Below are 63,631 nucleotides of genomic sequence, written 5' to 3'. Positions count from 1 at the left end.
GTCCACCGTTCTTGCTTTCGCAAGATTACCGGGGGGACTTGTTTGGTTTTGTCTGTCTGTTTTTGTGTGTTTTGTGGGGTATTTTGTAGGGCGCTTGTGGAGGGTGTAGGTGTCGGGGGGCGCGTGTTTGGTGTTTGTGGTCGTGTTTTGTTTGTTTTGTCTGATTTTTTAAGTCTGGGGGCTTCGTCCTCGCTAGAGACTATTTCGACCATCATTATTTTTAAAATATTGCTCAACAATGAAAATTGTTCTTTCGTGTGGTGCTCTATTTTTAATAACCCTATACCGTCAGCTATCAGGATGTCTTTTTGTTTTTGTTGGCAACACTTCACCGCACAAATGACCCAAAATCCAAATTTTGCGTGAATGTTGGGACACCCGATAAGTATGTAAATAATTGCTACATTTTGTTTTATACCATATTTTGATGAAAAACAATCAGCTTCATAAGCACCCGAAGAGTTGCAGTTCAGTGGTTCCCAAACTTTTTTTGTTACGGACACTATAAAACACACACAATGGTTTAAAAATGTTTCTAATCTAAAACGAAAATTTATTTTTCTTACGTTGTTAATGCATACTTTTGCTGTCGTCATAACCATCTTTAACAGCTTATAAAATATTTGGTTTAAAAAGTTTGAGGGCCACTGTTCTAGGCGATAATAGCGCCTGAATAAAACGATGATTAATCACCAAGGCATAATCTCTTCGCAAGATGTTACATACATCCCATCGGTATGATAAACATGATTTTTTCGACCGCGTTTTGATATTCAAATGAGGTACCTCTGCATCTGTGACGTCTCCATTAGAATAACGCATTTGTTCGTATAAAAAGTGGCAGTTGAGTGATACGTGGACCGGGTTATTTGAAATTTGGCTTTTGGAAACCGTAAACGATAATATATTCATTATTCCGGACTTCAAAGAACATTTTTTACGTTGTTGAATTTATAGGACTACTTTTTAGTATTTAAATTTTTTGATAGTTTGTTTCGTACATATCTTAGGAATGCAAATGTTTTATTTTATGGAGACCAGTTTCGTCGTAAGGATTATAAACAGTGACATTGCATGTAATTTTTAAAGTAGTTATACATACAAGTATTTTAAAAATGTATTGTTTTTTTTTTCACAATTCATTAGCTAAGGTTTAATAAGTTACAAAATGTTTGTATTTCTAAAAATCGAAGGCTACCTACATATTTATTGGAAATAATACGAGGTATGTTCAGAAAATAACCGAACTTAATTTTTTTTTTAATTTTATTCTTCTCTGAAAATCATCAGGGTACAATTTAATGTTAATTGCAACGTGAGCCAGGTCTAGCTTAAAACAAAAAACTACATTTATTTTCATATAAAAAATGGTTGGATAAAACTGTCATAATCACTTGGTGATAGTTATTCTTGTAGAAATATAAATTCCCATGAATCCAGATAATAATTCAACCCTATCTAGCAAATGGCCCCTTACAATATATAATCTATAAGATTTTCTCAAGGCTTTTGACTCAGCATGAGATTCTTTTAAACGAATTTAACAAGTGTGGCATTTCATTTCATTTTTTAAATTATTTTGCGTTCTTATACCTGCGATCGACAGCAATTTGTATCTTGTAGGTGTTTCAATACACATGGTTGTCCACTCCCATCAGATGTTCCACAAGGGTCATTCCTGGGTCCATTATTATCGAATATATTTATTAAGAACATTGTCAGCAATTTAAATCTACCAATCTACCTCATATTATAAATGCAGATGACATGAAGATGTATTAAATATAAAAACTAAAGGACTGTCTCACGTTACAATAAAAATTCTAGGAAAATAGATAATTATTAGATTTGTTCACAGAGCATACAACATGCAAAGCCTTCATTAATGATTACAAGCTTACGTTGGCTATTAAATTTCAGCTGTATTAAAAATTATTAAAACAATAAAACGTTAATTCACAACATTCCAGCATTCCTCGATTTGTCAGTTTCCAGCTTAAGCGTTTCCTTTCGTGTCATGCGCGTGCAAATAGGAAAACGTATTATTCCCTTTCACCGGCTTGTGATTGATGTAATTTTCCACGACATTTCATTCAGCTAATCAGCGTAGAGTTAGGAATAAAAATAAAAGAAGATTGAACAATTATTTTTTGATGACCGAGTGTTTTCTGTTTCGTACAATTTGGGTAGAGTATTTTTACATTTCTGTACAAAAATTTTAATAAGTTATTGCCTAAAATCGAGGTCAGATTTTCTTGTTGCACCTTATTTGGTATAATATTCCGACAAGTAGTAACATCCTCATAGAATCAAATCGCCCGGTACGACAAAAGCATCGCGGCATCACCTGAAGAGGCAATACCGCATTTCGCGTCTCTTAATGATAAAATTAACCCATAAACGCCGGTATCCATGTTACACAATTGTTTTTCTCGCCAGATTATTTAATTACCGCTGCATTTATCGAATACCTCTTCGAGTAGAGTATATTATTCCGCGGCCGCCCTAAAAGGAAGGCTGATGTTGCGGCCTGTGCGTGTACCAGCAGCCATCTGGTTGGATTTTTTGTCACTTAGAATGCCGGTCGTAGTATGAGGCCGATGATTATACCTGAGTTCCAAAATAATGGGCAGTAAGTCCACAAATAAATTAGAGTTCTTGATCTGATCCGCCAACGTTATATAATTTCATTTCTCGATTTGTCAGTTTCCAGCTCAGGCGTTTCCTTTCGTGTCATGTGCGTGCAACTTGGGAAATACGTATTATTAGTCTGCCGTACCACGATGGCGAAATAACCAACGTATTTCTCATTTTCTCTCAGCGCGGGAATAGTCATCGCCCCCGGGCCGTCGGCGGATTAGAAATGCACCGGCGATGCAATTACCGAGATAAGATCTGCGTCGTTTATTTGCCCGGCTAATGGGGTGTGTCCGACTCGTTGATGAAAAAATGTGCCGCTGGTCGGCGACCGCCTAGGTTCCCACCGGTGGTTAATTAAAATTTCGGAGAAATCGAACGGCGCGATCCTGGCGCTGATAGGTGAAGTAAATCTTTTCATTGTTGCAAAACGAGATACGCGGGCAGAGAACGGAATGGAATGGTGAATGGAATGGGAGTTTTTTTTTGTGTAATTTCGCCAATTCAACCTACTCTTGGCGTTTACCTTGTAAATAATGTAGGGTATTCTTTAATGAACGTATTTTTTTTTTATTCAATGTATTATGTGCAATGATTTTGTTTTTATTGTGATTTTTTTTCTTACTGTTAGATATTGAATATCTCAACAGACATTTAATAGTCAGTTTGAAAATTGAAATAATCAAAGTTCAAATAAAATTATAATGATGTACTAATTAATTTAAAAAATTCAAAATATTGACAGAAATTTTACTCTATAAATTTTAAACTGAAACTAACAAATATCTAAAATTAATCATCATCAGTATGTGACATATTATTCACCACTGAAGTATATATGGTTGCCTAACATGGGAAATATAAGTAAAAAACTACGTATAGTGTGGTGGGCAGATTCCAAATTTAGGCGGCAAAAATTCAATTTTAAATGTACACCGTCGGTCACAACATGGGTAATATGTTATTTATTTTTTTGTACGAAACCAAAGTTTTAGGAAAGAAGAAGGGCCATAAGACCGATTTTTGGCCTAATTTATTGTTGGCTGAAATGGACCAACCCCCTCACCCTCCTTTCCTCCACCCCCTTAAATGAGATGACACACTTTGACATTGAATAAAACGAAAAAGAAAAAATCAATAATTATACATACATGTTTGTGCAAATTTGATTAGCCACTTTGAATTTCGTAATTCTGAATTCATAATTGTAATCAGTAATCCAAGAAAGTTTCTTAGGGGCCCTCCTCCTTTTGCTTTGATTTCAAAAAAATATATAAAAAAACAATATGCTTGCATTTGCAACCAAACTATATGTTTCTAGATTTTTTTAGTTCCTGTCTTTTTATGATTGCAGTGATATATACATGTCATGTATTTGTCTTGTTTAAACGATAGTTTAGTTTATTCACCGATCCTTACATAGGTCAAGATTGCCTTGGAGCCACTGTGATGATATGGTTTCGCTGTTAAATTTATTGAACAAATCTTTCAATTCTCTGTTTAAAAAAAAATGTCTCATTATAAAAGACTAAAACCCCCAAGAGCGCCCGTAAAATTACCATTAGAACTCCCTAAAAACATAGAGCCGAACCCTGGATTTGGGCCTCAGAATTGGACCCAAGACAATGTTAGAACAGGAAAATCCGTCTAAACTATAAAAATGTTGCAATACAAGGATTCCTTTAATTTATTCACATTGAAAGATCTCCGAAAACATGGGCACATGTAAAAATCATGTGTTCCTTTCCTGTTTTGTCGAGAATTTTGTAAAAATGCTCAATAATTATGATTAATTCGTGTGTTAATTAGTTTCATCAAAGTATTCTGCGGGGTGTGATTATGTTGATAGTATCGTACACAATTATCTGTATGTTCAACAGGCGGATAAAGTTCAGGAAACCTAACGATAATCACAATAAGCAAAAATATGCTATTCTATGTATTGTCAGCTTGTAATCAGTCTGATAACCTAAATAACACTTGCATAACTGGTACAGTGAAGAGATATTGTTCCTAACTGAAAATTCCGTATAAAAATGCCCCCTAAATATACAGTGTCGCGCTTAAATATGATACAAGCCTGTAACTCCTTTATTTTTTGGCCAATTTAAAAAATTTTTATTTGGGAATGTAGGGTAAAAAAAACTGTACCTGACTGTAATACTTCTGTTTTTTATTAATGCAATACACGGCCAACTAGTGCTCATCTGAAGATGTATCGAATTTGATGAAATTTGGTGATAAGATATTTTAAGGGATGCCAAATTAGAATACATGTTTTTTGGAAAAAAAATCTCTAATACGAATTAGCTGTTTTGACGTCAAAAAAACGTGTCCTAGTTGGCCGTAAATTGCATTAATAAAAATAGCAGCATTACAGTTACATAGAATTTGTTTTTATCCTGCAAATTTTGAAATCGGTCAAAAAACAAAGATTTATAATAGAAGATATTTAATAGAAACCTTGACTTATTGTGAAGGGACAATAAACAAACCAAAATATCGTGCATTTATCAAAGCAAATATATAATTTTGTTCTTTAAATTTTGGGTGTTTTGCCACCTGTGAATAAATTTAAAAAATTGGTGAAATAACCCATTACGCCAAATGGATCCATCAAGAGTTATTTTTATGAAAATAGTTTTCTGAACTTATTCTGACTTCATTTCAGTTTCTTTTTTCAAAAGAAACTAAAGGTGGTAAAATTCCCTAAAAATAAAGAAGAAAACCAAAACTGTGCCACAAACAAATAACTTTCCAATTCCAAATAGCGACAAATATACAGGGTGTTCCATTTAAAACAAAAGTTTGATTTATATCTTCAAAAAGCAACAGTCAATTGTTTTATTATATGTTCTTACATTTTCTAGAATGTGATTCAACCTAGATATCGAAGAAAAACAAATAAAAAACGTTTTTTGAGACTTAAATTCCACTATGTGGTGCTTGTGCATTTTAATATGTTGATTCTACATCGCCACAGTAGCGTAGTCGGTCGAGAGTGCTGTGGCAAGCATTTCTCAGCCAGGCTTCCTATTCTGATCCGGGTTCGATCCCTGGCCTCGGCACTGGCAATGTCAATGGATAATGGGTGTTTGTCCACGTTTTTACAAGTGTAGCCCCCTTCCGCACAGCCTTTGGCTTTGGATTTGGGGGTTATCTCATTTCTGTGGTGTGTTTTATGTTTATTTTTTTTATAACATATTTGTAGCTCATATGTGAAAAAATTTTGGGGTTCATGGAAAATGACCGCAATCGCGATGATTGGACTAAATCGACTGGACTAGAACAGGACAGAATTCAGGGTTCGTAGCGGCCGGGAAAACCAGGAATACCGGAAAATGTCAGAGAATTTGTTATTCTTCATAAAAAACAGAATAGTCGGGGAATTTTAAAAATATTCATGAAAGTCAGGGAATTTGATGTTTGCAACTGGAAATTTTGTGAAAGCCGGGTTCTTGAAAGAGAAAATTATTTGTGGTTTTGAAACCTTTATAATAAGTCGTTAAGGTATAAAAAAGATTATGGTGTCGTCGAGAAAAAATTGAATGCATAAACACCAATTAGTGTATGAAACGCAAGTGACCTAGATTTTTTTTTTTATAAGTCAGGGAAAATCTGGAAAAGTCGGGGAATTCTATTACTTTTGAACTATGAAGCCTGGAATTTCAGAAAATAGTTTTTTTTTCAGTTTTGCTGCTAAATTTATAGTACAATTTTCAAAAAAACTACATTTTTTTAATTCGACAACCCTACGTTCATTAAAAAGTAGGATATTTTTACAGCTTTCCTGTGTACTTAAATTTTACCTTACAACAAACTTTGACTTTTTATTCTAAGCATGTTTCTATGATCGAGAGACTTCTCTCTAATTGAATGGGGTTTGGAAATATTTTATTTTTATGGAATAGAAGAGATGTAATATACAATACACCACAATTTTCATTGTAACGCGAAATACCGAGCCTTCATAAATGATTACAAGCCACCTGACTGATAATTTTGTTTAAAAAAATAATTACATTTCGTTGGCAATTAAATTTCGTTTATTGAAACAGTAAGATCAAGGTTACGTTGGAACACAGCATTCCATTTCACCGGCTGGTGATTTGGTGTAATTTTTCACAAGATTCTATCCAACCAATCGGCAATTGCATTATCTCGAGCGTAGGCGTAACGGTTTGTCATTGTTCATTGTAAACGAATCATTAAAATTGGTTGGATTTTTAGTTTACAGTACCAGCCGTGCAATGTTGGTTGCCTAAGCTGGGTGTTCAAGTGGCTTGTAATCATTTATGAAGTCTGTATAACTAAAATCATAATTCCCGTCCTTAAATGCTTTCATTTCGAATTTTTTGTAATAAAAAGGGTTTTTTGGTGAAATGTTGTATGTCGAGAACAATAAAACACTTGTAATATTTGAGGTTTTGTATTGAATGACCTAACCTATACGGTGTTACGAACAGATGCTACTTACAAAGACATTATTAACATCTAATATTAATTTCTAAATTTATTTATATATGTATATTCATTTACTCTCTATAAATGGGTACAATCGATGAGGGGCATTCACAATGCCGCCCCACGAAACGTACGCCGTGGGCCGGACGCGCCTCGGCCGGCAAAACATAAATCACGTACAAACAGAAACATCAACAGACGCGCCGGGCGCCCCGACCCACCGAAAAAAAAAACTCAAAAAGTGTTTCAGTTTACTCCATTCTTGCCTGTAAAGGACCACGAACTGCCGCAGTCGGTAGTAAGAGGTGACTCGGTTAAATAAAAGTGGGTACGCGCGACTTTACCTCTTTACAGGAAAAAACGTACTATATAGACATTTACATTGCACTTATCCAAAAACTTAAACGTAGTTTCATAAAACCTAAGCAGTCACGTTTCGGAGCGACTGCGGCCTTCCAAACTTCGCCCCTTACGGAATATGGCACAGTTAATCTCTTTAAGATGGGGCGCGATTCGTGCTTTTGGAAGACCGTAGCCGGTGTGTCTGTTTTCGCCCGAGACGCCGCCACCAAAAACTTACCGATCGCTCACGACGGAACATTGCACGTTATAATTGTCATCTCGCACTATCGGCACGATTTAATAAAAATACGTTAAGGAATAAAAAAAATTTCTGCAAAAAAAGAAAGGCGGTAGTTTCTCTTTTCTGGAATATTAAAAATAGCTTAATTTATCAAAGTCGAAAGTTCATAAATGATTACAAGCAAGTGACCGCCGTGCTTATGCAACCAACATTGCACAACTGGTACTATCAACCAAAAATGTGTCGTCAATATCAACGATTCGTTTACAATAAAGAGTGACAAACAGAATACTGCGTTTTAATGTAAACTTATTGCCTTAATTTTACCCAGATTTAATTTCCGGTCATGTGGCTTGTAATCATTTATGGCTCTATTTATAAAATCAAGTCGACGGATTCCGGAGGAGCTTTTGGTGGCGGCGGAGAACTCGGTAAATGCAAAATCCTGAGGGAAGCCAAACGTAATGTTTATATTAAATAGTATAAAATATCACATGTTTCATTTTCATACTAAAGAAAGTACTGAACACGAACGCCTTTCTCTAAGAATCTCCTGCGTAAATCTTACTATTCTGTCGATCGCTGAAAAGGTGAACCTGTCGAATAATTTTCTTGATGCCGGAATCTTAAGAACGTATTTACACAACACGAAAACTAAATAGAATTTTGTCCCCGCCTGACGCGAATAAAAACTACAAATTAGGACCGGATATTGCAGCGAAAGGATTGCATTCGGAGAAATGCCGAGAAACGATAAAATTTAGCTTTGGAAATACAACGGAACCCAAAGGAAATAACGTAAATCCATCGGCTCGCCGAGATTTAACAAATAAAATTTCAAAAAGTCAAAGATTAATAAATTTTACAAAGATAGTATTTTCTTATATAACATTTTCTCTATGTACAAAGTAATTACATTGTCTGCATTAATATACATCCTAAACATATCTATTCTGTATTTCATGTCTGGTAGGTAAAAAACAATAAAAATTGGATAACGCTAAACAGTTATTGTTGCTATTTCGCGAATTTTCTCTGAATAACGAAAATGAAAACAATAAAAGTAGCGTTAGTAACCTCTGGCACAAGGAACATAAATTTAAACTATATAGTGTGAAAAATCCGGTCGGATGGTGCAGCCGCAGATCGTTTTTTTCAATTAACGGCAGAATTCTTGGGAACGGATTAATTAAATTATGAGATCTCACGCGCCGTCTATTTGTTTCAGTGTATTTCTAATCATACTTTAAAATTTCTCAAAGTACTCAAAGCAGCGTCACGTTTGTAATGAAAATGAAAAAATTAATAAAAAAATAATAAGTTATTGATTTAATTTTTAAATTAAATCAAATTCTTAAAAAATTTCATGCATTAGTTTTTTTTTTTTTGGAAAAAATATAGCTAAAACTTAATTTTTGGCATTCTGTATCTCAAAAATAAGACGATAGACCTACGGCCCACACAAAAAAAATCTTTGTAATATAAAAACTGTCGTTTTGTTTGAAAAATTAAAAATCTTTTACGGAAAATGCGACTCAAAAGTAAGGTTACAAATTTTTTTGTACTCGTATATCTTGTAAAGTCTACTTGGTACCGCAAATACTTATTCCCAATGAACTCTGGCGACAAGATACGGAACACTTTTAAGTACGTTGATTTCGGTGGCACCATTCAACCCTCGATAAATAACTAGAAAATATAAAGGGATATTTATAATATATATATAATATATAGAGGTGAATTTGGCAAATGACATTTATGTTACATAGTAAAAAAAACCCGCAGCACTCGAGTCTAATGAGATCAGCGCGCTGCATCGCCCCACATACAAACGCAGTCCCTTCCACCGAAGCTCTCGGACTCAGTCCCAACAGTTGCTGGCCCGCTAGACGAGCTGTTACGACGATCACAGGTGGTTTCAGGCTATCCTTACCCTCGAGCCCCTTCACTAAAGGCTACGTAACACTAATTATCGAACGAGCCGTCTCTTTGTTACCGTTTGTGTCGGCCGGATCGTTCCTGACGCACTGTCCCGTCAACTGGTTAACACTGAGCGGATTGTTGATGTCGTGCGGGTTAGTCCCCACGGGATTCCGAGTCGGCTGGTGATGGAGGGGCGGAGGAGGCAGCTTCACGTCGAACGAATCGTGAGGCGTCAGGGGGCTCTGCAGCATGTAGGGACTCGCCACGCTGACGGAGGGACTCGCCACACTGGTCGACGGACTAGGCAACACCATCCCTCCTGGGCTGGTGAGGCTGCTCAGGGCGGACAGACCCCCGGGACTCGACATCGACTGATTCAAGCTCTCGTTGTCGTCTTCGGGAGGGGTGTGGGCGTCCCCCATGCTGCCGCAGCTGCCTAGGTTGTCGTCGGATTGATTCCCATCATTTCCATCTCCTGCCTCCATATATCGTATACACTTCTTCTTTCGCCTGGAAACAGGTACACATTTTAGACAACGTTAGGGGATGGCGGTATCGGAAAAATGTCGGCGGGATGTGTTTAAAGAAAACTGGTCATGCTGGCCGCTAAAATCTGTCATGCAATTCTGTTAAAACTAAACGTTATGTGGTGACGGTGTGGAGTTAAAAAATACATGCTCGAGTAGCAAAAAATAACCTTTTGGGGTACAACGACAAAGACGGTTCTCGGGTAAATAATGCAAATCTACAGCACAGCTGCTCTTCACCATACACAGAAGACAAACCAAAATTGAAACGGACCGTGGAATTATAAAGCTTTACATATTCCAGATCGGTGAATGAAAATTAAACATTAACATCGGTGTATGGATGAAGAAACTGGAGTTTACGAAAATTACCCCGCGCCTCCTCGAATTAAAAATTCTTTGTCGTATGTAGCACGTTTATAGTAAAAATCAACTGAAAATAATCAAGTTCAAAACAAAAACAACGTAAAACATTCTATCTAACACTGAACACCAACACTGCTGTTGACTAACCGACGTTTTGCTATAGATTGACGTAAGTGGGTTCCTGAGGAGACTGGGTGGTGGTAGCACCTCCCGTGGTGTGCAAAAGGCTCCCATGGACCGCCGAGGTTCCGCCTCCGTGTGAGCTGTTCTCGGGACTAAACAATCGTTAAATGTACAAGGGGGCCCCAAAAAAAAACACCAACACACACTCAACGAATGCAAGTCCACACCCGAGTGGGTGCGTTGACATTCACAAAACAGTAATACACAGAAAAGGACACATAAATATATAATAGAAATAATAATAATAATAATAATAATAATAAGAACAAGTAGAACTAAAAGTAGGGTAAAAAGTGCATGGTTACATCAGAAAATGTGTCTATTTTAAGAGTCAGACCGATTTAAGCCCCTTGCACTTAACAATTGTTCTACTCAACAGCAGTGTACAGTGCACATTAACTAAGCCAAGTTTGATGAGTCCTATCGTCTTTGTGGGAAGACACATTTTCTGATACGTACGCACAAAAAAAGGACTTGCCAACAGTGTCTTCCGGAAATTTTAACACAAATAATAATTACAAAAAACAGAAGTCTTTCCACATAGATTAAGAAACACCAAGAAATCAAGGACACGTACGGGCTCGCATAAACTCCAATCTTTCTCATACGAGCCCGTACGTAAAAGCAAAGGTACATCGAACCAAACTGAGAAGCGCTTAAAATCACCTATCTCGCACAAACACACGTAAATTTGTAACCAAAATCAGTTTGGTTGCAAGTATAAAATAAAATTTATTCCAAAGTACAAAACAATAAGCGTGCAATATCAAGAAATATATACAAGTAGGGTAATCGAACGTAAACGACGTACCTGCAAGGCTTGCACCACTGACTCTGCTGATCCAATCCGTATCTGGCTCTGCACTTCTTCATACTGTTACCTGTTCGTATGAAGAGAGATAGTCAGTATAAACGCTTTAATTAAAATTTCAAGTCATGCATAAGGGCTGATTAACAAATTATTACGATTAACTGAAACATATTACTGTGAGGAACACGTACACTTTACAAAGATTGTATCCTATAAAGAAGGAATGATGTAAATTACAGATAAAATAGTATTTCTTAGAAATTAAATAATTTTAATCAGCCCGCTATCTACTGAACTACATATTTTGTGTTTTGTGATAATATAAATGCACTGGTCTTACGTAGGTAAAAAGTTTATGAAAATATGAAAAATTGTTTTATCTTACGAATTAAAAAAAATTGGGATATGGAAGTAGTTAAGTGGCATAAACATTAAATTTGACCATAAAGACTTTAAATTTTAAATATCTAAAACTTTAGACGATATAAATTATAATAATCAGTTGCATCCGTTTTAAAAAATTCTACAAATATTCAAATAAATCTACTGTTAATAATTTTAATACACGTTTTGGTGCTTGAAAGTTATCTTAGAAGCATACTAAAAATAAGATGACGAGTGACCAGTGCTACTTGGATGGACTAAGCTAAAAAATACCTAAATACAAAAATTGTGAAATATGATCTAACAGATAAGAGACTCGACCTAAGGTGGATGGCATGGAGAGGGACATGCTGGATAAAGTAAAAAAAAAATAATAAACAGGGATGTATAATCTACTGAGGGACATGCAGGCTGCTGACAAACGTGCATACGACGAGTCCAACCAACATGGGGTCTGCTAGACCCTCGGCAGAATAGGTCCCGGCCGGCCAACCGATTACCCCAAAACATGCAATAATATATAGATATATAATAATAGAATAGGTACGGCTCGCAAGTTACTAAGATAAAACAAGCACGACAGCCTGAATTGGAAGAAGTGCAGGTCTCCCGCCCTCTGATACCATCAGTCGTTTGGGCAGTCGAAAAAGTACCACGGTATGGAGTCTGTCGTTTGATCCAGTCGTACCATATGCACAGCAAGTGGATAAATTATCATCGGGTTCATCTCCTTGTGGTTTCCTTCAAAACTGATCGATTGATCAGCTTCAAAGATACCACAGGAAGATGTTTTGCTTTTTTTTTTGTTGGCTTGTACTTAAAATCGACTGTGCAATAGCTGGAAAGACAGCACCAGCGTAACGCGGCGACTACCCAATTCCAGACGGTACCGGAGGCCGAGGGGGCACCCTCCCCGAATCCAGGCGGCCGCGGAAGAGATAGTAAGTTGCGAGGGTGGCTACCTCCATCGGCGGGGTCTTGTTTGCGCTTCCTCTTCTTGCCGCGAGTGGCGTTGGCGCGGGACGACCAGTCGGGGTAGAGCTGCATGTGCAGCTGCCTCTCGCGGCGGGCCAGCTCATAGTACTTAGCCTGCTCCTCGCGGCCCAGCGCGTGCCACTAAACAGAACAGAGTCAGCATTGTGTCGTACCGGCAGGGCACCAAGAAGCCGCGCAAGAATCGCCATGCCGGCCCCCCAGCCTTGGCCGCCACCGACCCATTCTGCTCTCACGCGATTATGCACGTCGGTCAGAGCTCCCGGAGCGAAGGTGGGGTTGCGGAGCCGGCGACGACGACGACGAAGGCGACAAAGGAACGCGTGACGTCCCTGCCTGCACCCGTCCTCGTCCTCGGGCTCCGGCAGCAGTTAGAATCGAGTGCAATGTTAGTACTCCAAGCAATTGAACAGTAAACATCGTCTGGATCGGGAAGGACCACCCGCGCTTGACGACCTTCACCGGATGGTACGAGATCTGTGCAGGGGTGTAACATAGTCAAATCGTTCTTCCGTAACATTGTCATTGTCTAATTTTTTTCTTCCATATATATTTTTTTCTTTCGTTCAAGTGAAATATCCGACTAGATCCAAGCGTCAAACTGTTCAGAGCCCATTTAGCGTCAGCTTACCACGGAATGACGTCACCACAGACTCGTAACCTATCCAGAGAAAGCCGGCTTCGCGCGGATTTACGACACAGCCCATCTCCGAGCTAATCCCTAACTTAAACCCATCGTGTGGCCTGACACTTCCAGCAATCTGACCATCCGCTCGTACAACCGTCCCATATAAAAAGCGAATTTTGGCCAAGACGGTCAGTTTGCCGCGGAGGTTCGGGTCACACGACTCAGAGCACTCTAGACTTAGGGTGCGCGGTATATAACTACCTCCCGACTCGATCGGTGTTCGTTCTTTCTTTCGCTTCTTCTTCTTGGTGCCGTAACCGTAATTGTCCCGTGCGCTCCAGCCCGGGTACAGCTGCATGTGCAATTGGCGCTCCTGGCGCGCCTTCTCGTAATACTTGGCCTGCTCCTCGCGGGTCAGCGAGTGCCACTAAGCAATTACACAGTTTACATACTCGCCGGAACGCTCACATTCACTCTGATACGCTCTAACCGTAGTTTTGCCTCTTCCGAAACGCACAACTCTCCCAGACGCACACAAGAGAATAGTTCTCTTGTGTACGGCCCCAGATACGAACCTCGCGACATACATTTTAATAGTTAGGTTAGGATTTAAAGTGTTTTCATAATATCTATCAGATCTGTAATCTACATTTAAAAAAGCTATTTAAATTCTACATTTTCGTTCGAAGGTATATATGGTGTTTGAAAACATATGTCGATAAATGAAGGAAACTTAAAATGAACCAAAGAGTAACATACCTTAATTTTCCGACATATGTTTTTGAAACACCCTGTATTTTACCGATATCAATTTTTCAAAAACAATAAATATTGTGTGCGTTATATAACAGACAAAAATACGGTTTATTTATAATGTGTAAACCAATACCTCTCTTTGTACATATCGACACTTTAGTACGAAAACATGCTATCTCAAATTAAGCTTGGAAAACATGCTAACTCAGATCTTTAAGTAAAAACATGCTATCTCAGTGTGACTAGAAATAAGTTGGCACATTGAATGATTGAAACCTTGCATTTATAATAAACTTATATAATATATTTTTAAAAACGTAAGGAATGTTTATGTTCAGGTACACTGTATATTATTTTTTTTATTCAACATTTTTCAATTAATTTTGTTAAGTTACTGTTATAAACGACAAAATTGTTAATTAAAAAAAAAACAGAATAATATGCAGTATACTGCAACACGTACATTACTCGACGTTTTTTGAAATAACAAATTATAAAAAAAATAGTGTATACCTTAATATATAAAAATGTTTGTTATTACTAAAAATTATTCGATTTTTTTCATACAAGTTTGCTTTGATATGAAAATTAATAGCGCACTCTTACCTGATATATAGCCACTACTCTTACTTTTGTTAATAGACTTAACATCATAACCAGAATATAAATATAATGTATAAAGTTGAATGATATGTATACATATATCGATGCGACGGGCGCATATGATTTGCACGTGCACATTTCCGCGGTTCCCCATGCACACATGTTTATCACCAGCAGATCATAAAGTACCGGTAATAAAAGTGTCGCATACCTGCATTTCATTTCCAAAGTCTATGCAAAAACGCGGCTACCTTGTTTTTATTGAGGTGCAGTAAGAACGTTTCGGAACTGGAGTTTGGGGCCTAGCCTGGTCCACTATATAATTCTTCTATATAATTGCAGTCTCCTTAGGCATACAAAATTACTTTTAGAATAAATTGTGCATCCCAAAAAGAAAAATAAGTCTACCAAGAGTAGCGACTCTAAATTAGATAAAAGTACGCTATTAATTTTGATATCAAACCAACTTAAATTTCTAGTCACACTGAGATAGCATGTTTTTACCTAAAGATCTGAGTCAGCATGATTTCCAAGCTTAATTTGAGATAGCATGTTTTCCAACTGAAATTTGAGATAGCATGTTTTCGTACTAAAGCGTCGATATGTACCTATAAACATTTTTTATCTAAAAACTAAAATATTAGTTAAACAAATTTATAATAATTGAAGATGCAGGTATTAGTCCTTGAAACGTAAACTCGAATCATTTTCAAAATCAACCCAGAGCAGTAGCAGCAACCCTTTCATTGTCACCAACATTGAAAGAAGTGCTGATATTGACCCGCGAGTAGTTCATTTGAAGTCCAACAAAAAAAAAAACGTTTTCGTTTACTAAAGGGTCTCCAAATGCATTACTCTTTTCAGTCGTACCAATCACTTTCCACACAGCACACAAAGAAAATAATATCGGCCTTACCCGTCGTCCCAGAATCTGGTTGATAGCGGCGCTCTCCTTCAGGGTACACTCGGCCACCACTTTGGCGCGCATCTCCTTCATGTACAACATGAAAGCGTTCAGGGGTTTCTTTATGTGAGGCTTCTTCTTCTCGTTACTGTCTTGGTTGTTCTTCCCGTCAATGTTGTTCTTGTGGTCCATTTGCGACCTGAAATCAATAAGAGTTAGTAAAATCTTTACCTGATTACGCCCATATCATAAAAAAATCCAATGGTACTTGTGTACTATATTTTTAATAGTGCTACAGTATAATTTATTGGAAAAAAAATAACCCTTTGGCTTCACTATTCTCGGGCTGCATCTCGTTCTTAATGAGAGCGTCAAAGTCCATCGGAAACTTGTAGCTCGCGTACGGTTTCTTATCCAAGAGGTTGTTCAGTATCTTGTTTGAACCGGGCGAAGTGTCCGGTTTCGTCCGGTAGGGGGAACTAGTGAGGTTCAGGTAGGGGTTCTGTTGGTTCAGGATAGTGTTCATGTACCACATGGACAAGAACTTGTTGTCCAAGCTGTTCAGGAACGAGTAGAAGGTGTCCCGTTCTATTTCAGACGTCGAATTTTCGTATACCAGTTTGTTGTCGTTGTAGTTGTTGTCGTTAAAGGTGTTTCTGTCGTACAGACTTCGAGTTTCCTCGTTTTTGCAGAAGTAGCTGCGTAGCTGGAGGTTGCGGTTCAAGTTCGACTTTTCGAAATTACTGTTTTTCGTCAAGTCCAGACCTTGGTCACTGGAGGATTTATTTTTAAGGGAGAGGTCTTCAGGTAAATCTTCCTCACATTTGTTTAGGTCGGACACGTGGGATTGGTTATTATTATTATTATTGTTATTATTATTGTTGTTATTGTTGTTTGATTTGGGGTCTACGACGGAAAACGGTGCGACGATGGCGATTGGCATTTTCTTGACGGTTAAATTCAATGGCTCCTCGGGGGTATCCATGACGGCAGAAAAACTATGCGAATATATTCGGGTCAGTCTCACTAGGGCTTAAAAACGATTGGAAGGACTGGATTGGGAGACGTCAAGGCGGCGAGGATCAACAAGTTTTTTATGTGCCGTTCATCACGGAAAATCAATATGAATGGCTGTGCCCGCTCGTCCTTTGTTTGGGTTGAATGGAAACAGATGAAGCACGTGGCAGGGACGCGGATATCGCGACGGATTTCCAGGCCGAGCCGAACTGAGGAGAACGCGCGATCTCGCCTACTTAGATTATTTATTGCCCTCGAATATATCACAGATTTAATTGCGGCAAATGGATTGTACGATTGCAGACGCGACAGGTTTGTGTGCGATTTAATAACGTAGCGAGTTCAAAATGCCCAATAGACAGCTCCTATCGGCGGGCGCAGGGCCGGGCGCTCCCTTAAGCAGTCTCGGATTTTTCTGTGGACATCTCTGAAAACTGTCCGTCCAAACAGGCCTATTTTTTTTAGCAAAAATCAACTGAGCACCTTAATTATTCTTGTTCAATAAGGAACAAATATTAAAATCTAAGAACCACGTGTGGATCAATTATTTTAGGGCGTGGCAATTTTAAAGATTATTTAACTTCTATTACCACCGTACTGATTAAAGTGGCAGATTTATAAATTTAGTTTAATTTAGATTTTTTTTAATGTGTTAAAATCAAAAAGAGAGTCCAGGAGAATAAAAAGAAATGGAAACTTTTCCATATTTTTCCACTGTCCATCCTACCATTAAGGCTCAAATGCATTTAGCCTTACAGCATTATATTTTCGATGTCGTGTTAGAGCATCTCGGTTAATACTAAGGATAGAAAGTTGCCATTTTATTTTTTTAAGAGAAATTTCAACCGATTTTCAATATTTTGTAATTAAAAAAATGAAACCTCCGCCGCAAATTAAAGATAGCTTCGTTCACGCTTGTAGCGGCTACTGTTTGCCTTTTTTTTTATGAAATATTGACCGTGTTTCTGTAACTTAAATATACGATCGGTTGAAGCGGAGGCCAAGGCGCTTCTGTCCAGCTCCGTCCCTGTCGAGATAGTGTTGTTACTTGTTAGATAGAGAAGGCAGGTACATCGTTAAATGTCGCGCCGTCCCATTTGATGGATTGATCCTGCGATTTATCTCCGTCCTTTTCTGTTTTTTGCGGGGGGGTAGAAGAACTGCGAGCAGCCGCCGGAATATTTTTATTTCAGAGAGAGGCGCTCCGTAACGATCCCGGGGAATACGAGCCAGCAAATAAATAAACTTAATTGACTGCGAGGACGAACGAAAAACTAAACAGTCTAAAAAAATCAGCGGAAGAGCAAGAAAAATCGTCGCGAAGCGGACGCGGTTCGATAAGCAAATAAATATGTCGGATTATAAAAATATTTTTCTTAGTAATCCATGAAAAACATTTGAATATCGGAACGTGTCGCACCGACGAAAACACGAAAGTGTAAATAAAAACCTACGAAGATTCTAGTTGAAGATTTAGAATTATATAAAAACAGTAATGACGGAATAAAATTCTATGAGTTTTTTACTTGTCGAATGAAAATGCAAATTTGACATGAAAAAATCGTACCAAAAATTTGACACACGAGTAAAAAGAACAAGCTGAAATAAGCAGAACTAAAAAACTTTTGATAATATTTCTGTTACGGACAATTATGCGCCGTTTTATTTTTTTCTTTTCTCTTAACAGTACACGCGTCCTTTCTGAAAATATTCAGATGATACTTTCACATAACTTTTGACTCGTACACCCTGTATATGAATATTTCGGGTGACTGAAAGATACGAGTTTCCTAAAAGGCCGCCACTTAGCGTCGAAGTGGAGCGAAGGACGGAAACGCATAAAGAACGGCCGTTCCGCTTACTGAAGATATCCCGATAAAAAATGCACGACATTGTCGGCTGGGCCTTATCAAAGGGAATTATTGATTGACCCGAGATTCCGGGATGGATTTTTACAGACGCTTGACGCCGAGCGGCCGATGGCGGACCTTGGGGGATGGGAAGGCAGATTTCTATGTCGAAGGGGTGGCGGTTTCCAACCCTCATCGGTAGATGGAGCGGGCGTACTCTTACAGAAATAAATTCGTAAGGGTGCGTTCAGGAATTGAAATAAAAATAGGGAAGACACCTATGTCATAATCTTTCTGAAGTCAGTTAAACATGTAAACAAACGCCTGGCAATAAAATTTAATGACCTTCATAGGCGTCCCCAAAAAAGTTTTCTGCTAAAGGTAAAAAATTATAATAATTTATATGTAGAAAATTTCTATTGTATGTTCATTTGGCCAACATATTTTAATTATTTATGTCCTCAAACAATTTTATTATATTGATGATAAATTTCGTTTTGTTCCATTTCAAAAGGCCTCCAAAATGCCATGTTGTAATAATATTTCTTCCTTTTGCAATTGCAATATTAATGATTAATAGAAGGTTCCTATAATAAATTAAAATTACTTGAATCACACCAAATTCCACATTGCTGCACTGCACTGCTGGGCAATTTGTCAACCATTTGTCAACAGCTGGGATTTATTACCCAGTGGCCCAATGCGGCTGTGTTCGTATTTCGTTTACCCGTGTTCGCATTCTTCAACTGAGCGTATACATTTCTACCACCTCCTTCAACCAGACCTGTATATGGATATGGCTAAATAAATATGGGAAAAGGTTTTTCAAATATTTCAATGCCCAGTTGCAGCGTCAGCGACCGAACCTGGTCAACTGTCAACCTCTTGGTTCTTCAATTGATATCGGAAAGATTATACCACTCTTAGTTTTCGGAATATAAATCATTTACGAGGTTTGATCAAAGAGGACGGAAATTTTCAAATTGCGCGTGTTATATCTTGTCTATCGAGTTGAGTCTTTTTTTATGTACTGGTAGCATATAATTTTAGAAATTATTTTTATTGATAGCTCCGCTCCGCTGATTTTAGAGATATTTGTTTCAAATTTGGCACATTTTTGTCTTAAGTCGACACACTTTCCGTGTAATTTTAGTGTAAAATATCAAACCGCGAACGAAGGAAAGGGGAGTTATAGTACTCATGAATCGCCGTATCAATCAAAATAATTTATAAAATTTTGATTTTGACACCCCGTATTTTGAAAATAGGGCTCCGAAATGAAAAGTAACATAAGAAAAGTTCCATTGTTTTATTCCAAAGAATATGTGGTTAACGGCTCGACCTACTAATTTGTAACACCCTATATACGTGGCTAAATAATGTCCCTATATGATTCCCTAATCATCCTAAAACAGATCCTTGCAGAAGTCCCAGTTGATTGAACATAGCTTGACCCTCAAAGGTCACACTTAGGGTTGGCCACCTTAAAGGTCACACTAGTGCGAATTGGAATTGTGCCAACTTTCAACCTTTACGGCTTTATTGGTTTATTGGTTTACGTATTTATATCAAAACTGGGGTAAAATTTTCCGAGAAATCGAATAATGTAATTAGTTATATTCTTAATAAATTAGTAACTATAACTAAATAAACAATGTTCTAGTCTATTCGATACGTAAAATGAGGTGAAAAAATTCGACATTCGCATATCAATTCACTTTATTTCTAGATTATATGATATAAATTCAGTCACACTTTTCGCACTAGTCACACTAGTGCGAATTCGCACCGATCGGACTTTTTCAGACTCTAGTTTGGCCGATAATAACAGACTGAAGCCAGCTGTGGTACGGCTCGATTGTTTGGGCTATAGAAGGAATTGTCGTGGTGGGGGAACCCTCGGCAGCTGCTACCTGGCGCAAATTCACACTAGTGTGACCTTTGAGGGTTAAAAATACGTTATAAATTTACAAACCCTAAAAAATTAACAAATAGCCCCACAAAATAGACTTCATTGTGCAAAGTATAACATTTTCGTTGCGACGGGAGCAAAATATGTCTAAATTGAGAGCCGAGCGCCGGCCGCCGCGAATTCTGGGATCAAAAGGCCTCATTACCGATTCCGGCGAGAAAAAAAATCGAGAGAACCCACGCCGCAGCTACAGTTCCATCCGGCCCACGTTGGATTGCAAATTGCAGCTGCTCGCAAAGGCTCGATCGTCGAACACGGCGGCAGCCTGGCGCTTGAACAAATACCTCGTCAAATGAAAACCAAACAAAAACGAAGCGAGGCCGCCACTGCCACCGCCGCCGTATAGGCAACCCTTCGGGCACCGGCGAGATGCGGTTGCCGGGCAACGGCTGGCCAATGGCCGCAAAGTCGATAACCAATCTTGGATCTCATTTCTCGCATGGCCGCCCCCGACTAGGATTACCGCGGGCGGCAATTAGCGCCCGATTCGATCTAATTTTTGCGGCCGTTCTGCCAATGGAACCGAGGGGTTCGGACGACGCTGCCTCTCGGATCCGGCAGTCCTTAATGACGGACAGGACAAGAAAAATCCAATGCTGGTACACGAAATGGGGGTCGCGCAAAGTATATGCACTTTTGTCACTGAGCCTCCATAAATGATTACAAGTAGTTATGTTTGAAACAGTAATTTGATTTCTTTCGCTTTTTCAATTAAATTATGATAAAATAAAATATTTATATCCAGGACTTTCAATTGGAACGACTGCAATTACACCCATAAACTATGGAAGATGATTACGACCTATTTCACAATATTGCGTCAAAGTTGAATTAGAAGTGGAACTGGTTGCATAAAGTTCGATTTTTATTTTACTCAGCTGTAGCGCATAATAAACTCAAATTTTTATAAACACTAACATAATTTCTGTCTAAAAAAAATGTGATGGAAGCAAAATTTAAATATGTCTGGTGTTCGCATGGCTCCAATTAAGTCCTCTTTAATTCACTATTTCCATAAAAGATATTATTTCATCATAAACTATCTATTCTATGCAGATGATGGCTGAACTACTGTGTCATTAACCCTCAAAGGTCACACTAGTGCGAATTCCGTTTTTTTTATTTAACAGCTGTCATTTCTCAGCAGCTGTCGAAGTTCCTTCTATACGCACTAGTGTGACTTTAGTGTGCGCAAAAGTGTGGCTGTTATTATTAATAATTTTTTTTTCATTTATGGTTTAATTGTAAAATGTATGTCGATATTTATGTTTAAATTAATATTTTTACACAAAAAAGTGCTAAATAAACATCAACTTACAGAAAAGGGACCAAAATTCAGAACTTATACGATTTTCGGAAAATTTTACCCGCTAAAAGTAAATCCATGTTTTCGTTAAAAATAAAGAAGACAGGTTCAAAGTTGGCAAAATTCCAATTCGCACTAGTGTGACCTTTAAGGGGCCCACCCCAAGTGTAACCTTTCAGGGTCAATACTACCTCCAAAAAAAACCTAGATTTATTATCTACGGATCGCTATTAAAATATCTTAATCTTAAAATACCATATTTATGCCAAGTTTGCTGTTTTTTTTTATGTTATTAGAATTATTTCTAGTATAGTCTTTCCGAAGTGAATTGAACATATATTAAAAAAACCGAGCAATCAAATTTAATGAGTTTCATAGGCGTCCCTAATAAAGTTTTCTGCTAAAGGTAAAAAATTATAATAATTTGTATATAATGTGTAGAAAATTATAGAAATAGAACAACATATTTTAATTATTTATGTCCTCAAACAATTTTATTAATGGTAAATTTCGTTTTGTTCCGTTTCAAGAGATCTCCAAAATGCCATGTTGTAATAATATTATTTCTCCCTTTCGCAATTGTAATATAAATGTTTAATAGAAGGTGCCTATAAAAAAATAAAATTACCTAAATCACACCAAATTCCGCATTGCTGCACTGCACTGCTGGGCAATTTGTCAACCACTTGTCAAAAGCTGAGATTTATTGCCCAGTAGCCCAATACAGTTGTGTTAGATTTCGTTTGCCCGCGCTCGCATCCTTCAACTGGGCGTATACATTTCTACCACCTCCACGTGTATTTCGACCAGACCTGTCTGTATATGGGTATGGCTAAATGAATATGGGAACAAGTTTTTCAAATATTTCAATGCCAAGTTGCTGCGTCAGCGACCGAACCTAGTACATACCGTAACGATCTTCAACGACGTTCTTCAATTGACACCGGAAAGACTATACCCATTCTATAACTGGTCATCAAACAGCACAATTACTTAAAGTGGACGAATAGACGCGATTTGAACTCTGACACGAGCCTCTGTTCCTAGACGCCGGCAATACCACGTAATGTGGTGATAAAAAATTTTACCTGTGGTTCAGGTCGGGCAGCTCCTGTTTGGGCCCCGGCGTGACGATGGCGGGATGGGAGGACAGGTGGGGCGGGTGCGGCGACAGCCCTGGGTGCGGCTGGATCAGCCCGGTCGGGGAGAACCGGTAGAAATCGCTGGGCAGGCTGCTGGTCGAGATCGGTAACGTGCTGGGGTAGGGACTCCTGAAGCCAGCTCCCGGCGACAGGGGGTACATGCTCGGTGTGTGCCTGAAACAAAAAAAACAACAATTAAACTCGATAGGTGTCGGATTTGGCGCGTCGCAGGGACGAGCCAATAAGCGTCGGGTCTGGTGATCCACGCGGACGCTATGTCTTTGTATGCTGCAATTTATCCGTTAGAGAGCAACTACATATCTCCATATTAACATGAAAAAGAGAACAAATGTTTGAAATCTTCTTTGCTTTATTCACCAATTGATTAACCTGGTCAGGCTGATGTAGTATATATCAACTTAAAGAATTTTCACGCACCGCATTAACCATAATATTTTCGTAAAAAAAACTTAACTATTTTGATTTTAATGAACCCTTACTAAGATTATTTCAGTTTTAAATGCAAGATAGGCGCCAGTACGTTACTTACAACGGCCATCAATCTGACTGTTCTTCAACTTCACCTGGAGTTCCCCAGGGATCAAACCTTGAGCCATTGTTGTTTTTAATGTTTATAAATAACTTAAATTCGCCTTTTTTGTTTTTAACATTCCTTTAAAACTGCTTATTATATGTCGATGTTTCCGCGCGAGACTGTTTAGGGAGAGATACTAATCTCCAATCGCGAATGGAGTATACCCACCCCGCGCTACACTCACGTTATTAATATAACGCTACTTTTCTTCTCCCCGTTCCGAAACCCATTGACTAAAATTATTATGAACGCCCCAACGGCAGCCCACAAATACATTTAATAATTTCAATTAATCGACCTACACCCCATTCAACGCGTGTCGGTTGTTGATACAGGCAGATATATAACAATAATAAAACGCTATTATAGCGGCGATGGTTATAAATTGCTTGTCCTGACTTACACAAAAAGGAAGTATATTCGTAGTGTAAATGTTTTCCTTTGAAAAGTCTATTATTAGACGGTTTTCATTAGTCACATGTGTCACTAAAATGGATGGAGTGGTCTGGCCAATAAGCTAAAACGCGTTTTTCCAAAGGCCGGAAAGAATGCGGCGAAAAAAAACACCTGGAAAATTGATGCCTGAAATTTAATACTTTCATCGATTGGTTTCGTTTATAGACTTGTTTCCCTAGCGTTTATTTAATGGCGATGCGGAGAACTTGCATAAACTGAAGTAAGTCAAAATGAAATGCAAAATATTGGAATACAAAAAATAAATTAAGAAAAAATAAACAATACACCTATTATTTAATACAATAAATCTTTTATATTCGTTCAAAATTTGTTAGTGCGCATGGAAAGTTGTTTGTGCACAAAAAAATTGTTAGTGCGCATGGAAAATTGTGTGCACATGGAAAATTGTTATTGCTCATGGAAAATATATGACGTTAAACTGCACTATATTTAAAAATAATTATAAAACATTCAGGCATTTTCTATTTACAGATTTTCTTCTAATATTTATGTTAGTACATTTGACAATATGAATGAAACAAACTTGTGTCGGCATCTTCAAAGCGGAGCTCATAAATAGCTAAATAACTATTGGAATTAGAGATTAATTATGTGATATCTACTTTCTAGGAATCATTGTCCGGCTCTCAAACTACAAACTGGTCACGTTAATTTTATTTAAACGGTATTGACCTTTCACCCACCGATAAGGCTCGTTTTCAACACCCACGATATGGTCGTACACATCATAGACAAGATATGACCGTGCATTGTTTTTTTTAAACGTATTCGTAACGCTCTGATCCGCAAGACCAATGTACTAGGCGTCAAGGATTTCACAGTCAATGACTCCGTATAATCAACAAATACGTAGCTTTAATACGAAAATTTATATTAATAGTTATTCTGGAAATGATTAATTATAACAGACAAACATTTTATGTTATTAATAAATCGGAGATGAATTGTTTTTATATGTAGAATATGATTACTCACACATTTAGAACATTTGCGATGGTTAATATACAAGATTGTTACCACTAATATTCGATTTTGTTAATTTTAATATAGATTTATTAGTAACAAATAAATAGAATTTCTTACTGCGCAACGTTAAAATCATTACCGGTCGTTCCAAACTTTCATTCGGGCGTTTTTTCATTAAAACAAAAAATTAATTAAACGTCACATGTTATTTTCTCATGTGAACATTTCGCAGAGGACAGACTGGCGGAGCGTTTAATCGTCAAAGACCGGAGCAAATCTCGTTTGTAGGGACGATTAAAGAGTGCACAGTAAATCCCATTCCGGGATTAGAGGGGGTCGGTAATTAGATGAGGCTACTCACCAGGTCGCCACCTGAGACATCTCCGGACTGAGCATGGGGTAAGGGTACTGGCCAGCAGAGAAGGGGTACATAGGGGGTCGAGTGAGACCTGGAAAAAAAATCGTAAATGTAGTATTCAATTGTTTGTTTATATTAATGTTATGTTTCTAGGTGTCTTTTGCAACCGTAATAGAAATAAAATTCGGATGTAATTAATAAACAAAATACATATAATAAGGGAAATATACAGTTTACTTTTCACTTCAAGGTAAGTCATTTATAATTGCCAAGAACATGAAGCGGGCCAAGCAGCGGTCCCTGTGGAAGACCAATGATTTTTCGTTCCGCATAACAAATTAACTTCCCGTATACCAGTGCATATTCGCTATACATGTGAAACCGTGAAGGATACACCTTGTATTAATCGAGACACATATGCATTACCTAATAGAATGTTTGCTTTTTCCCTGGTGAATGTTGCATGCTTTTTCTCCTCGAAACGTAAAACATTATGACATACGCGGTCGGAATAACCGCTATTTAGAGAGCTGTAGGCGTACCACGTCCAGTGCTACCTTTTCAAAGGTACCAATTTGCCGGAACGGTCGGGAGGGAGAATCTCATTCGATAATTTAATAACCGGCATAAACGGGTAATTTTTTTGTCGCAAAGAATACTTAATTTGCGGTTTATTGAGTGCTAAACCAAGTTTTATAGCGAGTAATGAATATTATTATTGTTGTAATGCATATATTCTTCGGCAAAAACGGGCATAATGCAGCCTCAACAAACTTCGTAATTGGCCGGTGACTTGCTTCATGAATACGAGTATTAATTATTGCACAAAATGCGCGCCTCTCTGTTCCCTTCACCGTTAATGGAAATTTCATTAGTTGTTGCTAGTTTTTGTATGCTACGGGGTGTGCGTTTGTCAGTGAAGCTTGCGAATATGTATTTTATTAAAAAAGAAACCAATAATATTTTCCTGGTTATTTTTCGAAATCACAAAACTTAGTGCTCGAGTTTACGTCGTTAAACTGTTATTTGAGGCAATAGAAACAATAAAACGATGGCAACAAGTTAACTCAAACGATAACAGACACAAACGACGGGCGCTACTGAAAAATGCGCTAATGTCAATTTAGCGGCTTCAGTCATAATGATTCGTTTACAATGAACAGTAATAAATCTCGTGAGGAATGATACTAATCACCATCTGATAAAACATATATATACAGGGTGTGAATGAACTTATGTGACTGATGTCACAAACTTGTATCGGAAGTTTAAGGTTATAGAGAAAAAGGCTAATTAAAAATGTGTTTTAAAACTGTTTTGGAACTGCTCAAATACATGCATTTTATTGCGGCGAGTATTTACAAAAAATTCTGTAACACTTTTTACGAGTTTGTAGGTTTCTTATGTGCCGGACTGTATTCGAAAGACAGTTTGTAATACATTGTTGTAGTGATTGCTGTGCTGTTTTTCGAGAGTACATTTAATAGCCGTATTTCCAAGTTTTCTTTTGAAAATGGCGCATTTGTTTAGCAATCGCGAATATTATGAAGTGTTGTGTATTTCACGGAAGTTCGTGACATCGACCAACTGCGACATCGTATTGCCGAAGCAATGCCTGCGACCGAATTGAATACTTAGCGCTGAAGCTTGTGTGCAAGCAAGTGGTGGGTACATCGAACATCTATGAAAATCAGCAGTTCTCAAAAGGTGGCTACTTGAAATGTTGAGGTCAGATTTTATTACATTTTACTCAACACAAATTTTTTCGAGATACAGAGCGACAAAATAAAATTTTTTAAATAGAATTTTTACGAAAATTTCCAAACGGTGCGAAATACTTTTATGAAATTTGGTTTTTAAAGACGCCAAATACGCTGGTTTAATTATTTTTTGGATATTTCATAGAGGGCGCTAGTTACGCTTCATTCCCATTACATTTTAAGTTCTAATTTTTTTAAGGTTAGGTTTTTACCATTCAGGACCCAATTTTTAATGTACAATTTGATTTTCTAAAAAAATGTACTCTTGTTAGAACTTCGTACAAGAGTACATTATTTTTAGAAAATAAAATTGTACATTAGAAATTGGAGCCCGAAAAACTTTGCGTATTTGGCGCGCTTAAAAACCCCGGAATACCAAATTTCATAAAAATATTTCGCAAATTTTCGTAAAAATTCGTCGGGGTCACCACTTGAGGGTTGCTTTCGCTGTACAGCAAGAATAAAACGCTCTCTCAACGGTAATAATAAAGAATTTTATTGAAAATTAATGTATAGTAAACTTGTATAGGAAAAGACGTGTTGACGGGGTGAGTGTTCGTTGGAGAGTCCCTGTGTGTGGAGTCGGTCGTAGGTAGCTTGGTAGTCGCTGGCAGAAGTCCCTGGTCCTTGGCGCCACTCTGCCGGGGTCGTCTTCCGGGAACCACGTGGTGCATCCGGCGGCGTTCTTGACGTAATGCTTAAAAATGGGTCACTTGCGAACATGTGTACCCACAATTTTATTTTGTGCTCTGTATCTCGAAAACAAGAGGAGATAGACATATAGTTCATAAGACAAAAAATTCTTATTATTTGTCGCGCTATCACCCCCTGAATTTACAGGAGGTCTTTCTGAAACACCCTGTATATGGTTTTTAGAAACAAACTGTTCCAAATACCTACATCGCCAATTCAAGGCATAATAAATATTGTGCACTTGCTAAAGAAAAGCGGTTATTTTTATAACCTAATCATTTCTTAGTGAAATAATACTAATATTTTTCCCATCGAAGCCGACAGAACTTCTTTTTTTCGGACACAATCCAAGCTTGCAAATTATTATCCACGCGGCAACCCTTCATTCCCCAAATCTCTATTTCGAAGTTTAAATTGGTCTGGTTCGCCACATCGCACGTGGCCCGTAGAGAGGTTTCACTCGATAATTACACTCGTTATTGTCGCCGCTGTTGCAGCCCGAAAAATAATTGTCATTCGTCCCACAGGAGTGGGTTTTGTTCACGGTACCGGCCACGTGTTACACGGCTAGTCGTTAGGACGTCTCTGTTCGACGGTTTTTTTTTTAACATATCTACGTAGGTCTTCCGTGGCAAAGGGTAGAAATATGAAAAGGAGACAGTTAGAGAGAGCGAAAAAGCTCAATTATTGCTGAATTACTTCCGCGATCTGCTCTGCAATAAAATTAAAGGAGCAGAAAAATGTTCTAATTTTTTTAGTGATTTTTGAACGGTTGTAACTTCGTGAATAATGGTCGTATCGAGAAAAAAAAGAAGCATCTCGAAGCTTAAAGATTCTAGTTTTGAAATCTTGGGATGAAATTTTTTTTGAGCAACACTATTTTTAATTTTCAAAAAAAATTAAATTTTACAAAATTACTAAAAAAAATTACGTCCTCTTTTTTACAATTTTGCATTGAATATTTCAAATGTCGAGAATATATAGTAGAAAAACAGAAGATTAAAACATGATTGGTACTCAGGTTATAAAGTAAACAAAAACACTTACAAAATGAATTTCGCAATTCTGACCTTGAATCCGCCATCTTGAATTTTTAAAATTGACCTCCAATTGGTGATCAGTGACTCCGAAAACCCCCGTATACCAAATTTGGCGCGAATGTTATTTTTTGAAAATTCCTGATATCCGACCTAAACTGATCCGTTTTTTTTGAGGTTAGAAAAAGAACCATCAATTTTGACCGCGGATTCACGTTCGGCGGGGTCTTAACCATATAAATGAACATTTGAATATAGAAAAAAATTTTTTGAACTTTCCCTATCACTTTTTCGTGAATTTTTGCTAAATTTGACCTCTTTTTTGAAGTTAGGAAATTCCTGTGATGTGATAGCTCAATTCTGACACCGGATTCGTGATCATATGGCAAAAATACTATGGATAACATATATCGCATGAAAAGTACAGGCAACTTTTTTTTGTGCGGCTGTGTTATTTAACGTGAAATTGTCAGAAAAATACATCAAACAAATTTTCTTATCCATTTTTCTCAATACAACCCATTATTCACGAAGTTACAGCCTTTCAAACATATAATTTCCGTAGAATATTAACAAAACTATTTATCCATCAAACAACGACCTTGAAAATAGTGACGTCGCGTGGAGATGCTCTGCGTAACAAACCGAACTAGCATGGATTTAACCTTAAACACCATCTACATTATAAACAAGTTATCTGTCGTATCACTTGTTGACTTCTATTAAGGATCAACTAATGGCATTTTGTGTTTTATTTCTTGACTTTTTTATAATTAGATTTGCTGTAGCTCCCAAAATATGTGTTGTTATACTTTTTCATGATAAATACAATAAAAAAAACAGATGTGTATTTGTTAGATGTATTAAAGGATTATAGTCATTATAAGGATTAGGACAGGTATTTATATTTGTTATGAAAATGTTGTGATGTATTTATATATTTCTATACGTTTTATATGTTTATACTAATTAATTGTACGGAGTACCTGTATGCGAACATTATTTTATAAAAACAGCGTTATTTATAAAGGGGCGTCCTAAAAATAACGCAGGATTTGAATTGTGCGCCATTTTCATTCCGCATTGTGCTGCGGTTAGACAAACTGGAGCGCTGTACAAGTGAGCGAGTGAAGATTGTGAAAATTCATTATAAGTACGGAGAGTGTGTAGCTGAGACTGTGCTCAAATTACGTGGAATTTTCGGTAAAAAGAACACCCCGAATTCAGAATTCTAATTATTATTACAGAATTTAATGCACGAGATTTATTATAGAAGACTATTAGATTTTACATTCTAAACAAAATTAACGCCAAGCGCGTAGTTGTCTAACGCTTATTTCGTTCCGTGCAACGTTTTCGACTTCTTATATCTCTTAGTTAGGTCCAATTTTCCTTTTTTCGTATCGAACGTTTATTTCCGCGAGAGAAAATTAGACGCGAGCGCGAAAACAGGACGGGCTCTCCCTGGAAATGAGACAAAACCGACGGCTCCGCGTAAAACCTAATTTTAGCCGGTTGTTCTTGTATACAAAACCACCGGGAAGCATAAAGAACGGTCTCCGGAAAGTGGATTTCGTGTAAATAAAAACTAACACAGGAATCGGTTACGAGATAAATCATAGAGATCAAAGCCGGGGCCAAGTCAAAACTAATAAAGCTTATTGATATTAATGTTTGAAATGTAAACGGCTGCCGTTCGAAAAAAATGTGTCATCGGGGCGGAAGACACGTTTTTGCGATTTTTTCCACATAAAACACGTCGTTTCACAGCGGGCGATTTATATAATTGACGGATTCTTTCGCATACGGGATGTTACAGAGCGGGGTGTCGGAAATGAAAAAATATTTTGGAATGTTTTATTATTCAGAGGATTTATTAAGAACGGAACAGTTTAATGAGAGGCTACTGAAATCAAAATAAATCGAATCAAAAAGCAAGTTGAAAATTTTTAAGAAAATATACATTATGTAGTTGAAACTCAAGTGGCCGTTATCAAGATGAAAAAACTGGGTTTCTGTGTATACAATATAATATAAACAGCAACAAAATTAAACCGTGAACAGTTTAAATTTAAGCAGAATCCAATCGTGTTCCGAACGCTTACGAATGACAACGGAGTTTAGTCTCCGCTGTTCAGTTAAAATACCGTATTGCCGTATTGTGTGGTGAAAGTGTATATCTAACCTTATAAAGTTGCATATTCCATTATTTATTATTTTTCCATATTTCTATCAAAAGTTTTCCAGCAGTTCAGTTTTCGGTCACGTTTCAGTGACGATACACGTCCAAAATGGGGTAAAACCATATTGCGCGGCGACAAATTAATATCAAAAGTATTTTTTTTTAATTATCGCCCGTCGGACCTGACAGAAACTAAATCGGGCTTACAGAAAGGGCGCCCCGCGGCTACGGGGACGGCAGATAGTATTATTGATTGTCGTGGACAAAGGTTGGCATTGTATAACCCTCTCCGTGGCACAATTACATGCAGCCTAACCGACCGTTTTATTCTAACGAACCGGCGTGAATACAGCAGCCAAAGATAGCGGCCAATTTAGCCGATGTCTCCCGAACGATACCGGGGAAATGTACACTGTGATGGATGTCGTCAATTCCGATATACAAAAAATAATTACACTCACAAGGCAATCAAACCAATAAAACTAAACTAAAAAAATTGGAAATGCACAATGCAAAGTATACTAAGGTGCTTAAAATAGAGTAAGGCAGTACTAATCATCCCTTAAATATAAAAAAGCGGCGCGGTGCATAAAAAAGTGTAAGGCTTTGTTAAATAAATCGACTACCAAAACAAATTTACTCGCAAATTATTTGGAGGGTTACAGACATCCCCTAAATAAGCTCGGCAAAAAAAATTAAGGGAGCGGAAAAATTTCCAAATTATTTTAGTGATTTTTGAGTCTGCAACTTCATGAATAATGGTGTATCGAGAAAAAAACAAGCATCTTGAAGCTTGAAGATTCTAGTTTTGCAATCTTGAAGTGAAAAATATGTTTGACCATCACTCTCACAATCTAAAAATGCTTCTTTTTTTTATCTGGATACAACCATTATTCACGAATTTACAGCCTTTCAAAAATCACTAAAAAAAAAAAAAATGGGAATTTTTCTGCTCTGTTAGTATTTTTTCTGAGTGTATTAAATTAAGTAGCAACCAAACGGACCTATAGTACGATCATTTTCGATGCAAAGTAATAAATCATTGCCTGTCAAGGGAACCAATGAAGTACGCCTATAAGGGTTTTACAAATTGAATAATTTCTTTATACATTATGAAGGGACGAGGGGATCAGTTCAGGTCTGGCACCCTTGTTGCTACAAAAATTCCTTTATTCTCATAAACTATTTATTTTAAATGTAATTTATTATAAATCCAATTTGTTTCCTAAATTCCACATATGTACTACATTTTACCTCTGTTCGCGCCACTGTTGTTTACTTGTTTTTTGAAAGCGCTCTCTAATTGACAGCAAAGCTCGCCAGGTTAGTATTTGACGTATAACCGACCAGTTCGTACACTCGATGCACCTGGGCGACTACAGCTACTACCAGAACACAGTGCGTATGCAGCGGTATTTCAGATTTTACATTGAATTTCATTTTAAATTTGAAATGATTTATCTTACGCCTCCTAAAAATGATGACACGATTTTCCTTTGATAAAAGGCCGACAATTTTTTGCTCTACTTTGCATCGTATACGATCCTACTATAGATTCAAAAATGCTACGCTGTGCATAAAATAGAGTAAGCTGTACTGAAACATCTGCCGAAACTGATTTACTCGATTTGGAGGGTTCAAACATTTCTGAAAATTATTGACTGAAAATGTTCTCTTAGAAAAATTCTGAAAAAATTCTCTTTTAACTAATCAAAGCCTGTTTAATTTACTTCTGATGTATGTTTTTCGCTTTTAAGAACGAGCATAGAGTTTATATTTTTGTTGAGCCTTTTTAATTCTTTTTTTCAGGAGGATTTCTGCTAGAAGCTGTATAGACAGAAGGAGCAGCATTCGAAGATGTATGTTCCCAGTACCTAGACGTTGAATAGATCGTCTGGAGCTGGGATAATATTTTTGATGTTGCTTCGATCGACGTGGCTACAAGGAAACGTAGCGCACAAATTCGTATGAAGAAACCAGATTCATTTTTCCCTGGCGAAAATGCATTTTTGTTCGTCTTTTGTTACAGACCGGCGAGCACTTTTTTGTGAATTAAAAATAAAAGTTTAAATTACATTTTAAGGAAAAGACGGGATTTTTGGTTAAATTTTTTGCTACTTTTTTCCTTGCCGAATTTTTTGCTCCATTTTTTGTTATAAAAAATTTCCCCTCCGCCCCCCTACCGAATTTTTTGCTCCATTTTTTGTTATAAAAAATTTCCCCTCCGCCCCCCTACCGAATTTTTTGCTCCATTTTTTGTTATAAAAAATTTCCCCTCCGCCCTCCCACGGAATTTTTTGCTCCATTTTTTGTTAATTTTTAACAAAAAAACAGGCAAAAAATTTCCACTCTCCGGATTAGAAATTGCAAATTAAAATTAAACTTCGAATAAAATAGGGGCTTGTGTAATTTTTTTGGATGTACTCCCCTGCCATTCCAGGCTGGACCGAGATGAGCGGGGAATTTTTTTTGAATTAATCTCTTTCGTTTCAGACTTTTCCAGAATTATTTCCAGTTTACATAAAGCTTAATTTGAATAATGATTTTAATGAATTGTTACTGTTTTAGTTTGATTGTAGCAATGATCGTCATATTCATGAAATTGCACTTTTTAAATAAGACAGAAGTGAAGCCAAAGCATAATTTATTAAAAAACATTATTAACACAATTTAGTACATTGTAATAACTGATATTAAGATAAGGGCTGCCTAATAACAAGACTGTTCGTTCTTCAAAGATACAGGGCGAATGCGACACACCGGCTTTCCGTCGTTTCTCGACTCGTTTTGTTGGTTCTAACTACGCAACATGTTTCACCGTCTTCATGATCTAATTAACATGTTTCGAAAACTCCCAAAGAATTCTGTAAAATAAATAAAAAAACTGTTACATACAGGGTGTTTTCTACATAATACACACTGAAATGGTTACCCACTACTATTTATTATTTGATTCATGTCAAATTTGACATGCGGTAGTAAAAGAATATCCCAATTTGATGGCATCAATTACAAGACCGTTATTTTTGCAGATATGATCCAAAAGTTTATCTTTTCAGTGAAGTACCATGTGTATTATTACATTTATTACTTATTTGGATATATCTCCGATTACAACAATACAGCGTTCGATTCGATGGGTCTATCTCTAATTGTAACAGAGATATATCCAAAAAAGTGTGTCAAAAACAGAAAAAAAAAACAATTATTAGTTGTTAGACAACCACGTCGTTTTTAATCATAATTAGAATTCAGGGTTTTCGTCGGCTAGCCATAGGCGTGCTCGTCGTAAACAAATAAATAAACAGGTAGGTATAAATAAAAATAAATATTTTTACGTACTTTATCAGCGAAAGGTCACTTTTTACCCCTTGGCGCGTTCGATATTTTTAGAATGTTAAAACACGTATATACGAAACAAATGCGAAGCCATTAACTTACCGGTTTCGTACGCGGCGCTGTAGCGAAAGACGGACGCGACGGCTATGATCATCCGACCGAGTCCCGAACTCTAATCATAATCTTTCTTCTTGAATTCGTTTAATATTTCATAAACCATTCAAGATATCTATTTTAACAATCGTGGTATGTGTTTTAAAAAATAGTTCTCGTATTTTTACTTTATTTTAAAACTAAAAAAGTATTAGTTGTTTGAAAAATTGTTTTAATGTTGAATTTGTTACCTTTGTTAATACTTTACGGAGATTATTATCAAAGACGCACCCAAATAATTGCTTGTGAATGCAATAAATATAACGTTAGACTGAATATTAGAATAGACGAACATAAAAATTACATTAAGAAACGAGAATTTGAGAAACAGACGGAAAACTGCAAAAAACGTAATTCGTGAATAACTTGAAAAATATTTAAGAATTTCACAAACATGCAAAGGATCAATGTTGTAGAGCATAAAATTGTCTACAAAAAAGGCACCTGCTGATTTTTTCGTACAGTGCGTTATTTAGGAGATATTTAGGGATTTATACAGGGTGATTCACAACTTATCCAAAAAAATTTGGAAATAGATGCGGCATGAGAAATGGTCAATATTGTAAAAAAATTTTTTTTTAAATTCTTAGTTTCTGAGAAAAAAATATTGAAGTTATAGCACATTCAACCACTACATAGCTGGACAACTGTAGTCTCTAGCGTTATTCGCAATACGCGTGGAGAGCCATGTGACTCCTAATACTGAAATCCGTCGTTGCGGTAGTTTTTACCTGTTATCTGTGGTATTTACAACAGTTTTTTAGTAGTTAGTGTCGAAAATGGCTTGCGTGTATAGCAATAGTGTTGATGGATATCGTTTTAATTTATGGTGAAGCAAGACAACATTTGTATTATGGTGAAGTATTTGTATTATGGTGAAGCAAGACATCAATTGTGTTAGTTCGTAGAAAGTGAGTAAGACGGACCCAAATGTGTTTACACGTGAGTGGATAAAATTTTGAACAATTGCTGTTGCAGCATCGGGTATGTCAAATGATTTTATTATTTAAAAACACAAATTAATTTTATTAATAATTAATAAAGGCAAAAGCATTTGAATTTGCCGATATAAAATAAGTGCGATAAAATTCTATTTACATATTTCTTTCCTTGCGAACGTTTTTGTCCGTTTTTATAACGCCGCCATGCTGGTCGCATTGTGCTAGGTCAGGTTTTACAGTGGACCAGTTTCCAGTGCCGTGCAGAACTGTATTTTTTAAATCAATTTCGAACTGACCTTTTTGATTTTTTCTGTACAAAATTGTATTTGTAAGGGTCCCCTGTACATCCAGAATTTTTTTTTGGATAAGTTCTGAATCACCCTGTATAAAATGACTATTTTTATGCAAATCAGTCAGAAATATTAAGAAATATCAAAAAATAAAACCTAATCGTTATTTCATGAACCATAAAGAACTGTGGGAGCAGATAAAATGTTGTACACCACCCAGCAGTGAAGTATAATTTTACCAGTCTCGGACTCTATTGCTCCGCTCGGGCGCAAAATCGTCCTCGACTGATAAATAATGTTTACTTCCTTTATGACGTAAATAACTGTTTTCGTCATCTACTAGTAAAAAACAAGCCCATGCAAAAAATTGTGCATTTTGGCATTAATGCATCTTTAAATACAATTTTGACTAAGGCGTGGTGTAGTTCTAACTTTTTAATTGAATAGGTGAAAGAGATAAGTGCACCAATCACCACAGAATGTTGTGTTTAAACGTAATCTCGATCTTATTGTTTTGGCATGTGATCATTTATGTACTTCCACCGTTTCCATATCTTTCTAAGACTGAAAATATGACCTTTGAGTGTTCCGCATGGAGCAGAAGCAGCTGGGAGCGTTCAGGTGTTAATTGCCTTTGCGGAATTCGGCCCAGATGACCCGGGGATATTTTTTCAAGTCCACTCGGCCCGGTAATCTCGCACGCAACGTTCCGACATCCAAATAACAGACCATCGTCAGCGAGCCGACGACGGGCGGATTGACTGCCATATTTACATTCCTAATTGGCAGCCGCTGCACGCGAGAGAGTAGTCGGGGTCCCGTCGCTCTCGGATAAACCATTAAAACAAAGACAATTAAAATACTGACAAGTGGGTATAAAGAAAAATCAACAACACGTTAAACATCAGAAACAGTAGCGAGACGGGAGGAAATTAGATTGGAGTTCAAAGGCGGGCCGCGCTCGCGAATTACGAAAACACCTCGAGTCCTTTGAGGAGGCGCGCGATATGCAAACGACCAGGATAATTAGGATAATGGCAGCCACTTCAATACCTGCCGAGGCCTCGCTCTGCCTGCCTGCGATGCCCTAATTTATCCGTACTTGTGTTTTTGTTAGAGTGCCCGGCACTTGTTGAGGGGGTTAATTTCATGAGTCGACTCGCGTTTTCGCTATTTCGTAACGATTCCGGCGACCACCACTGCAGCTTTACAATCATATACAGTGTGGAATATTTTGGTTGATGCATGTATTGGTATCTTGGAAACCATAAGAGACAGGAAAATGGTTAGATGAGGAAAGTTTTAGATAGTTCTGTTGCTAAGTTAATGGCGTTTGCATGCCGATCCTAGCTCGTCAGTTTCTTGAGTTATTTTGAAAATAAGTGTGGCGTTTTCGAAAATCGTCTGTAACTATTTTATTTAGAGGAATTTTTAAATCTGAAAACACTTTTTCACAGTTTCTTCGAGAAATTTCACTGCATATTTAGATTTTCATTGCGACGTTTCGGTTGCGAGAAAGCGTCATCATCAACTTCATTTTTTCTTATGGGCGCCATATTGAATTTGTACCTAAAACTTATAACCATTTTCCTATCTCTTATAGTTTCCCAGATACCAATACATGCATCACCAAAATAGTCCACAGTGTATACAGTAAAACTATTTTAATAGAACCAACGAACAAATTTTTTTCAAAGACATGAAGTACATTTGTTCAGCCCTCTATTAAGAGGGTTATTAGAAAAAAAATTAGCTCAATATGTAGCCAAAGCGACGTACTTTATACACTCACTGTATTGCACATGATTCAAAATAATGTTATTTGGCAGCAAAATTTTAGTGATTGTTAGTGACTGTAGTTAGTAATGACTAATTACAGTCACTAAAATTTTGATATAAAGTTAATTAGAGTTTAAAATATTACTAGGAATGTATGCGTTGTTTATGAGACATCCATCAATAAGCTTTGATATAAGGCCTACTTTGAGAAAAGTCACTTATTTTCTACATGCCGTTTTTCTCGAAAACCGTCCACATTGGGAAGTTCTAACAAGAGTACATTATTTTCAGAAAATTAAATTGTACATTAGAAATTGGAGCCCGATTGGTAAAAAACCTAACCTTAAAAAAATTAGAACTTAAAATGTAATACGAATGTAGCATAACTAACGCCCTCTATGAAATAAACAAAAAGTAATTAGATCAGCGTATTTGGCGTCCTTAAAAACCCCGGAATACCAAATTTCGCAGTTTGGAAATGTTCGTAAAAATTCTATTTAAAAAAATTTATTTTGTCGCTCTGTATCTCGAAAATAAGAGGATATAGACATATAGCTCACACGACAAAAAATTGTTATTTTTTGTCGTACTATCACCCCCTGAATTTACGGGAGGTCTTTCTGAAACACCCTGTATAAATATAAAATTCAGTATGAAGGTAGGAATTATTCAAGACAAATGTAGCATATTATAATCAAACTTATGTTTTCTTGAAAGAAAATTGTAGCAGGTCACGAAATGGCGTAGGTGAGAAGTAGCACGATAGACGGAGCCACTTACGTTCTGTTTATACACATCTCCTAAACACTAAAGCAGCTGGATCGCTCTAATGACATAATGATTAGAGATGTCAAATATGATTACTTTTGAGTAATCATGAGTACCGATTACTTTCGGTTTAAGGAATCGGTACTTTGTATTCGTTACTTTGATTACTATGAGTAGCGGCTTCAAAATATTCTAAATAGAATAGTAATCAGTAATTACATAATTGATATACAGTACTGTAAGTTATAGATGAGTAAATATCAAACCGCATCATCTTATGAATATAATATAACCTCAGTTTCTCTTAAAAAAGAAATGCAGTGTTAATATCTGAAATATTAAGGTTTGTTTGATACAAAAAATAATTATAATGCAACGATCACATTACGAATATAAATATATATTTTGAAAATAAACAATAACTTTTAAAATAAACAAAAATAGAAAGTACATATTATTTTTTTATATTAAGTATTATAGACACAGTTTTATGCATATTTTTAGTCTTTTATAGGCAATATTTTTTCTAATATAAGTAGGTATAAAAATATGGTACACAAAACAAATGAAATTGAATGCAACGTAACAATACAAGTACTCGTTTCGTGTCGATATAATATGAATAAGTCCAAGAAGCAAACAAATAAGCAAAAGTAACGAATACTTTTTCAAACAAATAATCGTTACTTCGGATCCAATTGAGTAACGAGAACTCATGTCACGAATTGATACTTTTTCGACGTCTCTAATAACGATGAGGACCATCAATAAATTCCAAACCGACTTATGTCTGGTTGGTTAAGCTTACGAACGATTCTAGCTGTTGTACTACGCGTTGCGAGTGAAACAAAATATTTTTTATTACTGAGAAATATTTATATCCAAATATATTCTTAAAATAAATATATACAATTATTTGACGAAAACTATTCAATTTTGTATTAAACAAACGATACATTAATATACAATACAAAACATGTTTCTATAAAATCTATGTAGATCATAAAATTAAGAATATAATTCGTTTAACCGTAAGTGTCAAATATTTATTTTAAATGCTACGTATTTTTAAAGTAAGAAAATATATTTCTGGGTAGAAATTTAAGTATTTAAATAAATAAAAAAATTTCTTGAAAGAAGAAACGTGCGATACCTTAAAATCAAATGTTGTACATTTGAAGCAAGTATTTTTTTGCGAGTATGCTTCTTTTACGCATCGAAATAACGTAAGGAAAACAATTACAATTATTGTTGGCAATTTGTTAAAAACAAAGCAACTGTTTTATATTTTTTATATTTATCATTAATTAATATTATCTAATAAAAAAATAGAAAGTACTTATAAGGTTACTCGAACACAAAGAATGTAATAGATAATAAAGGACAAATACTTCATTAATCCACAATTTCTTACACTTTTGACCTTGACCATGGCACTATATAATTTTTTATGAAGTTTCAACAGAAGCGTGACTATTTCAGTAGCAATATAATTAATTGGTTCAGTGTTAATTTCAACATTAGTGTTATTTGAAAAATATTTTGCGACTAAATCAAGGAACCTTCAAACTTTTTTTATTGCGACCGGGAGATTTTTAAAACAATAATAATAGAATTCAAACTACAAACGTTTTGAGACTTTTACAAACATATCAGTTATAGAACTTGAAAGGAACTCGTCTGAACATCTAATACTCGGATTCAATCCGGCGACTCGGGAGATAATTGGACAGGTCTTTTTTAATACGCCCTGACATATCCGTCGGAGTACACATTGTCAAGTGCAGTATTTGGTTAGTCATTAAAACCACATGAGTGCCGAGAGGCCACGTGCTGCGAATAATGACAACCCCTATTCGCAGGCCCCATTCGGGGGTATGTAGCGTGCATAACGTACACAGGCAAAGGGGAAGAGCGAGACCGACAGCCGTATCGCTGCTGCAGAACGGGATTTAATATTAATTATTCCGGATTCATTCGAAACTGATACGTTTGACGTTGATAATATTCATTGCCGCATTATGATCCGGTGCCGCAACCGCTAACAGGGCGCTCTTATTTAGTACGGTCCCAAAATGGTCCTTCGAACCGGATTTGGTCCTTCGCACCGGATTTGATCCTTCGAACTGGATGGTCTTGACGACATTAAAAATAAATGTCCAAGATCGTACTATACCTGTATTTTGGGGAAAATTACTATCTTCAGAATAAAGAAAACTGGCACCATCCGTAATAACGCTAAGCAAGCAGCTGAAGTCGAAGTGTCAACCAAACAAGCAGCTGATAAGATTCCATTGTTGGCCAACAAATCTCAATAATTTCGAACATGGGGATTGAAGATACGGCGAAATGCTAACAAGATACATTGTGTGTACAGTTGTAACGTGTGTAAATATTTCATTAAGCAAATATTTGCGATATGCATGTAGAAATTCTTGATCAAATAACCTGGAGTAATCTGGTGAATAGCTATCGATATATTAGGATATCATTTACATTTGTCGTTCGCGTACGGTATGCGGGCTATCCCCTTCACCGAACCGCGCGGGGGAATAAACGGCAGCTATGGTCGGTTCTAACTGACCAAACAGAACTGATACGGTTTTGTATTTGTGTACTAGTGTAAACTGTAACATGCAACAAAGTCTGATGCTAGGACTTGACGTACTTAAAAATGTTTTCAGGAAGCTTAATATAATTTTCATATAGTAAAAAAAATTGTATTTTATCAAATACTTACTGTTTGCTTTATACAGGCTGTTAATGAACTTATGTCAAAAATTTAAAGGGGTGAAAAAGGAGCAAAAACTGAGTTAACTGATGTCACAAACTTGTATCGGAAGTTTAAGGTCATAGAGAAAAAAACTAATTAAAAATGTGTTTAAAACTGTTTTGGAACTGCTGAAATACATGTATTTTATCACGGCGAGTACATACAAATAATTCTGTAACACTTTTTAGGAGTTTGTAAGTTTGTTATGAAGCAGGACTGTATTCGAAAGTCAGTTTATAATACATTGTTGTAGTGATTGCTGTGCTGTTTTTCGAGAGTACATTTTTTTGTGAAAAGTGTTGTGTATTCCACGGAAGTTTGTGACATCGACCAACTGCGACATCGTATTGCCGAAGCTTGTAATATGATTCGAGAGGACGTGGCAATGTTGCAACGCGTGCGAGCGAATTGAATACGTCGTGCTGAAGCTTGTGTGCAAACAAATGGTGGGTACATCGAACATCTTCTATGAAAATCATCACTTCTCAAAAGGTGGCTTGCAATGTTGAGGTAAGTCAGATTTTAAAATTACATTTTACTCAAAACAAATCCGTGTATTTACATCATTTTGACATAAGTTCATTAAAACCCTGTATAACTAAATTAATTGCAGCCATCGATTATTAGCTGAATAATACTTTATTACTCAGCGAGTAAGAACGAAAAAACTTTAGTTTGTACTAAATATAACTAGAAAGGACGCAGCTTGCTACATACAGTATAGACTTTAACAATTTATAAAGTTTTAACGAGGCTGTTAGTCGGTTTAGAGCTATTTACTTATTTGATTGTCGGGTTTTACAATGTCGAAGATACGATAAATGAAAATCAGTCGGGTTTTTATGGTACAATTAAGGTATGCGCAGACTTGTTGAAAAGGACGCGGAGGTTTTGCTACTGTGCGCTCACCTTTACCGTGTAAAATCACGTCCTAATAAAGTTGCGCTTTTCCCAGTAGGGTACATCGCGACACGATTGAAAAATTTGCCCCGCCCAGTCGACGAGACGATGTCATCAGTTTCGGATTAAAGGAATTATTAGAGGGCCGCGTTGTTCATTTCATACACCATTATGTGCGCGATTTGCCGAGCACAAAAATCCCGGATTAATATCCGTAGCCCCGGACTTAATAGCCGCTTTATTAAATTCACAATAAATATAAATTTATTAAGCGGCGACATTTTCAATATGGTCGGAGGTTTCCGCGGGGTGGAAAGCAAATATGGGACCTAGTAAGTCTCTCCTTTGATCTGAGGATCAAGTATTGATGATATAATTCATTCGTTTCGCATATTTTTTAAACTGACCTTTTTTTTATAAATTTTGGATCTACTAAATTTTTAAAACAAGATTGATACACACAACAAAAAAATTAGGGGATCAGGAAAATTTCCAAATATTTTTAGTAATTTTTGAAAATCTTTAGAAGAAAAAATTTTTGAGCATCACTCGCAATCAAAAGGCAAAATAATTTTTTTTTAATACTGCTCATAGCCTTAGAAAATTTTGAGTGAAAAGTCAGTTTTTTTTTAACATCGATATCTCATGATCGTACAGCCAACGGAAGGTGGGTTTTCAAAACTTGAATCACTCCTCTTCAAGGACTTTTCTATAGTTTAAGAATTTTTTTTATATTCGATATTAATTTAATAAGTGAAAAAAAATACTTTTTCTGCTGTTTTGGAAAATCGACGACTGCTTTGCAAATATTGCAAAAAGTACCAACGTTTATAGGTTTTTTTTAGCTCAATAGATGCTCATGAGGCCTGTACATTTTGAAATCGATCGGTTGAACTATTTTCCTTTTCAGAATCGTCAGTTTTATAAAAATTAAAGGAGCAGGTTTATTGCTCCTTAAATATCAATTAATGACTAAGATCAAAAACTTATTTTTGCTTTATATTTCTCACAATTTCGCGTTATACACATCAAATATCGAAAAAAAATCAAAATTTTAAATAAAAAATTCAATTTTGAAAAAAATCTAATTTTTCAAAATGTTGAAATTTAAAAAAAAATTGAAATTTTGAATTTTTTTTTTGCATTTTAAAATATTCAAAAAATTGAACTGAATCATTTTCTGTTCAATTTTGATGCGATTTTTTTCTTCGCATGCCGTATTTCATCTATAGTAGGATCATATTCGATGCAAAGTAATAAATCATTGCCTGTCCAGTGCAGTACGGTTTTAAGGGGTTTAGAAATTGAATAATGTATGCATTATGAAGGGATGAAGGGATCAGTTCTCGTCTGGCACCCCTGTTCCTACAAAAAAATCCTTTATTCTCATAAACTATTTATTTTAAATGTAATCTAATTTATTTTTTAAATTCCACATATGTACCATATTTTACCTCTGTACGCGCCACTGTTGTTTACTTGTTTCTGATTTACAATCAAGCTCGTCAGGTTAGTATTTGACGTATATCCGACCACTTCGTACACTCGATGCACCTGGGCGACTACAGCTACTACCAGAACACAATCCGTATGATCCCCGGTATTTCAGATTTTACATTCAATTTTATTTTAAATTTGAAATGGTTCATCTTACGCGTCCTAAAATGTTGACACGATTTTTCTTTTATATAATTGCATTAATTTAAGTTAAAAAAAAAACAGCAAACATTGGTACTTTTCACAATATTCGCAAAGTAGTCGTCGATTTTCCAAAACAACAGAAAAAGTAATTTTTTTGCACTTTTTTAAATTAATACCGAAAAATTCTTAAACATACCAAAAAGGCTCTTGAAGAGGATTGGTTCAAGCTTCCAAAGCCCACCTTCCATTCGCTGTACGATCATTAATTCATGAGATATCGATGATCAAAAGAAAAAGGAAATAATTGCACAGAAAATAAAAAAACAAATTGAAGCTGAAGAATCAGGCTAAAAGACTGGCATTAATTTCAAAACTAGAATCTTCAAGCTTCAAGATGTTTCTTATTTTATCATGATACGACCATTATTCACGGAGTTACCTTTCAAAAATCACCAAAAAATTTTGAAAATTTTTCGGCTCCTTAATTATTTTGCTGAATTAGTTTTTTCATATTACTTGAAAAATTAATTAATAAATTGCACTGCGTATGCCGTAGCATCCGGTTCGAAGGACCAAAATGTAACAGGACGAGAACATAACAAAACAATAATTTATGCAATTATTTTCGTTAACCGTCGAGCTACTGGTTAAGGAGTTGCCTGAACTCCGACGGGTCTCTTCTCGCGAACCCCACAAGGAGCACCAAGCACCGGATCCACTTCTGTTTTCGCGCGATAGTTGTGGCGGACTGCAATTGCAATTAAGCCCATTACTTACATTTGGACACGACTAGTTCGCTCGCCGGCGTTTTTGCCCTTCCCCGGGGACAGGTTTCTATTCTCGTGCATTACCGTCTTCCACGTCGTTAGCGGTTCCGCCCCGCCGCCACATCGCGATCAAAAGACGCTCCGTACGCCGTATCCGCGGCATCCACTTCTTGCAGAACATCAATTAGCGGGTAATTGGGTGCGTGTGTTCCAGCCGGGGAGTCCCCGCTGCCCCCTCGCGGCCCTGCGCGGTGCTGCCGCTGCACAGGAAACTGTAATTGGGTAGTAGTGCATCGGTAATTTAATTGTTCATTATACCGTAAGCGACCGCACATATATTTCTGAAACGGGCTGCTCGTCGACCGATCGATGGGTTTTTATTGCCGACAGCGCCATAAAGGACGGCATACCTACTTTTTCGAGGACTTGTACGGGCTGCGATGCGAATATGTACCCAATCAGCAATTTCAATTAGTCGAGCGCGGCTCACATGACGGGAAAGTGTCCGCGATGCGATACGGGACGGTTTCTAAACGTTAGGATGGTGCCTCGCCTGTTACCGGCGATACAGGGTAAATCTTAAACGTACGTACAGGCTGTCTTAGTCTCTAAAGTATTCAGTGACAATATTACCAGATCCAGCACCGGAGTTCATTATTCTCGTGAAGCTGTATAATTTATTTTTTTTAAGAGAAAACTTGTTGAGAACTGTTGACTTTATTGTAGCATTTAAGCATAATGTAAAGGCGCGATCGAACGTCGACTTTGGTTGATTAATTTCGTTACATCATTGTACATGTTTTACTAACTGTAACAAAACCATATCTTGATATATCAATTATACCAAATAAACTTTTAAATATTCAGTACAAAATTGTTATTAATTGATGCTAACTCAGGCTCAAGTCTAGATCGCAAACCTAACGTCCAAATTGCCCATGATTTATAATAGTCTTGTGTCGGAAAAAAGGTGCTCTTTAGACCAAAAATAAAGACAGTGAAAGGACACACAAAGTGATGATGAAGAACCCGGAGAGTGTACTTTGCGTATTAACCAGGAACATTGCTCTGGTTAATGAACTGCACTTGATCGGAGTTGACGTTCAATCCCGCCTAATGACTCCGCCAAATTTATAGTGAGCAAGTCTAGTGCAAGCCATCGACAATTTCACAAACAAAATTTATAAGCAATGAAAAATAAAACCAATCTTTCCTTATCCCCTAACTGAGGGCATACTACATATATAGTTCGACGACTTCTGATCAGAGTCTTCCTCGTACCCTTGCATTTCCCTATTCCGATTGAAAAAGATCGGATCGAATAAAACTGATGACTCGGATCTTTTAAAGTTGATTTTAAGGAGTATGCGATGGACGTCGATTTGCGTCGCTCACAATAGGGTAGAACGCGGCGTGCTCGCAGATCGGTATCGGTTCCGAGGGGTTGTATACAAATTCGGTCGATGGGGGGAAACGCACAATGGGGTAGGGCGCGGAGCGCTGCCTCTCAATGGGGACTTGTTGATTTGGGCAGAGGATATTAGAGGGCACAATAACTGGGATATTTAACGCTGCAATCTGGTAATGGACCGGGCACGAGGGAGCCCTGCGATTTTCTATGATATATAGTCGGCCATGAAGCTCCTAGTGTGACGGAAATAGTGAATGAACATTGTCGTATTTTACCCATGCTTCGAAATTCATTCAAGAAACAGCTAAAAGACCATCCCGTCAATATTACTGCTCTAGATCCTTGGTTAATTAAGTCTTTTTTGTCTAAAACAGTTTAAGCAATAACTGCCTTATTATTAATTATATACGGGATGATTCACAATATGGATGCGTCATGAAAAATGGAATCAATATCGTAAAGACAATTTTTGTAAAATCCTTATAGTTTCCGAGAAAAAAATTATTTAAGTTTACAACCCTTACATCGTTGGGCTGCTGTGTCTCCAGCGTCATTCGCGTTGTGTGCTGTACACAATGCGCTCTCTCTCTCTCCATGTAACCTCAGGAGATTCCAAATACTGAAATCCGATGTTAGTATCAACGTTTTTCCGATAGTGTTTACATTACTTTTTCAAGTGTCAAAAATGACTTACGTGAATAGCAACTCACAGTTGATGGATATCGTTTTAATTTATGGTGAAGCAAGACAACATTTGTGTTAATTCGTAAAAACTGGGCAAGACGCGCTCAAATGTGTGGACAAAATTTTAAAATACCTAAAATAAATAAAATAGAAATAGAATAAACCCCCCCCCCCCCCAAAGCGTCGAACTTGGCCCGCCCATGTCTTAATAACCCCGATGATGTCGCTTTGGTTAGAAAAACGCGTTTCGGCATTTTTTTTAAGAATAAATCTCTAGAAGCACAGAAAAAAATAACTACAGGCTACTGCCCTCCACCACTACTGAAAGCGCCGGCCGCGCGACCTTTGGGGGCGGCGGCGGCGGCGTCGGGACTGGTACCTGTGGCGGCGAGCAGCGGCCCGAGACGTCTCCATTCGGCGGGGCTGAGGGGCTGCGGCTGGGGTGAGCCCCCGTACTCACCCATGGCGCCCGCGCCCTTGCTGTCCAGCTGGTACGGTGGGATGCCCATGTGTGCTGGGGGCGGCTGCGACAGGGGGTCTCCGTTGTGGCAGAAGAAAGGCATGTGACCCGTCGGTCCAAGTCCCATCTTTCCGGCCTGCAAACAAAAATCCGGTCAGAATGCAGGATTCATAAAAAAAATAACGGTGTGCTTAAAAATTGGATCGATATCATCAAAAACTGAATGACAATAAATGAAAAGTAAAAAAAAAATATTTTAAAAACAAGCTTTTATTAAAATGCGCTAAAAAGAAAAAAACAAGGAGTTCATAAAACCCATAATGTTGGGTAAACTCCAAACCCACAAAGGGGTTAAATATTTGTTAAAAGATCTTGAAATTAGAGCTTCAAAACGTTTTTTTTTTTATCTCGATCGACAATTTTTTACTGAGATACCATTCAAAAATCACTAAAAAATTTATGAAATATTTTGTTCCTTTAATTTTTTCTAATAGTGTAGTTAATCAATGATTTTGATGTCGACGCTTTTTCTTCATATTTCGGAAACTGTAATAAAATTCTCGATCACGCGATCTATCCTGCTTCATCTTCGCTACTGTTATAAGAAAATAATCAGTACTGAAACTATAGTTTCCCTATTTCCTCCGCTAATTCACCATAAAAAACGAATTACTTACCGCGGTTAATTGTAGCGGGGAATATTTAATCAGAAAATCATTTACGTGGTAGTAACTAATCATAAGAATGGTGATGTCGAAAGTCCAATAAAGTAAGTATGTATTGCATGAAAAACTGGCAAAACTTCTTTTCAATTAAAAAAAGTCGTTTAACGGAAATCACAAAACTTTTGCTTATTACAATTAATAATAGACTAGAAAGGTAGGCAAGTCCGCTGCTGCATTGCCAGGTCTGGCTTATTTTCGCAATATTTGAGTATTTTGAAAACAATGTTTCTTCTAGAGTACTGCTATCTTTGTCGTAGTTAACAAACTACGGTTAAAATCACGTCCGGACGAGGTCCTGTACGTGTCGTAATTGCAACGGGAATAAAAAGCGGATCCGGGGGAGGTTAAATATGGAACTGCCGCATTTATGAATAAACATTCCGGCGATTTATTTAGACGGTGCCGCAGCCGCGAGTCCGCCCGTCCGTTTCCTGCCTCGGCCTTTTGTTTATTCATGCCACCGTGATACCGCTCCCGGGCTATGCGCTCTTATCTACCTGTCGTCCATTAATCCGTCGGCGCTACGACCAGGCGGCTCGATTTTTGTACGCCCGAAGCTAGCGTTGCTACATTTAAAATGAGTTGTTAAACATAAAAGAGGTTTTTATGAAAATATAACCTCTTGTTTAGTTGTTAATTAAATAACTCAGCGGCAGAGAGCGAAACTGCAATGGGACTTTGGGACGTGTTATTTTAAAGTCACCATATTTTTTATGTCACTGTGGACGATGCGCCGAACATCAAAAAATTCAAGTGTTTTTATAAAATTAATGTATTTTTTGGATTATTTATTCGAAATATTTATAACCCGTGAACATTTGTTTAAATGAGAAAGAACTACATCGAAATGTGTAGGTGCACAATTAATTTTTAAAAAAATTAATAATGTTTACATCCTAATTCTTCTGGTAAAATATAGGATGTTGTCTTATCTAATAAATAAAGAAACAAAGGTAGAAAATCGAAAAAAAAATTACTCGACCATTTAAATCCAATTATAAAACATAGTGAAAACGTTAACAGTTTTAAAAATACTAAATTGCAACAACCTAATATCCGAAAACAATTATTATCGTTATGTAAAAAAATGTCTTATTCATTCATATGTCTAAGTAAAAAGAAGGACTATGGATTAAAAATGCAATAAAAGCTAGGTTAATGACCAATTAATAAGGTAGTTTAATATTCACTCTCGAAGAACCTTGGTGGGTCAGCGGTCAGGAGCGGTTCAAAAAGGGGTTTAAATAATGATGTAAAAATATTTTTTTCAGTATAAATGTACATTTAAAATTTTTTTAAATTGCGTTTTCGTATTCTTCTCACTTTTCCCTTAAAATTAATTACATTATAACTGAATCACCCTGTATAATTCGAGATAAAATATTGATTTTTTATTGAATATTTGCAGTATCCCACATCAGTTTTTAGGTCAACGTGTCAGAGATACCATGTAAATGCAGCATTAATCGCCTCTCAGCTAAAATACTTGCAATTTCCTTCCAGGGAGTTTTAGTAAAACTCAGGTGAGTACAGTAGAAGTGTCAACTGACAAGATTAAAAACCCTTTGAGATTGCCGCCGCCCCTGTCGCTCCAAAGCGCCAGTCGGCTTTGAGGCAGTCGAGAGAGTGTCGTTAGTCCTTAGTACTGCCAATAACGTCGTCCTCCCAGACAGACTGCTCAGTTCAAGCCGAGAGCTCGTTCCGAACCGGAATGCAACTTTATACTGAAGAACTGAGATAAGTACTTTTTAGAGGACGTAGTTTTAAATGAACTTTTAGTGACTGGGACACTATGTAGGAAAAGAAAACATTTCTCATGTAACATTTAACATCTTTATAGTTGTTCGCCAGCTGCTGAACGACCTGTTCGGAATTAGCTCGCGAACAGTTCGCGAGCAGTTACACGCTAACGTTCCAGGTTGAATTGCATTCAGTGTTCTTCGTAAAATAATTCGATCATTGTTCTACGTTTATAGGTGAATAAATATGCCATTCAAGTAATCTAAATGTCAGCTACGTCATCCACAAAACTGGCAAAGCAAGCTAAAGTATGCAAGTGGGTTTAGAAACTTTTGTCGTCGAATGTCATCCACAAAACTGGCAAAGCAAGCTAGAGTCTGCAAGTGGGTTTAGAAACTTTTGTCGTCGAATGTTAACTACCGACTATGAACAACCCAATTGTCTTGCTAATTGCTGGTTAATTTAAAATTTCAAAGAACTTTCCAATTTTTCATTGAAATAAAATCGATGCAGACTTACACCAGATTGAGGTTCGGCGAACATATCTTTTGAGGATGCAGATAGTCGACGGGAATTTTGGTAGTAACATGAACAAAAATAAACAACATAATGTTACGCGAGTTGCTCGTGAACTTAAAATAAACATTTTGCAATCAGATCGTTGGATGTTCGTGAACTATTCGCAAGCAAAAAAAAAATTGTAGATGTTACGTGGAACCGCTCGCGAACTGATCGGGAACAGAACTTATAACTTCGACAAACCGTTACCGATATATTTGTCGATCGAGCCGCACCTGGATACATTTTCGGATTATTCTGAAAACATACTTGTTCTTACGCCTTTGCCTAATGGACCTTCGCTGTAGGGTTTTTGGTATTTAATTTTCCAAATACAGTCGTCACCGTGCGACATTGCGGCGACGACTCGACGTTGTCAACGTGTAGGCTCGCATTGTTCGGAACATCTGTTGGCCCGCTTCGGAAATAAACGATCTGTTTTCTTTGTGGAAAAAATATCTTTGAACTCTCGACATTAGCGTTTGATGTTCGGATCAAACCGATCGGATGACTGTGCGCCGTATTAGCGTACAGGCTTTCTTGAAATGTTTATTATGCGTCAGCCAGCCAGCCGTGATCCTACAAGTGCACTGACAGCGCCGGACCGGCCCAAAAGGCCAATTAAAACAACGTCAGTTAAACGCCTCCATAGGCCCGTTAAAAGGCGAGAAAAATTAATGAACATTGGATTCGACAAAACATATTAAAGACTAAAATATAATAGTTCTTTAATACAGGAAAATATACAGGGTGTTTTTAAGTCCATGTTATAACTTCAGGAGCGTGTTCCTTTGATCATTTTAGGCTGAAATGCCTTAATAAACTAGAGCTGTAAAGATTGGGACATCTTGTATATAGCAGGTTCGGTCGCTGACGCTCGGCATTGAAATATTTCAAAAACTTGTTCCCATATTTATTTAGCCATACCCATGTATCTACAGGTCTGGTCGCCCAGATGAAGAATGAGCGCGCGGGCAAACGTGGCACAAACACAGTCGCACTGGGCGATCTGGACATAAATTCAGTTGTCAACAAATGGCCTAGCAGTGCAGTGCAGCAATGCAGAATTTGATCTGATTTAGGTACCTTCTATTAATCATTCATATTACAATTGCGAAATAGAAATAAGAGGGATATTTTGTTTACTAATATTATTACAACATGGCATTTTAAAGACCTGTTGAAACGGAATAAAACGAAATTTACCATCAATATAATAAAACTGTTTAAGGACATTAATAATTAAAAATATGTTGTTGGTCAAATGAACATATAATAGAAATTTTCTACACATTATATACAAATTATTATAATTTTTTATCTTTAGCAGAAAACTTTTTTAGGGACGCCTATGAAACTTATTAAATTTTATTGCTAAGCGTTTTTATACATGTTCAACTGACTCCGGGACAACTATACCAAGTTTTAAATGATACGGCTTCGTCTACATCTCACTCATATCTACCTAACACCTCAATTTTTTAACGTATGTGTCTGTATTTTCAACTTAGAACACATATTAAAAACATTAGCAGGCGAAAACTTTGACATCTAGAAAAATGCGCCTCAAATAATATCTAATTTAACAATTCTCCCATTTGTGCAAATCTCAGCGGTAGTGTACTCGGGGCCCTTTTGTGAGGGGTCCCTTGAATGCCTCAAAAGAACTCGCGAGTGCCATTCTACGTTTTAAACCGTGCTGGTTTCTATTCCGCGCGCCGTTTTTGCCGGGGTAATATCGCAATTTCGCCGGAATTACACGAATTACGGCGCAGTTAATGCGCCACAAGCACACTACGGTCCCTTAATAATGCAGTTTCGCAAACTGGCGGCCTGTAAAAACGCGCGCATAATCCGAGTAATTACAACTAAGTAGTTTTAATCTTCGGTAATTAATTGTTGTAATTATTAATATAGCCCTGGTTGCCATCTCGCCGCGGTGCCGGTCGTTGTACCCGGAGCTTTATTATACGCGTCCTCGATGTTGGTGCGTTGCGTTACGGGCTCTCTTCGCGCGCCACAGGGCCGGATCGGAAAAATGGCCACCCCCCGGATGGATATTTTTTTACGAGAGGATATTTTCAAATAGAAAAATATCAAGAAACAGACAATATTATAATTGTTATTATACACATTATGATTTTATACTTTTTTATATGAAAAAGACTCTTCATTACTAACATTAACGGAACTGTAAAACAAATGACATCCTTATAACAAATAGGTTACAATATATAGAGTGGCCAAATGAAAACGAAACAGGAACTGCGTCAAGATTGTAGAAAAACGCTCAGACCCGTCGATTTTAGATTAAAGGAGGACATTCTTTGCTGGTATTTTTGACTCCGCCACTTTCACCCCCAAGCAAGGGTAAGCATCACCCCAAAATATTTAAATGTCATTGGGGGTTGAGTAATATTTCTTTTGAAAGCTCTTTACAACAGACTTTAAATTTTATAATTCCGCCCGATACTTATTAAGAATTTTGATTTTAAAGTTGAAACGTATGTACAAACAATTAGTATTGTATTCTAGTATTATTTGGAAGCGTTGGTTGGTAGTTTATTTAATTGTATTTTTGAAAATTAAACACTATGGTTTATTCCATTGCGGAATGGGTAGATCATTTTGCTTTACTTTATGAACAGTAAATGTGCGAATAGAACAGCTCAGCTATTTAATGAACAACATCAAGATTGACATGTCAGGAGGAAGTATGTTCTAGAGTTAGTAAAAAAATTTCAAGAGACAGGGAACGTAGCCAATAAAAACGAGAAATTGAAAAACCTAAAGTTAATAAAGCTAGTGAAGTTGCAGTTTTGGGAGAAGTTCATTATGAACCTACATTAAGTACGAGCCAGCTGGCATCTGTGTCTGGGATCAATCGAACTAACATACAAACCATTTTGAAGAAGAATAAATTTCATCCATACAAAATATATTTAGTCCAGGAACATCATGAGGATGATTATGACCGCCGTTTGCAATTTTGCGAAATAATGAGTGAGCGAGCAGTGAGCGATCCACAGTTCCTTTTTAACATCTGTTTTTCTGATGAATGCAGTTTTTTCTTGAACGGGACGGTAATTCGTCACAATTGCCGCTATGGGTCAGATTCAAACCAAAGAGTTTTTCACGAGGTGCATACACAGCAACCGAAAAAATTAAATGTATGGGCTGGAATTTTCGGTGACCGGCTGGTGGGTCCTATTTTTCTACCTGGTAATTTGATTGGCCAAATGTATTTGCAATGACTGGAAGACGCTATTGACCCTGCCTTGACTGATATTATTGAAAATGTTCCAGAGTATGATTCAACAGGACGGTGCTCCTCCGCATTATGCGTTAATTGTCCGTCAGTATTTGGACCAACGTTTTCTACGGAATTAGATTGGGCGATTGAGTGGCCTCCACGATCACCGAATTTATCGTCCCTTGATTTCTTTTTGTGGGGATATCTAAAAAGTAAAATCTATAAAACACAGCCAGCGTCGTTGGAAGATTTGCGTCAAAGAATCGTCGACGAATGCCGTCGAATCACTCTGGAATTGCTTCGGAAAGTGTGCGAACGTTTCGAACAAAATCTTTTTCTTGGGGTGGGCTATTTTGGGGTGATGCTTACCCTTGCGGGGGGGGGGGGGGGGGATGAAAGTGGCGGAGTCAAAAATACCAACAAAGAATGACCCCCCTTCGAAACTAAAAACGCTGTTTCCAAAATTCAATACCTATGTATGCTTTCAGCCACGAAAATTGATTAATACCAAACATTTCTGTTTTAAGCCACGCGTGAATTTTCACCGCGAAAATCGGCGGTGACAACATTTTTAACAGTAAGGCGATGTTTCGCATTGTATTAGCTATGTCCTGTCCAAATTTGATAAATGCATCTCTCTCGGTTGCAAAGATTCGATACGTTCGTTTTCGGTCACGATTGACACAACCGTTTCTTTATTTTTTTTTAATTTCACAGATGAAAAAGATACCAGTAAACAGGGAAAAACTATACTACAAGTAAGTAACTGGAGACAATAATTAATAGCGCAGTGAGACGTTGGGTCGCGCCAATCGAACGGTATGACGTCACAGATATATTTTACGAATTAGAAATCATTTATCGCCGTTAATATTAAAGTTATCGACTTGATCCTTCCGCCAAATAATCAAGGAATTTAGCGCTTACGAAAACATAACACAAATTAAACGTTACTGAATGAACTCATCGCATCCTCGCCAGAACCAAAAACGTCGCCGCAGTGGCACAAAGCCCGCCGCCGTATCGGTGACTGATTAAAGAGCAATTGCAGCGGGCAAGCCAGCGCCTCCGGCCCGCGGAATTCGTGAATTTTTAATCGGCGGCGCGATTAGTCCGCATAATCTCGGGGGCCGCGACGACCATGCGCCGCGCCGTCCCCGTCACCCCCCCGGAGCCGGGGTCGCCATGGCGACGGATCCGGGCGCACGCCGGAATGAATCGAACGCAGCAGCATGCCGCTACGGCGCGGCGGGTGCGTACGGGTTTTGTTTCTGAAGGCGGCCGATTGTTTTGCGTCTAATTAACTTGCAACGGGACGGGGAGGGCGGGGAGGAGACGAAGCCACGCGGAAGGGAATTGGCGCAGTAAGAGGAAAGAGCGGCGGAAAGAACGTGTGTTATTGAAATTCTCGAAAACGACTTTGGGAGGCTCCCGGAAAAAGGAGAGCGTAGTTTTTGCTACCAAAATATTGCGGTCTGGTCTGGTCTACTAAGATCTTGAGAAGCTGTTGAGGATTAGATTATTTCAGTAGTTTGAAAATTAATATAATCATGCATAATAAGAATATTTCGAGTACAAAAAGCAGTGCTCAATATTGTATATAAAAAAAATTAAAACAAAAGTGGGCCAATGTGTGAACCCTGTGGTACACCTGATGTAATAGCTACAGAGGAAGATGAGCAATTCAGTTTAATACACTGTGACCTATTGAGTATTTACTATACAGGCTGTGCCATTTAACACTCCCGCTGCCAATATCTCAGAAATGAAGGTATTTATTTTAGTTCCGGAAACTGGGGTTGTTAAGTCTCTCGAATAGCTCCAAATTTGCATTTCTACGTTCCGGGAAACAAAAAATTTCGCCACGCCATCTATACAGAAAGACTTGAACTAACAACTCTAACTGAAATTTGAAGCTATTGGAGGGACCTAACAACCTCAGTTCCCGGAACTAAAATAAATATCTTAATTTCAGAGATATTGGCAGCGGGATTAAATGACACACCCTGTATAGTCTATATTAACAGATTACCGTATGTTATTGTGTCTTTCCGATGTCAATTGAAGAACCAAGAAATTGACAGTATGTACCTGGTTCGGTCTCTGACGCAGCAACTCGGCATAGAAATATTTGAAAAACTTGTTCCCATATTTACTCAGCCATACCCATATGCAAGTATGGTCGAACTAAACGTGGAGGTGGTAGAAATGTATACGCCCAGTTGAAGAATGCGAGCACGGGCAAACGAAACCCAAGCACAGCTGTATTGGGCCACTGGGCAATAAATCTTAGCTGCTGACAAGTGGTTGACAAATTGCCCAGCAGTGCAGTGCAGCAATGCGGAATTTGGTGTGATTCAGGTTAATTTCCTTCTATTAATCATTCATATTACAATTGCGAAAGGGAGAAATAAGAGGGATATTTTGTTTATTAATATTATTACAATATGGCATTTTGGAGATCTTTTGAAACAGTACAAAACGAAATTTACCATCAAAATAATAAAATTATTTGAGGATATAAATAAATAAAATATGCTGTTGGTCAAATGAACATATAATAGAAATTTTCTACACATTATATAAAAATTATTATAATTTTTTACCTTTAGCAGAAATTTTTTTTAGGGACGCCTATGGAACTAATTAAATTTTATTGCTAGGGGTTTTTATACATGTTCAACTGACTTTGGAAAGACTATAGGATAAGTCGAAGATTCTCTTCGACAGAAAACCAAGATAAGGAGAAAATTTAGACTAACAAAGCTGATGTCTGTACTACTGCTTCATTTACGCTTACTATTGACACTTTCTTTTCTACTGCTACTGCAAATACTACTTCTAGGCCAGGAAATATAGAGTTGGACGCGACGTTTTGTTTCGGCAAGCTGAATTTATCACTATTTAGCATAGATGCTATATATTATGTACAATAACATATTAGTTTCCAGTCATAAAAATGGGGGGAAGATTGTTTACAAGGTGGTCAATAGTATATTTTTTACGTAAATTCACGTTTTTCACTTTCACTTCGAAAACAGTAAAGTACTTTTTTTCAATTAAATTATTAAAATATTATAATTATATTATATTTATAAATTAAACATTTATAAACTGCGTTATTATTACCAGAACGTTTTGGCATCGCATTCTCTCATTCCTTATCACTGTCTAGTAACTCACACGAAATCTGGAATCGGTAAGTTGAATAGTTTACAAGTTATGGCCTTATAAACAAATTAACTAATTATTAGTCTGGACGATCCCGAGCATCTTCCACAATCACGCTGTTTTTTTTCATGGTAGATTTCATAATAATACATTGAAATCTATATATTTTTTTTCATTTCAAATTTACAACCTGGACTTTTTTTTAATTTTTTAGTCTTAGTTGCAAAATGAAATATACGACGCACGCGCATGATATAATTATATATTATTACATATCAGTACCTCAGAGCTAAACTGTATTAACTCCAATTTTACAGGAGAGCCGTTTATAAAATTTAATCTCAATTAATTCTACATAGCACTTTTATTGTTTTTTTGTTAAATGGTTAAAAGAGATTAGTTGACTACAATATTGACATACTAGTTGGTTGTAACCGGTTTGATTAACACGTGTTTATTTTTTTGAAAATATATGGAGTTAATACTGTTTTTGCAAAAATTGGAGTTAACACAGATTAGCTCGGAGCTTTAAGTTGAAAAATAAATCGTCAAGATTCGTTGAAAACAACGAAGTTACAGACTGTCAAAGTTGACGATCTATTGTTAAACAAATTTGGTTGGCCAAAAAAATATACTGTCATAACCGGCAACCCGAGTACTTTCCCAGAAAAAATATTTTATTTGTGGAAGTATGTTAAGTGCATAAGAAATATTGTTAATCGTCAACAGAGTCGCTTAATTTTTCGGCGGAAGGGTGAGGGAAGCGAACGACAGCGAGTCCGAAGAAAATAACGGTAATAGTCATAGTCCTGCCGTTAAAAAAGCGAAATTCGCTTGAAAATGATATATTTGAGTCTAAGTCCGTTGTTTTTCAACGAATCTTGACGATTTTTTTTTAGCTTAAAGCTCTTTTCATAAGCTCTCCGAATATGTAATAATATATAACTATATCACGCGCGTGCACCGTATATTTCATTTTGCAACTAAGGCTAAAAAATATAAAAAATATCTTTTGATCTAATCAATATTTTTTTACGCTCGAGGGCTAGTTTAGGTCTTTTGAAGCCGAAAAAAAAGTACTTTACCGTTTTCTCGTGGAAATGAACGGAAAAAAGTTATAAGCGAAAAACGTGAATTTACGTAAAATTATACAATTAACCACCCTGTAAACAATATTCCCCCCATTTTTATGACCGTGGAAACTAATTTGTTATTATACATAATATTTAGCATCTACAGTGATAAATTCAGCTTGTCGAAACAAAAAGTCGCGAAATGGTCATTTCCCTGCTCTTTTTCCTGACCTATTCACGACCGCTTGTGTCTTCAATATCACACGACATGACACCTAAAAAATGACTTTCGATTTTTTCAACTTCATCAAAACCATTTTACTTTACTCAAAGCCCCGGTAGGTAAATCCAAAGTTATGGCCGCCGCACAGTGTGTACAACCGCAGAATATAAAACGATCGTTCTATTTGACAGCCCGGGTAATATCCAGCGTGAGCTGAAAGATTTCCACTATAATTTAGCAGTTTATCGTACCGGTCGGCTTCTATTTAAACGAGTTTGCGACTATGTTGCGACCGGCCGTTGCGTGTAGTCCGATCTCGGACGCAGCAACAAAAGAGGATCTCAATGAGAGCAGCACGCGCTTAATGTCAAAAGATGAGACAGGTTAAATAGAACACGTTTTTGCATGAGAATCAAAGTTTGCAAACACATTGTAATGTTGCTCTGGTTATCAATAAATTGCGACAAACATCCAACCAGCGGCGGCGCATTTGAAGCGCAACAGGTCTTAATTAAAAAAAAAAATGAAAAATAATTTTTATCGACATTCCGTCACGCTTCGACGATGCGATTTTATTCTACATTTCCACAAACCGACCGCCAGGAGGGCTGCCATGATTTGTTTTTCGCCGGTGGCCAATCCCTTCGATTTTAGATCTGTGTTTGTTTAATGCGGACCGAGCGATTTGACGGTTAAAAGCGAGGAAACGCTCATAAAGGGATTAGGGCGTCTTAGGCGGCGGGAAGCGGCGCGGGGAGACGGAGGAAAGAAAGAGGATTTCTTATTTTACGCCTCGAGACGTGTCGGGGGCATGCAAAGTGGCTACGGGGGTCGGTGGGGGCGAGCCGTTTGAAAAACGAAGTGTAAAAACGGGGCGCAATCATGTCCTGGTCCCTTTTATAAGGTTTGGCGTGGCAATCGCGTTTCTCTGCGAGACGATTGAAAAAACGGGCGGTCCAAGTGTCACCCACGCATTCGGTTACACTTTATATAGTAGACAGGTTTGGTTCGAATGTTACAAATCTTGAAATGTCGCGTTTTTGTGTCGAAAAAGTTTACAAAATAGTTTAATTCATTAAAAGTATAAATCAAATTTTGTTCAGATGTACTGACCGACGCACATAAGTTTGCGTCAGAGATATGTGAATATAAAATTTTAAAAAATTTGAATTTTTTAAAAAATTTATTTTTTTTTTGATAATTTTATTTTTCCAAAATTGTTTCCAAAGTATTTAAAATTGTGAAAAATATAAAGGAAAAAATTTTTTGATCTTAATCATTAATTGATGTTTAAGGGTGCAATAAACATGCTTCTTTAATTTTTTTTGTAAAACTGACTATTTGGGAAAGGAAAACGGTTCGCCAGATCGATTTCAAAATTTACAGGCCTCATAGGCATGTATTGAGCTAAAAAAACCATAATAACATTGATACTTTTCGCAATATTCGCAAAGTAGTCGTCGATTCCCCAAAACAGCAGAAAAAGTAATTTTTTGAACATTTTCAGATTAATACTGACGACAATTTTTTTGTCTCATACATGCCTTTGTGGAGGATTGAAAGTGATGCTAAAAAATGCTAATTTTTTTTCTCATACGACCATTAATCACAACGTTACAGCTTTTCAAAATTCACTAAAAAAAAATTCGGAAATTTTTGTGTTCCCTTAATTTTTTTGCTGAATTTATTTTAATTGTTAAATAATGTAATTATTAAAAGAAATATCTTATATCCTCGCTGTTCTATTATCACCCTTGACAATACGTAAATTACAGTCATTATAAAGATATCTTTTTGTTTAGACATTTTACCTGTGATTGCTTCATCAGGTAATCTCTAACTCAAGTCAGAAATATGACTTTTCTTTGCTAGTTTCTAAATGGGTGCTTGAATTTCAAGGTACAGGGTGATTCACTATATTTTGACCCTCCCTTTAACTTTTTTGTTTAAAGAGATAAAAAAATTGTAAAATGCAAAAGTTGCACGATTTTTTATGAATTTTTCGAAAATGATATTTGAAAAACAAATGAAGCCCAAACAAAATGGCCGCGGATGTTAACTTTGTTAATTTAACTGGAACACCCTGTATATTTTTACGTATTTAGATAGAACGTTCCCTGTCAAGCATAGTCAATAGTCATATAGGGTTTGTTGGGTCCATCTCTAATAATAAGCGAGATACTATTAAAAAAGGAAATAATGTTTCTTTATTAAGAAAATAATATCTTGTAATTGTTATACCTCTTTCAGGCACTTCTGCCTTTTTTCCAATTACGTAAGGATTTACAGATTTAGTTGAAATATATTTTGAAATGTCGGACATTGATATTCTAACTAAATCTCACTAATTGAGGCCTAATTACTCATGCACAATGTTATATAGTAGGCCGTGACAGTGACAGGTAATGTCATGATAACATTGTCATTGATTGACAGTTTGAATTATTAATTAATTAAAATAGGTTATACAGCAGTAGTAAATTGAAATATTATTAAGAATTAAAATAGAATATGGAGAAGATCTTTACTCTTAACAAAGTTAACATTCGCGGCCATTTTGTTTGGACATCATTTGTTTTTCAAATGTCATTTTCTAAAAATTCATAATAATCATGCAACTTTTGTATTTTACATTTTTTTATAACTCTTAAAACAAAAAAGTTAATCCCCCATAAACTTTTAAAATATAGTGAATCACCCTGTACAGGGTGTCAAAATTACAATAAAAAAAATATTTTTTTATTAATAATCAAAATTTTGAGTGAAACAATAATAACAGAAATTTTCGAAGTAAAAAAATATTCTTAAACCATATGCGTACGGAGAAAAAACTTGAGAGGGTATTACAATCTCTCTTTCCTCTGATTGTGTTTCTATTTTTTGACTAAAATTATAATAAAAGATGTCCACCTTAAGTAAAAGTCTGTGCAAATTTTCTACTTATCATGTCTTAAAAATCAACTAAGTTGTTAATAAAAATCTTATAATCGTAATTTTGACATCCCGTATTTAAAAAAAACGTTTAAACGAAAAATGCTAAAATTGTGTAAGGGAAATCTCATTTCCACCTTTGTGTATTATCAACGGTTTAACTTATTTTTTTGTAACACCCTGTATGAAAAGACTGGAATCTCCTATTATCAAAATATCTCGTTCCAGAAAAAAAAAATTGATTGCATACTTGAATAGTTTCTCAAAAAATCTCTCAAATTACAAAATATTTCCAATCCCTTTTTGAAAAATAATATATCTATTCACTAATTACACAAATTTGCTGTCATTTTCGCCACTTTTCTATCTTTGAAGGTTTTCGAGAGATAGCCATATCATCACGTTCCACTTGAACCGCACTGAGTAACTTACAGGGTCTATTTGATACACATAAACCCTCGATTGGAAAAATATTCGAAGTTGGCGTTTGGAGTGCGTGTTTTTTAGCTAAACTAACAATAAAGCAAATAACACCAACCTCGGCGTGAGTCATCGATGCTTCCCGCAATATCGTATCACTTCTAAGCAGAAAGAAGCCAACAAGGTGTAACGGTTCAATTAAATTTATTAAGGATTTTAATTAAAACTTAAGGACAGCTGGTATATATTCTGTTTAATAATGTTTATGGACCTCAACCATAGGCAACATTCATTACCTTTCTTTTCTGGCTACAAATCTAAGCCGTTTAATATTGAGACTCGCAAAAAAGGTAACGGCAGTTTTTGGATTGGGGAGATAGGTTTTTACGTTTGCGTACGGCTATCGCTAAGGTACGNAATGCTGAAAAATCACCAACAACCCTACTAATAATATATCTGTACATAAATAATACTTCTAGTTGGCACGAATGGTTATTAACCTCTACCGCGCAGACGTCAGCCGATGTGACGTAGCTGGCTGAAAGCTATGCTGATCCTGCTCCAGTCGCCATCTTGAATTGTGGAGCAGAATCGGCACAGCTATTCTACTCACATCTTTCCGGATGCGGTTCACAAAAGTCGGCTCCTTTCCCCTATTCATGACCTGCAGGTCTGCGGTTGCTATATATTCCAGCAACGCCTCCCCATGGGAATTAACATCCCCGCTGCCCCATACCGTGTGGTAAGCATTTGCATCACACCCAATCATTACAGGCAGACCTTTATTCCTAGCAAAATTAACTATATTTTCTAACTCTTTAGTAGGCGGTACCTTTATGTAAAATGCATTACACAGTTACTTGCCAAAAATTATGGTTAGGTACATTTTTATCGAATTAATTGGTTCTTATCAGTACGATGTACTGCTGATTTCTTTTAAATGTGAGAATTGAAATACTCGTAGTAACATAGTACCCTTATAGAACTTATAGCAAATAACAATTTTATATATGTGGAACGATCCGTGTCAACCGTGCCACCCGCTAGTACAAAAATTGAATCGGTCAAAAAAATCGCACGACGGCTTAAACAAATTCGTTGAGATGAGAGCTTTCGAAAGCCGTGTGGCGCTTTTTAATTTTCAAGATGGCGGTTGCAATATGGCGGCTACTATCCACGAATTTTGGCGACCTCCTGAAAGAAGTGCTACTGAAAGAGGAGCGATGATGACGAAAATTTAGCTATGCAATAAAAAATGTTTGTCTGGTAGAGAGTTACCAAATTCCATGCGTGTCCTCTGAATTTTCAAAATGGCGACTTCAAAATGGCGCCGATATCAACGAAATACCAAAATTTTTGGTTTAAACCTGTTGCAATCCACATTTAACGGTGTATGAGCTAGTGTTATTCAACACAAAACGTTGATACGGAAGTGCTCTACCAAATGTTACGTGCTCCTTACACAAATTTTAAAATGGCGACCTCAAAATGGCGCTTATATCAGTGAAATAGCTCGATTTTGGGTCAAGATCTGCTAATAACGCCATTTAATTGCGGTTAAGCTCATGCTATCTAACTAGAAACGTTCGTAAGCAAGTGCACTACCTAATATTATGTGCACCTTACAAGTTTTCAAAATGGCGCAATCAAAATGGCCCCTATACCAACGAATTAACACGTTAAAGGTCAAAATCTGCTGAAAACGCCAATTGATCGCTTCCATAGTCTCACTAAAAGTATTCCTTGTGTAACGCATCAGCATATGCGGTATACTCTCTTTAAATTTAAAAAATGGTGTATAAACTTTTTTCAAAATAATAACAGCCACACAAAAAAAAGTAGTCTGTACTTTTCACGCGACATATATTATTAGTAGTATTTTTGCCTCCTGATCACGAATCCGGTGTCAGAATTGAGCTATCACATCTCAGGAATTTCCTAACCTCAAAAAACAGATCAAAAATAGCAAAAATTCACGAAAAAGTGCTAGGAAAACTAGAAACATTTTTTTTACTATATTCAAATGATCATTTATATAGTAAAGACCCCACCGAACATGAATTAGAGGTCAGAATTGATGGTTCCTTTTCTAACCTCAAAAGAAACGGGTCAATTAAGGTCAGATATCACGTGTAACGGTTCAATTAAATTTATTAAGGATTTTAATTAAAACTTAAGGACAGCTGGTATATATTCTGTTTAATAATGTTTACGGACCTAAACCATAGGCAACATTCATTACCTTTCTTTTCTGGCTACAAATCTAAGCCGTTTAATATTGAGACTCGCAAAAAAGGTAACGGCAGTTTTTGGATTGGGGAGATAGGTTTTTACGTTTCGTACGGGCTATCGCTAAGGTGCGAGTGTGGAAAATTTTCTGCTGTTTCTTAACGTTTGTGTTACCCAAAAAGGGGATTTTGTGTCAGGAAATTGAGTGAAAATTGTGTTCCTTTGATGCATTTTGGATAGTACGTATCCTGGAACCTTCTGGTGGAATACAATTGCAGCATTGGC

General features: G+C 36.8%; 1 protein-coding gene across 4 annotated transcripts; it reads right to left on the bottom strand.

Annotated features, from left to right (window-relative positions):
* Window positions 1-9,140: 9,140 nt before the first annotated feature.
* On the bottom strand, window positions 9,141-47,154 carry LOC108911640 (protein pangolin, isoforms A/H/I/S-like). Of its 4 annotated transcripts, XM_018716625.1 has the most exons (8): window positions 46,943-47,154; window positions 25,449-25,536; window positions 22,996-23,223; window positions 15,775-15,961; window positions 13,761-13,926; window positions 11,495-11,564; window positions 10,648-10,775; window positions 10,090-10,117 (listed from the first exon to the last, which is right to left on the bottom strand). In XM_018716625.1, exons 1-7 carry the CDS (start codon window positions 47,148-47,150, stop codon window positions 10,658-10,660), a joined length of 1,065 nt encoding a protein of 354 aa, XP_018572141.1. In that variant the 5' UTR covers window positions 47,151-47,154; the 3' UTR covers window positions 10,090-10,117; window positions 10,648-10,657. The 4 variants fall into 4 exon arrangements, with proteins under 4 accessions (XP_018572139.1, XP_018572140.1, XP_018572142.1 ...); XM_018716623.2 differs by lacking the exons at window positions 10,648-10,775; window positions 13,761-13,926 and adding an exon at window positions 12,841-12,994 and having other exon boundaries at window positions 9,141-10,117; XM_018716624.2 differs by lacking the exon at window positions 10,648-10,775 and having other exon boundaries at window positions 9,141-10,117; window positions 47,024-47,154.
* Window positions 47,155-63,631: the final 16,477 nt, after the last annotated feature.

Source organism: Anoplophora glabripennis, unplaced genomic scaffold (genome assembly GCF_000390285.2).
Source record: "Anoplophora glabripennis isolate ALB-LARVAE unplaced genomic scaffold, Agla_2.0 scaffold136, whole genome shotgun sequence".
Taxonomy (NCBI): domain Eukaryota; kingdom Metazoa; phylum Arthropoda; class Insecta; order Coleoptera; family Cerambycidae; genus Anoplophora; species Anoplophora glabripennis.
Note: the sequence above shows the minus strand (reverse complement) of the source record. Positions and strands in the feature narration are given on the sequence as shown.

Coding starts and splice junctions, on each gene's coding strand:
- LOC108911640 (XM_018716623.2), bottom strand. CDS start 47,150: ATGGGACTTGGACCGACGGGTCACATGCCTTTCTTCTGCCACAACGGA. Junction 25,537..46,942: donor GCCGCTGCTCGCCGCCACAG/GTACCAGTCCCG, acceptor TTTTTTTTCCAG/GTCTCACTCGACCCCCTATG. Junction 10,118..11,494: donor CAGTGGTGCAAGCCTTGCAG/GTACGTCGTTTA, acceptor ACCTGTTTCCAG/GCGAAAGAAGAAGTGTATAC.